Source organism: Vigna unguiculata, chromosome 2 (assembly GCF_004118075.2).
Source record: "Vigna unguiculata cultivar IT97K-499-35 chromosome 2, ASM411807v1, whole genome shotgun sequence".
Taxonomy (NCBI): Eukaryota; Viridiplantae; Streptophyta; class Magnoliopsida; order Fabales; family Fabaceae; genus Vigna; species Vigna unguiculata.
The window spans coordinates 14790248-14862336 of NC_040280.1; the positions used below are offsets into that span (position 1 = coordinate 14790248).

General features: G+C 34.9%; 1 protein-coding gene across 1 annotated transcript; it reads left to right on the forward strand.

Annotated features, from left to right (window-relative positions):
- Positions 1-46762: 46762 nt before the first annotated feature.
- Positions 46763-56539, forward strand: LOC114173438 (serine/threonine-protein phosphatase 2A 65 kDa regulatory subunit A beta isoform-like). Its single transcript, XM_028057841.1, has 13 exons — positions 46763-47048; positions 47341-47754; positions 48553-48799; positions 48929-49041; positions 51097-51176; positions 51429-51570; positions 51654-51734; positions 52732-52836; positions 53037-53219; positions 53310-53402; positions 55656-55795; positions 55880-55946; positions 56077-56539. Exons 2-13 carry the CDS (start codon positions 47362-47364, stop codon positions 56194-56196), a joined length of 1764 nt encoding a protein of 587 aa, XP_027913642.1. The 5' UTR covers positions 46763-47048; positions 47341-47361; the 3' UTR covers positions 56197-56539.
- The last annotated feature ends 15550 nt before the right edge of the window (positions 56540-72089 follow it).

Consider the following 72089-nt stretch of genomic DNA (forward strand, 5'->3'; position numbering starts at 1 on the left):
AATCACACAAGGAATGAACACCTCCTTTGAATCCCACAAAGGATGATCGGCTTCTCCTAGCAACAACAGCAGCACTCAATCACTCAAGATCCCACTTGATGAAAGTTATCGCTCTACCCACACTAGGTTTTTCAAAGCCTTCCCACATAGAGTTCTCAAGTACTCAGACTTCTCTAACTTCTGTGTGTATTGATAATGAAAGCCTACCACTCTATTTATAGAAGCCTATTTAGGAATTAGGTTAAGAATATGAAAAGTTAAGTCATAACTGCCATAGATAATCGATTATCATAAGTGATAATCGATTATCACAAAAACTTTTCTAAAAATATTTTTCTTGCTGTGATAATCTATTATCAGTCAGGATAATCTATTATCAGCAAGTGATAATCGATTATTCCAGAGGTTTTTCTCAAAAAATAGTTTTAACTTAGATAATCGATTATCACTAAGAATAATCGATTGTTCCAGTAAGTTTTGCAGATAAAAAAAAATTCTCTTGGTGCTCTACTACTTGGATTTTGCCTTTTGACTCTTGACATGCTAATTTAACTATTTTAAATAACAAACACAAATTACAAGACTTAAACAACTAAACCCTTAAGTCTTTAATGCATCTCTTGAATCAAAGCATTCTTTTAAGTCTTCAACATTTTTCCATGCATCATCATCAAGTCTTCTATACTTCTTCATAAGTCATCATCATCATCAAAATTTCTTATTGGAAGAAGATGTCCATCTTCTTCTTTTTGTCAACAGGCTGGCCTTAGGCCCATTAGAATAGGACATGCCCTTAAACATTAGGGTCAAAATAAAAGTGGGTCTTACATGCAGCAAAGAGAATATTTATATTATAATTTATAAAAAAAAAGGTAAATGTAATATTTTGTTACCATGTTTTTTAGACAAAATTATTACATGATAAATTTTTTATATGTAAAAAATTTGTATTATCAATAATTATATATTATTTTTTAAATAATATTATTTTAAGAAGTAAACATAAAATAATTTTTTCTAAATTTTATTTTATTAAATGATCAAGTAATTAAAAATCATAAAATAATAGAATTAAAAATGAAAAAATATAATATAGAAAAAAATTAATATTATAAATATAAGTTACTTTTATCTAATATTTTTTTATATAGGGGTAGTGTTTGTTGTTAGACTCATAATGAATATACATATAATTTATATTCCTAAACTCAATGAAAATATAAATACTTTAATACTTTAGTATATTTTAAGACTCTTTATTAGCTTTTACTTTTAATTTTGTCTTATTAAAGTCACAAGTTCTAACATTTTGAAGTTGAAAATATTAGTTTAATTTTTACGTAAAAAAATGAAGAAAATTCAACAATAAAATTATTTATATAATAATTTAATATGAAAATGATAAATAATTTTTTTAACAACTTTTTGTAAAATAAAGTTATTACATGATAATTTTTTATATGATAGTGTAAATAACTTTTATCATTAATAAATATATATTATTTTTTAAAATAATATTATTTTAAGAATTAAAAGTAAAATATATTTTTCTAAATATAATTTTATTAAATGACTAAATAATTAGAAATCATAAAGGAAAAAACTAAAAATGAAACAATAGTATTAAATAAATAATTTAAATATAATTTATTTTTTGATAATTTATTAAATAACCAACTAATTAGAAATTATAAAGGATAAAAAATAAGAATAAAAAAATAGTATAGAGAAAACGAACTAGTACTTCAAATATAAGTTATTCTTCAATGATAAATATATTAAAAATAGATTAGAAACAAAAATTAAGGTTCAAATATATCTAAGGACACAATTGATGATGGTTAAAATATGTCGAAGGACACAATTGACGTGAAAATACATTAGAAAGGAATTTTTAAAATAATTTTAGAAATGCTTATCATGAATTAAATTTTGATTAACAAAAATAATTCTGACTTTAAACACGGTTGACATTTTAGAGATTAATACGAAGATTCTAGATTTGAGAAAGTGCTATTCAAGAACTAAAATAATAATTGAGTAGATATTGAATGATAGTAGAAATATATTTCCATTTTTACGGTAAATCAATTTATAAGTAAATTAAATTGATAAAATAGTAAAATAATTCTTTAGAAAGACAATTTTTTATATGATAGTATAAAACCATTTGTATTATTAATAAATACATATTATTTTTAAAAAATATTAGTTTAAGAGAAGAAAATAACATATTTTTTGTGTCCCTTTTTATTTGATATCGGACCTGGCATTGTTAGTAAAATCGATGAATAAGGTGTTATCATCAATTAATACGGTGATGACTAAGGATTGTGCATTCCTCTTTTGGAAGCGGAAGGCCTGAGAGCATTGGTGTTGCAACTAATCGAGATTCTATCAGAGCTTCTCCATGCTCTTCTGTGAGAAATCAAAATGAGTTTTAACCTGAGAGCTAAACTAGCTCATTACGGGTTTGAACCAAGTTGGATTGAAAAAAAATAAATTTTTTTAAAAGTGGGTTGAACTCAACGCGGCTCACCTAATCCACGGATTAAACGGATTTGAGCCGAGTTGAGGGTGGATTGACCCACTTAACTCAAAAACTTTTTTTACAATTTTTTTTAATTTTTTTTAATAATTATTTACTGCCCCTACTTATGTTTGTTTACAATTTCATATTTTTAAATGTTAAAATATTGTTCAATAATATTTGAATAGTTTGAATGTTTAATTAATTTGATTGTCAAGTTATAAGTTATATATGTTAATACTTTAATCTTTAACTATAATATTTATAGTAAATTACTCAATCAAACTGTCTTATAAACAATTTTTTTTCTAAATTAGCATGACAAAAATGTGTAGTTTTTTTATTTATATTTTGTTGAATAGCATGACAGAAAATATGTAATATTAGTCATGTTTTCTTGGACTATATGGACACTTTCTTCGAAATAATTCATCATATATTGGTGGTGAGCATGATCAAGACATTGGTTCTTGATTTTACTATGATTGTCATCTCATGAATTGCTTAAAAAATTATTTAAATATATGAATACTTAAAAATAAATACATAAATATTTTTTTTATGTGAGTTAGTGAGTCAACCCACTTAACCCACCAACTCGTGGTGGGTTGAGCCGGGTTGCAAAATTTCTGGCTCACCATAAAGTGAACCAGGTTGAGTTCACTCATTTTCAACCCGGCTCGTGGTGAACCAACCCGTGTGAGTCAGGTTGACTCACTTTGACATGTTTATCCAAGATGCCACATAGTCTAATATCTACTATGTATGGTCATGCAACACGAAGTATTATTGCATACTCATGCAACAATGCCACTTTTGCACAGTGTGTGCAGGACTTAGAGGTTTAGGTGGACTACATTAAGGTTGAAGATGAATGAAATGCAACTTTATTTTGTGCTAAAATAATGAAAAATGTGTGTTTTATGTACATTCAATGTGGATATTTTAACAATTTGATTATAGCATGATGGTAATGAATTGAGTTTGTTTTTTTTTATGTGTTGGTTGAATTCCGATGAACATGTATTTTAAATTTTATAGTTGCTCAATTTGTGAATATTTTTTATATAAAGTGTGGTGGTCTTGAACTAAAAGGTGATAATTATAAGATTTGAAAGGAAAGAGTTTTTCTCATTTGTGTTGAAAACCAGAAGCATTATTATTATTGAGACAAGGAACCACAAGACAACATTTTATGAGATAAACGCTATAAAAATGCACACACATAGATAACACATTTTCTATATTTGATTTATATTTAAAAAATAATAATTTTAGATAGACCAATAAATAGCACTTTTAGATTTAAGCACTATGTAATGGAATATTAATAGATAGCATTTTATTAAAAAAAGTGCCATTGATTACTGTATTGGGATAGGACTAAGATCAGATTCTGACCTGCTCTGGATAGGACCAAGATCGGATTCCGACCTGCTCTGGATAGGACCAAGATCGGATTCTGACCTGCTCTGAATAGGACCAAGATGGAACTCCGACCTGCTCTGGTGCGATCACTAGCTCGGAGGACGAAGTTGAATATTTCTCTCAGTTAGCGGGTCAGATTTTTAGGCCCAACGGGCCCACTACGTTGTGGTCCTGGAAGATAAGAGGTTGTTCCCCAAGTCTAGGCTTGAATCCAGATGAATCTAGATACCATGCGAAATACACAGGTGGTTACTTGAATGGTTACCTGAATAAGCGCCAAAAAGATAGGCAGTTCGCTTGTCAGTCGGGGTTGGAAGTTATCAGAAAGATTATAAAGAGACAGAGAGATATGACTGAAAAAAGGGGGCTTGAGTGAGAGAAGAGAAGAGAAAAAGAGAGTGAGAGAACTAGAAATTTGTCCGGTAGCTAATCATATCCGAATTTGTATACCGGAACAATTACTTATTAAAAAATTCGTAAAAAAAATTTGCATCCATTCATTCATGAAGTTGTCGCACATATCCAAAATTTTGGTGGCCAAAAAGTTACTATGTGACATTGACAACTTCACGAGGTGAACATGAAGTTTTCCTAATTCTACGAGTTTCGAGCAGGTTCTCAGGGTTATGATGAAAAATTTTCTAATTCTTTTCCACCCATTGATGAATGAGGGTCGAATATTGAGTAAGATTTTTACCAAGTGTTTGAATCGTCGTTTGCTTAATCAAGGAAACCAAGCACATATGGTTGTGGAGAAACTAGGGTTTAAGCGTGATTTGGTTTTGAACAATGATCTTATATATATGTACTAAAAATGTGAGAGATAAGAATATGGGTGTAAAATACTTTAGAGTTGAAAGAAAAATACACCAAGTTCTAACATGCCTAAGGAAAGAAAATAATTTTTACAATTTACGACATTAAAGTTGGCAGAGGAGAAATTGACATTTGGTTTTTATTGTGTTTGTGAGTATGAAAAAAATGGAGAAGAAAAGGGTAGAATATGGAAAGAAGTTCAAAAACAAAATAGCTACAATCCACCGAGAAGCTGAATAAAATAGGGCATTTATTAAGGCCAAAAAAGGGGAAGATTTCTTGAAGGCAGAGAAAACAACGATAAAATACAAGGCAACTAGAACGACCCCAAAGTTGAGGTAGGACGAATATTATTTTATAGTTTCTTCTTGCAAATGGTGTTAGTTTGAAAAATATATGTAGGCATGTGAATATAACCAAAAGAAGTTTTCACTATGTTTTCTCCTATGTTTGGATGAATGTTGTGAGTATGATGGTTGTTGATAAAGGTTCAATTTCATGATAAAAAAGTATAATAGCACAACCTATTTTGTTTTATTCTTCTTGTAATCAATCTTCAATCCACTCCACTTGGTTGTCCTTGATTAGTTTATGTTGTACCAATACAAGTTACACAAGTTAGTTAACCAAACTAATTGAAAACACCTAAACTAGATAGTTAACAGGTCTACTTCTAACTAAAACATGAGACAACTTTGATTAAGTGCAACAACTCTTTCAAGAAGACTTCAAACGTCCCTTAAGCTTCCAACACGTGCAATAAAGTGATGTTAGGTCTCCAAGAGCTAAAACTTGATATGGAGCTTTTAATTAAAAAGTCAACCTTTAGGTAAACTATGTAGCTCTTAAACTAGATCAACTTCAATTCTCATTCCTCGATGCTTTCCAAGATTTTCTCATGCAATTAGGCATGACACAAATTAAAATAGTTCTTTTATTGAATTCCCTTAGGTTAGAATGAAGATTAAAGCTTGGAAACAAAAAGTCAAGTTAAAGTTGACATTGTAGCACCAAATAGGCCAAATCTGATTATTCTCTTTTCTCCATCGATTTCCACGCTCCTTTGGTACAAGCCATAACTACCACTTCATTGAGTTTCCAAAATCTATATTAACGATTGAAGCACAAATTAAAAAAGTCAACTTAGAGGTCAACTATGCATATTTAGTCATTTTGAGCATTGGTTCAAATCTACACCTTTGCTGGATTTCTTTCTTCATCGACCTCTTATCACCTTTAATTCAGTGAATTGAAATTGTTAAGTTGCACCAAAGTCACATAATACAAGTTAGTATATTAGTTCCTTAAAAACATCAAAACTAGGCTAAAGTAGGCTAATTAGTCTAAAACTAATGAAAACCAGAAAAAATAATATTGCATCTAAATTTACTACACAAATTGATTTTTAAATGTTCAAATAGTCTAAAATACTTAACTAAAGTATTTCAATTAAGTCCTAAAGTAGACTATTCTACTATAGCTAATCCTAGGGTAAGACTAACTAAAAGCTAACTAAAAGCAAGATTTTCTCATGCAATTAGGCTTGACACAAGTTAGAATAATTCTTTTATTGAATTCTCTTAGGCTGGAATGAAGATTAAAACTTGGAAACAAAAAGTAAACTTAAAGTCAACATTGTAGCACAAAAATAGGCCAAATTTGATTTTTCTCTTTTTTTGCATTTGATTTCCACCCTCCTTTGGTGCATTGAGGCTTGGTACAAGTCACAACTACCACTATAACATCGTGACTGGATATTACTGATTTAAATAACAAAATAAAGAAAATAATAATTACGAGTCAGTTAATGAAACCTCATTTCCCAAGAAAACACGGGAAATTTAAAAATTTTATTACATCAATAATAATCCCAAAATCCATAATTAAACACTAGTATAATTATCAAAAGTCGAGTAACATAAACGATTACAAATTATTTAAAATCATAAAATATAAAGATCTGATAAAATTTTTTATCCCAGTCTAGCCAAGCGTCTCTATTGCCACTATTCTTGTAGGTGTCGCCTGGTGGAACACCCATTGCCGCCTCTCCGCCAGTAAACACGGGAAATTTAAAACTTTTATTACATCAATAATAATCCCTGATTTTGTAGCTATTGCCTGGTGGGTTACACCTCCCCGCCAGGCGCTACACCAGTACAGCAAGGTACTAGTTTGATTCTTGCAGCGTTTTCTCACTTTCTAACCCTTTCATTCTCAGCTTAGTCCTCTACTGAAATATCCACTCATGCATCAGGACTCAAGATTCTCTCTAGCATATTTGCCTATCCATGAATCCCTCTTTAATCCATAATAACATTGGTTTAGTGAGATACCATTCAAAGTGCTTCTAATCATTTAAATCCTACCTATTAATCCTCCATTTGTCAAGTATTGCCATTCTCTCATGCAATATAACCTCTGACCCATACACTTTAATCCCACATTACGCAAGTAACATCTTACCGTGACCAATACCACAACAGGTTGTACAATACTTATTTCCCATTTGCACTGCAACTCCTAATGCACTCTAATGACCTTTCCTTCCCATTAAATCACAGAATTGATACTTCTAGTTTCCACATGTCATCCTCAATGCTTTTATCCAAAAACTACTTCCAACTCCACAAGTAGTACGAACCTGATTCACCAAACTTCCATAACCATCAAAAATTCCCGCAGCCACGTAAAAAAATCCATGTCCATGTGATGGCGCCTGGCGGCAGGCCCCATGCCGCCAAGCGATGCATGCATTTCTGGGCAAATTCCCAGCATTTCTGCACCTGTAGTTACCCTTTTACATTTTCCTGATACTTTGCTCTACCTATATTTGTTGTTTCGTACGCGAGCATGATAACCGCGACACAATTATTCAAACTTAACTATACCCAGCGCAATTCCAATACCAATTAGCAATAATTATACTCAAATCATAAAAACTCTCAAATGTTCAACCCCAAAAGGTTATTCATAGCAATTTTATCAAATTGAACCTCCAACCACATGTAATTCAACAATGTAACACCTCTAATCATTCACAATTACTTAGGACTTCCTTTTTCCCTGATCAGAATCATCCTAGAAACCCAAAACATCAAAATCGAACCAAAATTGGTTTGCGTCGCCTGGCGGGTGTTCATCACCGCCAGGTAGTTCATAAAAAACCCAGAAAACTGGGTGACAGGCATGTGTCGCCTGACGGCCAAGGTTGTGCCGACAGGCGGTTCCACCTTCAGGAACCCAGAAACCATTCCAATTGCATGAGTTGCCTGGTGGCTATGACTAGCCCACCAAGCGATTTCTGGAAATTTTCCAGAAACGCGAAATTCATAAAATGAATAGGTTATACACATCCAATTGCACATGTTTTTCATACAGATTAAATGATACAATTGAAAATAACGGGTTCGGCTCCCCTAACATAGGTTCCTTGCTAAAACTTGAGAATTCCAAGGTTCTTCTTGATCAATAATGGTTTCCTTTAACACCTTCTGCAACAGCCCTCAATCTTCTCTGGACACAACTCTTATGCTCTCAAAAACAACTTCAGATGTTTGAGGTTGTGTTAATTGTTATTCAAGATACATTATGGTTTGTTTTTCCAAAGATTCGAACCCATAACCATGCCAATATCAAGTCAATGCACAATCATTCATATAATTTTATGATTATATTATCACTTAACATGATTAAGCATATTGTCAAAATAATAATTTAATTAACACATAATGGCATACATAGGACTCGAACCCAAGTCCTTTCACAACAACTAAGTACTCTCAACCACTTGAGCTAGTACTTTTCCACATCACATATGTCAGAATTAAATGTCATAAAGGCTCCCAGTACCTGCAGTTATTAATTAGTTATTTATTTAATTAATTAATTTTCACGGGTCTTACAACCACTTCCTTGAGTTTCCAAAAGTTATATTGAGGATTGAAGCTCAAACTATAAAAGTCAACTTAAAGGTCAACTATGCATCTTTAGTCTTTGAACATTGGTTCAAATCTACACCTTTGCTGGATTTCTTTCTTGATCAACCTCTTATCACCTTTAATTAAGTGAATTGGAGTTGTTAAGTTGCACCAAAGTCACATAATACTGACTTGTCAAATTGACCCACCTTTCATGGTTTGGCCCTATCCCACATGGGTTGGGACTAGAAAATCCCACAAGGCTAAAAAGCCCCTCATTGAAAAAGCCCACAAGACAAAAAATACCACAGGGCCAAAAAGCCCACAGGGTCAAAAAGCCCACAGGGCCACAAAGCCCATAAAAGCCCTTGTGGGATAGGGCTAGCCCATGGGCCTCTTTTTTTTAGAAAAAATGGAAAATAACTGAATAAAAAACACAACAAAACACCATATGCATCTTCACTATTTTTTAGGCTTGTTCCAATTCAACAAAAGTTAACATTTATAGAGGAATACAACGTATGCACAACAAAAATCAACATTTCCAGTGAAGAAATAAGCAAAAAGTACTAATTAAATTAATTAAATAAATAATTAATTAATAAATACGGGAGGGGTAATAATTATGACATTAAATTATGGTTGGTATGATGTGGAAAAGTGCTAGCTCATGTGGTTGAGAGCACTTTGATTGTGTGAAAGGTCTTGGGTTCAAGTCCTATGTATGCTAACTTTTGATGTTATGGTTTTGTTATTTTAATTTATGAAAACATGTTCTTGTATGTTATGATAATTGAATTGTGATTCCTAGCAAGAAATATGAATTGGTTAAATGGTTTGATATAGACTTGGTGATTACATGGTTATGGGTTCGAGTCTTGGAGAACTTACATTAAACTTTATATTTTTGGCATTTTGGTTTTGACGTGAATATGGAAATTTTGGTTTTGACGTGAATATGGAAAGGTGGGAAGGAAACCTAAGTGAGTGGGCAGCCAAAGGAGGCTGGAAGGGCAGCCATAGGGAGGGATTGAATGGCACATTATGTCTTATTCAATGCCATTTTCGTTTTGGTAATTAATCCCTTAGTTTAGGCACACATTAAAAAGGAAAATTAGGTTAAGGGCTAAGGTTTGATAAGCTGGTAAACTATACCTAAAGAGAGAGCGAAAATCTGAGAGAGTGTGAGAGGTTCTGGTGGGATTTTACGTGGCTGAATAGGGAGGAAGCAAGGAAGGTGGGTGATCAAGGGGGAATCCTACAAACTTTCAAGCTTAAGCGAAGGAGAACCAGGTTAGGGGAGCTGGACTCCGTTTGCCTTGTTAATCTTATTAAATCCCATGAATTGTATGATGATATGAATGTATGATATTTGTTCTGATTGTGAAATTCGTATATCTGGAAATTTTCCAGAAACTGCCTGGCGGGCTATGCATAGCCGCCAGGCGGCTCATGCCAACTACGTCTGTTTGGGGGGTTTCTGGGGGCAGCGCCTGGCGGTGGAACCCCGTACCGCCAGGCGACGCAAAGGAATGAGGGAATTCTGGGTTATTTTTATGAACTGCCTGGCGGTAATGAATTTCCACCAGGCGACGCGTGTCTGTTGACTCGATTTTCTGGTTTTGTGCTTTGTGGAAGATTTCTGATCGGTGAGAAAGATGGGGAAAGGTGGTTATAAGATGATGGGAGTGGTATTTGTTGATTTTCGGCTTGAATAATTTGTATAAGTAATGAAACAGTGCAGCTAGGTATTAAGATGGAACAAATTGGGAAATCTGGTAATATAAGGTACAATTGTGTGAAGATTCTGAAAGGAAAACCTATAGAATAGGTAAAGTCATTTAAGGAATGTTCGGGTTGTGGAATTGCGAGAAGTGGGCGAGATTTGGAGTCTGGTTGGTGCAGTGCAGGAATCTGGGAAGTTCCAGAACTGATGCACCGCCTGGCGGCGCGAAGCTGGCCGCCAAGCGACGTTAGTGACGGTGCAGAGGGAGTGCTTGTCGTGATTGAGCGGGTGTTGATGGTCAGTGGGAGCTTGGTGTAAAAATGAGTGCATTTGGTTGGAGTTCGGAGTCATAGGGATGGGAGTTGATGGAATGAAATTAGATAGATGGTGGATAGGGTATGCGAGGACGAGTATATTAGAGTAACGAGGGAAAATTGTAATTGAGGTTTTGGTATGAGTTATAAAACTGTGTGAGTGCAATATTGGACCTTGAGAGGTCTGGTTGGACGGTGGTACGGTAATCTGAGTATAGTGGAAAATAAGTATAAAATATAGTGAGATGAACTTGTATATCTAAGTAGGTTATAAAAAGGGGGAAGAAAAGAGGACAAGTATGGTAGGAGCGTGAGTACTGTTTGGAGAAAAGGGTGAGTTATACTAAAATTATAAAAAGAGTATGTGAATCTAGAATAGGAAAATGGTTTCAAGTAAGGTACTTCCATTGATGCAAGGGCATTGTGAATAGTCAAGTCTAAGGGACTTGTTATGAGTCAGTTAGTGAGAATAGCATTGGAAGCTAGAAGTAGTGAACCATGAAATTTCGTGACAGGGAACTCAAGTGGAGTGCTGTTGTACTGATACAACGCTGGGCGGCGATAATGGGTAGTGCCAGGCGATGGCAAGGACTCAGTGGGGTTCTGGACTGGATGGCGCCTGGCGGTTGGATAGGCTCCGCCAGGCGGCGGCGACACGGACAGTGGCTCCTGGAACAGCATCTGCCTGGCGGTGTAGACTGTCCCGCCAGGCGGTGGTTGCAGACTTTGTGAGTTTGAGGCGCTTGGCGCCTGGCGGTACGTGTCCCCCGCCAGGCGGTCTGGAAGCTGGTAGCGCCTGGCGGCACGTGTCCCCCGCCAGGCGATTCGCACTGTTGCAACTTTGAAGTTGGATTGTGTATGTGTGATCTATGTGGCGTCTAATGGTGCTTTAAAGGTGGGATTGCTGGAGTTCCTTGAGTTGTGGCTCGGAACGTATCCCTTGAGTTGTGGCTCGGGATAGGGGTTAAGCACGTGGTATTCCTTGAGTTGTGGCTCAGAATAACATCTCTTGAGTTGTGGCTCGGGATGGCGGATGAACACGAGAAACCCTTGAGTTGTGGCTCGGGTTGGCGAGTGTTGCCGGTATGAGTGTGCTGGTTGTGGCCAGTACGGATGGGTCCAGATAGATTGCCCTCCTCAGTTGTTGGCTGACAAGTTTGGTAGTCTTGGGACGATACGGGCTTTGTTCGTACATGGGAACTCTATCTGGCGTTGCGGTGTATGATCCGTAGCATGTTTTCCCGCACGTGACCTATCGGTTGTGGCCGATAGGTATGGCAGCAAGTCACCTTGAAGTAATCAGTAGACGAAGTAGAACACGAACAAACGTATTGGGAATCGGATTATGGAAAGTTAAGTTAAGTGTTGTGATATGTATGCATGTTGATATATATATATATATATATATATATATATATATATATATATATATATATATATAATATATATATGTTTATAGCTTTGTATATATGTGATTTTATCTGCTAAGCTCACCCTATCTGCGTGTGTGTGGCGATGATCGTGTACGCGGTACACGGGAGCAGATGTTGGTGATGCAGGTGGCTCTGGTGCAGCTTAGTCGCGGAGACGGGATTGACTTGGGAAACTTTTATATGTATTTATTTGTTTTGAAAACAATTGTAAACCCTGATGGGTGACTTGATGTCATTGTGGTTTTAGTTTTGTAATGGACGCTCTAAAAATTTATCCGCTCAATTAATAAAGCTTTAAATTTTCCTGCGTTTTGGGAAAATGAGGTATTATTAAACGCGCTGTTTTATTTACTCCATTTATTTATTTATAAATTAGTAATATCCTAACGGGATGTTACAAAGATCGATCATAAAACACAATCTATTTAACTTTTTTAGGTAGTAAAAGCAGAGACTCCATCAAAACTATTCAATATAATAAAGCATAGACTATAATACCTTACACGCAACCTTTTCAATGCCATCCTTATCTTTCCCTAATTTTTTGAAAAAATTTCAAACATTTGAGACTTGTTTTTTATTTGTGGCAGCACTTTCAGATGGATCAGAAGTTCCAGATACGAGATCATCAACCAAAATATTAAGACCCGTGGAAATTAATTAATTAATAAATGCGGGAGAAGGGGACTTTTATGACATAAAATGTTAATGGGTATGACGTTGAAAAGTACTAGCTTAAGTGGTTGAGAGTACTTTGATTGTGTGAGAGGACTTGGGTCCAAGTCCTATGTATGCCTTTGTGTGTTATTTGATTTATTATTATTTTGATAATATATTTGTGACTAGTGAGTGATATTATAATCATAGGATTATAATAGTTATCACTAATTTGAATTGGCATAATGGTTGTGCTTTGGCCTTATGAGTGGAGGGTAACGGGTTCAAACCTTCATGTGCATAAAGTAGGCTTTATTTTTGCTAATTCTAGCTTAGAATGGAGGTGAAAAGGCAAAAGGTAAAACTAGAATGAGGAGGCAGCCAAAGAGCTGGAAAAATAATACAAAACCACTAAGTAATTGTCTTTGAATGGAAATAAACCCACCATTAAGCCCATTTGCGTTTTAGCATTTAAAACCATTTTTTAGACACATATATAATGGCCAATTTGGGGGAAAAGAAGGGTTTTGGAGTTGCTAATAATTGACTTTGAAAGGAGAACGAGATTAAAGAGTGAGAGGGGAGTTTTTGGTGTGCAAAGTATTGGTGAACCAAGAAACTTCCATATTCTTTCCCAATTTCAATCCAGAATTTCATGTTAGGGGAGCTGTCTTTTGTGTGTGTAAATTACATGATATGTATTATGGTTTGGTGTCATTGCCTTCTCAATTGGAATATGAGTGTGGTGAATTCGTGTATGTGTGATCAACGAATGAATTGGCTGGGTGGTTTTACGTTGCAAAACCCTTTTATGCATTATATGTTTTGGGAATGAGGGATTTTGGTATTGAATCATTGTGGACGCCTAAATCTTGTGTTTTGGCAGTTTAATTGGATATAAAGCATGATTATGAGGTTTGCTTTCCATTACATTGTGTTGATAATGATTGAGTGGTGTTTTGGCATTGGTTTTGGTGAATTGTGTGCGTGAATAGAGACGAAACTCTACAAGTTTTGCCCAAGCGAGTCTATCTCGCCTAAGAGAGAGTTATAGAACCTCGTTCCGGTTTTTGGTTCGCGCTGCTCGCCTGGGCGACCTGTGTCAATGTTGAGCGACGGATACTCTCACTTAGGCGAGAGAGGCTTGCTTAAGCGAGGTCGCGATGAAGCTTGTACGAGTTAGGCGCGACTTCTCGTCCAGGTGAGGAGTTTTGGGGTGTTGAGTGACTGATACTCTCGCTTAGGCGAGAATGGCTCGCCTAAGCGAGGTCACGATGAGACTTGGTGTTGTTTACGTTGAATCCTCGAATCCCCGTCCAGGCGAGGGGCTATGTGTGTTGAGCGAACTAAGGTCTCGCTCAGGCGAGAAGAGCTCGCCTAAGCGAGATGAAGTGGTACAACCATTGTTGCACGCTCGCTCAGGCGGGGTGGGTTAGCTTAAGCGAGGTTGATGGTCTAGCCTGGGCGAAGACCCCTGGCTTAAGCGAGAATGATGTGTTTTCTATGTTTGTGTGAGCTGTTTGCGCTGGTTTGTTTGTTGTTCCTAAATTCTAGGGATTTTATGCTTGTGTTGGTGATGTTTGGGCTTAAAGGACTAAGTCCATAGGACTTTGGGATGTGCCTGGTTTGAGTCGCGAACGAGGAGTTTGTGATGGGTGGACCGCATGTAGAACGTGAACAATTTAGTTCACCGGAGGTACTCTTGTTGGGATGAATGAGCGAGGGAGTTCATTTCATGCTCAACTTGGGAATGATATGAGCGAGGGAGTTCATAATAGGAAAGGCGGGTATGCGTGTCCGGGTCCGAGCGAGGAGTTCGAATGAATGGGCGTGAGAGTCCATGAAGCAGGACTATAAACGGGATAGGTTTGTAGGTTGGACCACGAGCGAGGAGGGTCGTGCACAGGAAGTCCTAAGTTTTAGTGTACATGCATGAACTCATAACGTTTATGAGTGGGGAAATGGAGACTTTATTATAAATGATTAAATAATTGTGATTTATGATGTGGGTGAAATTCATGTTTATTTTATACCTATGTGCATAGCTCACCCTATCTGTTTGTGTGTGGTGATCATCGAATAACTTTTTATCCGGGAGCAGTTGATGTTTCAGGTGAGCCAAGAGCTGCATAGTGGCGGAGAGTGGGGACCAGTGGCATGGGAATTTTATAAAATCTTTTATTTAATTTTCATGTAGTTTGAATTATCGAATTTTACTGTTTTCTTGATCTTTATATTGTAAATGTGGATTTTGGAATATTTTAGACTATGAATGTTTAAAGTTTTAAAATTTTCCCACGGGTTGGGAAAATGGATTGCTAATAAATGAGGAATGTAATTTACTTCTGTCTTGTTAATTTATTTATTTTTTTTAAGTAATATCCTACCAGAATGTTACAAAAAGCAAAGGATTACTTTTAGAGTGGTCCATATTTAAAAGTTATTGCACACAACTGCACAAAGAATGATATTTTTTTCATTAATTAAAGCTATGAAGTGAGAATACTAGAGAACCATAGAGAGAGAGAGAGAGAGAAAGAATATTTCCACCATAAAAACATTTTGTTGACCAAGATTGGCTTTAGTCAATTCTAATTTTGACTTGTCCTATATAGTAAGGTAGTTAAGATTAATTGTTCCTATGATAAAGAAAAATATATTATCATACAATTAGCATATTAAAGAAAATCATACAATGTGCCAATCCTTTATATTGCTTTGACTAATGTCACATATATTATCAAAAAAATTAAATAAACACATCTTAGAACATAATTGTAAAGATGAAAACTTGTACAACTACAACACAATTTAAACCATATACTCTATATTCAAAAGGTCATGAAGTACAAACATATACTTGCACCGTGGCTTGAAGCCCAAATGCTTTAATTGCAACAATGATATTAGGATTCCCAACCCATTTCACTGATGGTTCCCATGATCAACTCCTTTTCATCAATAGTATAGACTTTCATTCCTGGCATATATTCAAATGAAAATTAACATCAATCAATCTAAACTTCTTCTATTACCTAAAAGAGTAATGAAAGATCAGCTTAAGGAAAATATGGAACCATGAAACTTGTGACAATGATTTCATTTTGCAGTTCAAGCAATATCAGTAACACTATGCATACCAGAATCATAGGCTTACATAATAGCAGCTTCACATGCATAATACTCATATTATGTGGAAAGAAAAAGAGAAAGATGAACCTTGAAAAGTTGGTAGCAGACAACCCAAGTTAAGTTCTTCAAATTCAACTGAGTCAAATTTGTAATTAAGAATTTGTTCAACAATAATGGGCTTTGCTATAGTCCTTGCAGTCTTGCAAATTGCCTATGAAGATTGAATTGTAGGTACTCTTACATAATTTCTAAACAAAGTAGTTGCACAAACACCACAATCATGAGAGAAATTTCAAAATTCAATAAAAAATGTGCATAGGTACCTTGTCCAGATAAGGCCACATATACTCAATAAATTTATTAAGGCAATCAAGCTGCAAACAAGAAAATAATATCAATTTTTTGTCATACTTAACCTACAATTAATGTCATAACATCATGGTTCAGGCTAAGATCATGCTCAGAAAAAAAAGACCAAGATCCGACATAATTCCTATTCCATGAAGAAGGAAGACATTCTGTTTTCATAAAAAAGGAATCTACAGAGAAGGTGTGTTTGATGTTAAACTCCATTCATCTTTACAATGTGACTGTAAATTTAATTACATGGTATGAGAGAAGGGTGTTGGAGAAATATAACTTATTCTCCTTTCTTCTTAATCAGTTAATTAGAAACAATTATTGAAGTTAGAGACTTTTAATATGAATTGGTAGCGGTCACTTACTTTATCAAACATAGTTATTTCTGCTAATGAATGTTATATTTTGCACAGGCAATCCTAAGATTATTCACAAGGATATCAAGTCAGCAAACATTCTTTTAGAGTACAACTTCGAAGCTCGAGTTTGTGCTATTATTACACTTCTTATTCTAAGATGGATATTATTTGCTACATTGATATTCTAAAAGCTATGTCATGTTTTTTTGTTTCACATAGGTCTTAGATTTTGGGCTAGCAAGATTAGCACCTGATGCAAATTCACATGTAACTACACATGTGGTGGGAACTTTTGGGTTAGTAACATGTCTACTATTTTCTTTGGGTACAGATAACGGATTCATGACTCACTTCATAATAATGCTCAAACAATAACACAAATTTTAACATGAAATTAAAGATACTAACAATGATTCGTTTTTTGCTTTCCCCTCTTAAAGATATGTTGCACCTGAATATGTATCAAGTGGTAAATTTATAGAGAAGTCACATGTATACTCCTTTGGGGTCATGCTTTAGGAGCTCATTATTGGAAGGAAACCAGTGGATGTATCTCAAATAGTAGGTCAAGAGAGTCTAGTTGAATGGGTAAGCATTATGTACAAATCTCATTTTGTGAAGTTCAATTAAATCACAGAGGACTAAAATCTCCCCAACTTCCCATTAAATTACAGAGAATGATTGAATCCACTATTTTTGCTCAAAAGGGGTGTGAGCAATGTATTTTGGCCACCAATCAAGCAGAAAATCAACCCTCAACAAAAATAAAAACAAAGAAAAAAGAAGACTTACTGGAAGTGAAATTCAAATGAGGAAGTGGGTTTGTCCTGCGAAGAATGTATTTGACGAGTTCTCAACAGAGGAGAGAGCGACGAGGTTAGTGGCGAGGTTCGTGGAGGCTCGTGGGTGAGAAGAAGTATCAGGGAAAACTTTCAATTCGCAAAAAGAAAAAGAGTTTTCAATGTATTTAATGGAGGAGAGGACAAAAAAATACTTTTTATTAAAAAAGGGCTAAACCCATACTAACCATGTCCCAACCCACTTTAGTCAGGACTTTTGGGGTTGGGGGATTTTAAAAAACCCCTCATTAGGTGGGTCATTAAAATGGGATTTAGTTTTAATGGGGGTTGGGGTTGACCCATAGATTGTAAGTTAAAATGACAGGCCTACATAATACAAGTCACAAAAACTACCACTTGATCATTTAACTAATTATTAAAGAATAACTTATATTTAAATTATTAACTTTTTTATATTATTTTTTTCATTTTATATTTTATTCTTTTGTGATTTTTAGTTACTTGATCATTTAATAAAATCAAGTGTAGAATAATATATTTTATTTTTTTCTCTAAAAATCCAAAAAGGTATAAACCACAATAGATCTAAAACAAGATAAAAGTATTTAATATTACTCTAATACAAAATAAAAATTGAAAAGCGAAAATTGATGACCCAAAACACATATATCAAATGTGGGAACATGGTATGGAATGTGATACCAAAACTTACACACAATTGCTCTGACAATAGTTTGAAAAATAGGCCACTTATTTTTCGTAAAGCTCATGTAAGGCATCACAATATCCACTGACATTTGAGCTAGGTTGACACCCCAAAGCACACCTATAATTTGCCACCATATGAATTGTTATTAAAAACAAATAATAGAAGCAAAGAAACATAAGAATATGAAGACCAAACCTAACCCATGTTAATAAACAAATGAAACTTCCCAAAATTATACAATACTGAACATGGGAACATGAAACCTATTATGGAAAAAATCTAAACACAGGTAAGCTAGGATACCAAGTATAACCTTCTATATTTACTAAATTCAAATAGCCAATTTATTTGCATAATGATTACCCTCCCGAAAAAATATGAGAAACCCAAAAGTGTAAGCATTTCATCATCTTCCTCTTAACACCCAAGGCACAATCGAAATAGAAGAGAAAATGTAATACCCCATCAAGGGTGCTAGTAAATATTGCATCTTTGATACCACCGTTCAAAATTAATGAAAAGTTTAAACTTTCATTTATTCATTCATATAACTCAAAGGTAATATTCAAAACCATAATTGAACCAAAATTTACATAATCTCCAAAAACTCGTTGTCTAAAACAAGTTAAAATACAAAACCATCTCTTCCCAAAAGATAATCCCAACGCTCCTCAATATTGTGCATAGAAAAAAAAACATTTGCAATAACATTTGCTCCTATATATCCACAACATATATACGATCATCGTAATCAAACACACATAAGCACAGGGTGAGCTAACTTAAACAATACATCGTCTTTCAATAAATATAGGCAAAATAAATATATTGTCTCACCTAAGGTATTACAACGAATCATCTGGCATCACCCAACCAATCACATCATTTGTTGTCTCTCTCACACAACAACACATAACCACATGTAGTCTCAACACAAGCCATCAAACATAAACATCATCATAACACTTGCATGTAGCTTACCATACAAATCAACTCACTCCTAGAGCCAACTCAACTCTTTCATCCTACTCCCATAGAGTCTTCGAACAAGGTCTACTTCAAGTTGTTCCTCAAGAGTCTTACAAGAGAAGTATAAAAATGGTACAACTACGTTGAGTCCACTACTCTCCTCGAGAGATTTACAGCTAATCAATAGGGTTAGCTGCCACAACTCCCTCCTCACCTCTTATTGAAATCCACAAACCTTTTAACCGAACCTCATAACACATGCATGTATTTCATCTAATCATGACATTTATAATGTATTCCCCACATCAAAACATTTCATAAAAATCACAAATACCAAAGTGGCACCCAACACCCCTAGTTGCAACAAGTACTCAAACATGAAACAAAACACTGAAACACATTGGTCAAGTAGTTCCCAATGTCTGTGACTTTGGACCCAACCCCATAAACACAAACCACATTCTAGTAAAGGTCACCCTTGACAAGATTTCTGTAACTTTGGACCTCTAATTGATGATCCTAATGGTCCAAGTGAATAACCATGTGCCTCGAACTAACTGTAAAAAAATTAATTTAATCCAACGGTGAACAAAGTAAGAATCATAATTTTACAAAAACAAGTCGCGCCCAATGCCATGCACCTGCAACACTAGCGCCCAACTCCCATCCTACAGCGCGTATCAGTATTATATCACCTGTCTCCATGCCAAACTCCAAATTTTATCTGTAATCTTATGAGATTAAAATCCCACTTGCATTCCTTAGACTAAAATACATCAGCACTCATCAAACCTACAATATTCTACTGAACCTAAAATTTCAATCCAACACCAAATATCATAATTATATTTTTATATCACCATATATTAACACCACAATATAAATTCTTTCCTTCTCAAAATAATGATAAAAGTTTCGTAACAATTTCCATCTATACACCAAACAAAAAATTATTCAGCATAATCGTGTCATCTTAACAAATCCATCATAAGAAATATTCCAATATCATTCACAAAATCCTCTTATTAGAACATAATTTGTTAAACTTTTTTAAAATCTTAATTCAACACCAAAAACATATTTTTCTATACAGCATACATCCTTATAACACGTTTTTCCTTCCTCACTTGGTTATATAACACTCCTTCCCCACTTTCATTCAAGTGCTTAAGAGAACCAAAGAATAAAACTCTTTTAATATTAACACCACTAAAGATTTATTCTTTTGATAGATAAAGAATGATGTTTTTACCAACCTACACTGGTCAAACCTCGACTGGAACAAAGAACCTTTGCTCTTAACCCACGTGCTCGCACGGATACTTTGACTAATAATTTTTCTACACTGCCTTTCACATTTATCCTCACACTCAGCTACCAAAAAAATTGACCTAGCATGTTAAAGCTACACCCCCACACCCATAATACTCACATCCTGTCCATATTCATCTGTTTATTACCCAATAATTACCCATTTATTCTAAACAAAAAATAAAGAAAATAGTTAGAATATTGAATTTAAAATTTTGACTCAACATCTTTTACATTAAGCTTTTGTTTCAAAAACTAAGCATCCAAAAATCCATCTTTGAAAAATACAAGGATAAATGCACTTGGTGAGAGTTAAACTCATGACTTTCCTTTTATAGCTCCCCACGATGCTAATATATTATAACACATTAAAATTATGCTATCATAAATTTAAAAAATAAATAACTATTAGTTTTGCAAGGTGAGAATTGAACTTAAGACCTCTTATGCTAGCAAGCTCTAATTAATTGAGCTACCACATCTTTAAGTGAAATCATTGACATAATAATTTAAATATAAACTTTCATACATTTAATTTATTTTAGCAATTTAAAAAAAATATTGGGTCTTATAGAAAGTCAAACACACCAAAGACCAATCACATTCAATAAAAAAAACTTGATTAAATTAACACTCCAATGCATACACTATCGTCAAAATAACCCTCATCAACTATATGCATATAATTAAGTACACCCCAAAAAGAAGCTAAACTACCACTATATTCTCCTCTACTACCTTTGAAAATACTTGCATACATTGCATATCTAGAAGAAGCCATTGCATTTTACGTAGGTAACCGCCAACAAATAAAAAAAATTTAAAGGCATATTGATTCTCTAGTTCATTCATGGTTGAATTCTTCATTAATTATCATTTAGTTATCATTCATCCAAATTCTAAACAAAATTAAATTAATTAAACAAGTTGTTGGTATCGCGCAGCGAAATATTTAATCTATGGTAAAAAACCAAGAGGGGGTGAATTGGATTTTTATAAGTCTTAATAGGTTTTAAAAAAATTTCTCAAAATTTAAATGATTAACTTAAGATCATAGTTACTTTAAATGCAAGTGCAGATAAATAAGGAGTTTAAAGGAGAAAGATGCACACTGATATTTATACTAGTTCAGATCAAAAGACCCTACGTCCAGTTGTTAATCTCTTAAACAAAGAGATTAACTCAATCACTATAATAAACAGATTACAACATATTATATAAGAGTAAGGATTAGAAAACACCTCTCTTGAACAACCACAAGAGATGAACAAAACTCTCCCTAAATCACATAGAGGATGACCAGCTTTCCTAGCAACAACACAACACTCAATCTTCTAAGAACTCACTTAGAAAAAGTTATCACTCACTCACACTAGGTTTTTCAAAGCTTTCTTTAAGAATCTCACAGAGCAACACTTTGCAGTCATAGCACAAGAACTCTGAATCTTAAAAAGGTAGTTTGAAGTTTGGAAACTGAGTTCTATTTAAAGAGATTTTTGCAGGTTGAGTTAGAAATGAAGAGTTTAGCTGAAACTGCCAAGGATAATCAATTACCATTAAGATAATCGAGTATTCCAATGATTTTCGAAAATAAAGTTTTGCAGTGTTAATCGATTACCCAAAATGGTAATCGATTATCTCATGTACAAATTTGAACAAATATTTTTATAACTGTTAGTGGTAATTGATTACCAGAAATGGTAATCGATTATTTCAAGTCGTTTTTCAAGAGTCAAGTTATAACTGCCAATGATAATCGATTACCATTCGTGGTAATCGATTATCTTAAGTGGCTTTTGAAAAATAGAATTTTTTGAGTTGGTAATCGATTACCATACTGATTTTTGCGAAAAATGAGTTTCTCTCAGAGGAGTTGCGAGTTGGTTGTTGTTCTAACAATTTTGCACCTAACTAGAAAAGGTTTAAGTCTATTACAATAAGAATCTTTAAACATAAACTATATTGTCTTCAATATCTTCAAGTGTTTTCTTCAGCATCTTTATCATCATCAAAATCTTTTAATCAATCTTTGTCAACACAAGCATAAATCAATTCATAGAGTATATTTCACATTTCCAAGTGTCTACATTTGAGATTTATATATTTATACCTCTCAAATTAAGTAAATAGGCATAATTAAGCAAACTAGCATAAACTTCAATTAAAGAATGGGTGATTTATCAACAACTTTCTAAAAGAACCCCAAGGGTAAAATCTGAAATTTGATGAGATGTTAAAGTAGCAACCAATTCTAACAAGTGTACGTAGTAGTATCTAACAAGTATCATATCCACAAAGATTTGTTAAGATTGTCCAATATTTACTTCTAGATTTAATGGAAATTGTTGAATTTGTGTTAATCATAAGAATAAGGTTCAATTAAGATGAAAAATATGATGATAAATTTGTGTTGAGGTTGGATTTCATCTAGTCTTCTTCTGTTGTATTGCTACATGTCATTAATATTCAATATGTAATTTATTCAATGTCTTGTAAGTACTCTAAGGTCATTCTAGGCCTATTCCTACATCCTAGAACCTAAGAACTTTAGACCTTATGCAATTCCTCCACTCTTGGTTGAATGAATCCTTACCTTAAGAGCAAGACTTTATATCCAACCTAAGCTTTAAAGCATGTAAAGCCTCTAACAAAAATGAGATGGTTTGACTAGACCAAAGTTTAAGATTAGTTTTTGAACTTAATCCAAACGATAGAAATAAGGTGAGTAGTTAATTCACCCAAGCAACTACAAAAACTTGAGTAAAAGCATACATAAAAATTAAAGAGGTAGTAGTACTGAGAATTCAAATCATAAGCTCTAGGAGTTTTTGTTCATCTCCTATGTCTCTCAATAAGATAATCTACTTTAGTATAGAGAGAGTGCTTGAAAAAACTAAGAATAGGATGCTAAAACTAGAGGCAAGACCATGTATTTATAGATAATTTTGGGTGGTGCTTAGCTTCATTCTTTGTGCTCAACAATAGGGGTTTCCTCTCATGGTGGTTTTCTTTCAACTCATTCATCTGTTATGGTGATATAAACTTGAATTTTCTTTCTTGAGAGGGTTTTCTTGGTAGCTTAGCATATTTCTTTGGTACTTCATGTTTCTTTCTACAAAGTGTTTTCTTTTGCGACTGCACCATTTTGTGTTGCTCAGCTAGAAGGCTAAAGATCATATTCTTCCTCTGACTCTTTAAATGCTCAACAACAATAGGTGTGGCTTAGCTATATTATTGTCGTTTTCCTCCAAAATCATCAAAATACATCAAAATATCATTATATTCAAGAAATTCTAATTCTCTGTACCTTGTTCTATTATTTTAAGCTAAAGAGGGTAGTTTAGGTGTCAAATTTATGTTAAAATTTAGGTAAAATATTTATCATTGCATCATATGACTTATAAAAAATGCATAACCTTTTACTTCAAAAATAAAATAAATTAATAAAAATATTTTAAGAGTATTTAAATTTGTATCATTATATAAAAGAAGATAAATCATTTAATAATTTCTTTTACTAGTTTTTATACCCGTGCAGGATATTTTAAAATGTATTTTTTTTATTATAAATATAAGTTTTCAATAAATGACAAAATAACAATACCAAAAATTAGAATTTTAATATTTTAATTATATTTAAAACCATTACATTTAAACACTATTTGATAACCTTCTTTCAAGTAATTACAAGTATAGAAGTTCTTTTATCCACTTTTAATTTTGGTATATTTTATTAAATTTTGATCAGAAATTTACATTTGACGAGTCCATGTAAGTTATAAACAACAAAAATGACGTTGGTTACAACCTAAAAAAATTATGTATAATAAAAATGATATTCTCTTTTCTTTACTTTAAAAATCAGCATGTATGAAAATTTATGGCGTTGTATTTAAAACTTATAAGATAAGCATGAAAAAATAAATAATTCATTTATTTTTGGTAAACAACCTCTATTGGTACTGATAATTAATGATATTAACAATTTTAGAATATCATAATTCATTTGTAATAGAACACCCCAAATTAAAAGTATGTATTAAGAAAATTTTCTTACCATAAAATACTTTAATGTTACGTATTTAAAATTTTACATTAAGTATTATCATTCCATGTGTAACCATTATTATATTAAAAAAAATAAATAAAACTATATAATTTTATTTTTAAAAATCTATACGTTTTAATTTATACTTTTAGTAAGAAAACTTAAATTATATAAAAAATGATGATTTCTTTTTCAAATATCTAAAGTTCTTAATAAAGATTATAAATGAGATAGTAATGTAAATCTTTGTATCCAAAAAATAAATTAAATAAACACTTAATTATATTAAATTTATAACTAATATTTTTTAATTAATGTTAATATTTATCCTTTTTAAGTAATTAAAATATATTAATTGCATAAACATTGGTTTAACTTTTACTCACAAAAATGATTTAAGAAATAAATGGTCTTATGAAAATAATTATGATATTTGTGCTAAGTGATGTATTTTGTTGGTTAAACTAAATTTTACCTTTTACATACATAAATTTATTTATCCATTTAAAAATGATACTGTAAAAAATATATAAGTTAATTAATAACTACTAATTTTAATACAATACTACAAATAATAATACAAATAATTATTATATTTTCAATATAATTAATTTCTTTATATAATTTTATTTCAGTATATAATTATGTTTAGTTATAAATATAATATTTAATAAAAAATTTAATAATATGAAAAAAATAATTAATTAACTGCAGTTACTTTTTTATAACAAATTAATTAAAAATAGATAATATTATTTTTATAGTAATACTAAATATAATAATGAATTATAGTATGAATACTATAATATACTAATTAATACTGAAACTGAAATTATAAACATAAATTATATTGAAATCGTTGTTTTTTAAAGTTACATTTAATATAATTATTAATGTATTTTGGCAGGGCATTCACTTTGGATTTCTTTTTTCTTTCAGAGGTTTCTTTCCTAGAGATCATTAGTTTGGTGGTTTGATTTCTCTAAGAAAGAAGTGTTCATCCTAAATGTTATAGTTTCAGAAAAAAAAAATCCAAAATTTATCTCTTTTATTTATTGAATAAGGTAAGTCGATTTTCATTTGGATCGGTTGTTTAGTTGAGAGTTCCAGTAACACATTTGTAGTATTTATTTTCTTATTTTGTAATTATTTTTTTGAATTAGTTTTGGATTTTTTGGTTTGTTTCATGAATGTTGTAACATCTCGTTTAATAGTTTTTGCGCTACTAAACAAAACATTATATCATGATTAATCAAAGCAGATGGTAGGGATAGGCTGATATAGAATATCAATACAGTCATCTAAAATAACCATATATGCACCAGCTATATTTATAGCCTATATTAAGAAAGGGTTAACAAAACACCCAACGTTTAAGCAAAACATGGAATAGAGACTACTGCTAGATATCCCATGCCACAGATCAACTCCTATCTAGGAGGGGAGTGTCTTCACCTGTATTTTTATCTGCTCACACCAAAAGTAGGTGATCATTGCAAAAGGGAAAAACACACAGAGAGAAAAAACATAGGCAAGAATGGTAAGCTAACTTGATTAATAAACAATCATGCAGTTCAATAATAAATATCAATCAAGAACTTATCACATTCGTCAGAATTAATTAAACCACCATAAACACAGTACATATACATGACTCTATACTCAATATCTGAATTATGTAAGAGACATCGGAGCTCTTGCTGGCTTGCACTTGTGATGATTCTCAAACTCTGTAGAGTTTGGGCACAGGTGGTTATCACCCAACCACTCCCAGGGTAAGTCCCCTTTCGCATTTAAGACTGATCGGGTCCAAAGACTAGGAACTCCTACTACTCCTCACGACATAGTCCATTGTACTCTACATGAGTCTTAATGGTTATTGGAGCATCAGGATACTAACCAAAACTGAGTCTTTATGCCCTTACATTCACTAAAACATTCTTTTTAGAATTTCCCTTGAAATCCTAGTTCAATCACATTTTCTGATGATCCAATTCCATACAATTCCACCACATATACTATCAGTCATAACAATCCAAGCATAGTATGAACAAACATCACATTATTTCATTTAATATAGCTTCATTCATTTAAACAGAGAAATAAACTTAATTCTGCAGTGGAACTCGCTCAAGCTAGAAGATCTCGTCTAGGCGAGAAGGTTATCTCGCTTAGGCGGGTCACTCTCGCCTGAGCGAGGCCCCAAAAAGAGGGCAACTCCAAATCTGAGTGAATTCTCACTCAGGCTAGGCTGTTTTGCTTAAACGAGAGTATCTCACGCTCAAGCGAAACCAACTCGCCTAGACGAGACCTCGCACAATTACAGGGGTGAATTTCTGGTGCTTTCGCTCAGGCGAGAGCTGCTCGCTTGGGAAAAATCATCAGAATTCCAATCTGTTTTCACATGCAGGGCCACACAATTCATACCAAAATCCCAATTCAACACAAACAAGTGATTCAAGCATCAAGCAAACACAAAATCATGCAATCCAAGTCCTCAAGAACGATTTCTATACGAAATTTGAGCAAAAATGTTAGCTTCCCTTACCTGTATACTGATTAGAGCTTTGGTGAAATTAACCTCAGCTAGCAAAGGCAGAAACCCATGATTAAACCCAGAACAGAGACAAAATTTCTAACTCTAGCTGGAACTGAACCAAAACAGGAGTGGAAACTTACCTAGGGGAAAGGAGTTGAGGAGGGGGAGCAGTAGAGAGCTCAGTGGGAGTTGCTATTCCAGAATCTGGATGAAATTCAAAGGAAAGGTTTTAGATATAGGATGATTAAGGTGATAGTTGTTGGAGAGTGGTGGAGAGAAAAGGAGTAGAAAATAGTAGTGTGAGTTTTGTGTATTTTGCAAAGAGGAGAAAGAAAGAGTAGTAAAAAGGGGTCTCACAAATGTTGATAGTGGTAGAAGGATTGATCTTATTATAAATAGAATGATTGTTGGTCGAATGGTGAGAATGATTGTAAAGGAATGATGAAAATGATTGTAAATCTTTTTTTTTTTAATTTAATAGTTTTTAGATAGATTATTTTGCATGTTCAAGTATGTATTTGATTTGAGTATTAAAAAGTCATTATACACAGGATTCTCGTATTTATAATAAGTAAAAGTAAAAATTTAAATGCACATTACTTAAATCACGATAGTTTTTTGTAGTTGGAACTTTTTAAAAAATATTATTGTTTTGTTATTATAAATAATAGTAATACTAAAAATTAGAAAAAAATGTGCAATAACATAATACTTAAACACATAAAACTTTAATGTTTTGATTATATCTAATATCAATCACATTCAAATACTCTTTGACAACCTTCTTCCAAGTAATTAGAAATATAGTGGTATTTTTTGTTGGAGACTTTTCAATCAGAATTTTACATTTGATTGGTTCATGTACCCATGAACAAAAATATATTTGAATCTTCCTAAACGAACGATTTTTCAAAATGTAATGGCAAATCCTACACAAGAAATTGTAGTCTTTATAGAATAACCATGTGTTTGGATGGAGCATTTCAACAATGCTTAGAAATTAAAATGCTTTGTATTTGAATTGCTTGTAATTAAATTCTATTCATTTTTTAAATAACTTGTTTGGATAAGGAAATTAAAATACCTTACATTTCAATTTCTTGTTTGAAAAAAAAATTTGAATTTATTGTGAGATAAAATTTAATTTTAACAATATTTATTTTACGCTTAATTATGTTTTGAATTCATGATAAATTTGAAAACATGCTCGACAACCCAGATGGGTCGGCCAGACCCAACTACGCAACCGGATTAGTTAAACTCGACGACCCACCCGAGCTGGATCGATTGGGAAGCCCAGACAAGCGGGGTGGCCCGATGATCTAGAGGCCTGATGGCCCATATTGCACGATTGTGCCGTCAAGTTCGTCAATATGGCCCGATCCAACTCGTCTAGGTCATTGGCCCAATGCTCCAAATGGGTCCGACGACCCAAACGGGTCCGACGATCAAGACGGGCTTGACGACCTAGATGGGCCCGAAGACCTGGATGGGCCCGACGAGCTGGACGAGCCCGACAATCCAGACGGGTCCGAATACCCAAACGAATTCAACAACCCGAACAAGCCCGTACACCCAGACGGGCCCGAAGACCCGGACGGGTCCGACGACTAGGATGGGCCCGAGGACCCGGACGGGGTCGAGAACCCGGACAGGGTCGAGGACTTGGACGGGCTCGATGACTCGGATGGGTCCGACGACTTGGACACGTCCGACCACCCGGACAGGCCCGACGACCTAGACGGGCCCGAGACTCGAACGTGCCCGACAACTCGTACGAGCCCTTTCAAACCGTCAGGTTCGTTTGGGTCATCGGGCCCGTCCGGATAGTCTGGCTCGTATGAGTCGTCGAGCCCGTTTGGATTGTTGGGACCGTCCGGGTCATTGGGCCCGTACGAGTCATCGTTCTCGTTTGGGTCCTCGAGCCCGTTTGGGTCGTCGGGCCCGTCCGGGTTGTCTGGCCCGTCTAGGTCGTCAGGCCCGTTTGGGTCATCGAGCCTGTCTGGATCATTGGGCCCGTTTGGGTCGTCGGGCCTATCTGGGTCATCGGGCCCATTTGGGTCGTCAGGTCCGTCCGGGTCGTCGGGTCCGTCCGGATCGTTGGGCCTGTCCGGGTCGTTGGGCCCGTTTGGGTCGTCGGGCACGTCTGTGTCGTCGTGCCCGTCCAGATCGTCTAGAATGTGAGGTTGAGTGAGAAGAATTTCAAATTTCACCTATTTTGAGGGTATTTGAATTTCTACTAATTTAACTAATTGAAATCCTTCAAAAAAAATGTTTGCATTTGAAATGCTTTTTAATTTCTCTATCCAAACAAAACATTTCATTACAAAGAAATCTAAATTTTTCAAAAAAAATGAATTGCTTCATTAAAAGACTCTATCCAAACACACTCTAAGGCATTTCATCAATTACAGTTTATAATTTTGTCAATTAAGCATGAATTTGGATTCACGACACCATTTACAACCAATTGAAACAATTTAAAAGAGGTATTTCTATGAAAAACTTTGAAAGAAGAACAAAATTACACTGGTTAGAACTTAAATAAAATATAAAAAAATTAATATAAGCAAAATGTACCCTCTGTTTACTCTAGAACCAATCATGCATGGAGAGTTATCTTGTTGTATTTAAAACTTACAAAATGATATTGGGAAAAAAAGAATTAATTTATTTTTGATATACAACCACTATTGCTACTTATAATGATATTAACAATTTTAAAATGTCATAATGCATTTGTAGTAAAACACTCCAAATTAAAAATATATATTAAGAAATTCTTCTTACCATGTAATACTTTAATAGTATTTAATTAAAAATTTACATTTAGTATTAGGATTACATGTGTAAACCATTATAAGTAAAAAACATTACAATTGATATCTTAAAGGAATTAAAAAATTAAATAAGACTATATATTTTAATTTTTAAAAATCCATATGTTTTAATTTATAATTTTAGTAAAAATGATGACTTTTTTCAAATATTTAAAGTTATTAATAAGCATTATAATAATGAGATACTAATGTAAATATTTATTCCTAAAAAATAAATTTAATATTTATTTACATTATTATTTAAAACTAGTATTCTTTGATGATAATATTTCTATTATATAAGTAATTAAAATATATTAATTACATAAAAATTAGTTTAACGTTTACTTACAAAAATATTTAACAAGAAAATGGTTTTATAAAAATAATTTTGATATTTGTGCGAAAGTAATATATTTTGCTTGGTAAACTAAATCTAAATTTTACTTTTACTTTCATAACTTTAATTATCTATTTAAAAATTATATTGTAAAAAAAATATAAGTTAATAAATATATGTAGAAATTGCGAAAATGTAACAATAAAATTTAAATATAGAAAAAAAACATGAATACAAATAAAATATTAAAGAAATCAATAAATCAAATGTCGAAGCTTAGATTGAATTCCTAAAAAAGTATCATAAATAATAAATAATAAGATTTTTAAAATAATAATTTATTTAAAGATATTTTTTATGTTAAAAAACATATTTGAATATTTGTTTTTTAGGAATCCTAATATAATAAAAATTAAGTTTTTCCGGAAAGAAACATAAATAAGATATGAATTCTAAATTTTTTAAAGATTTATTTTATGCCAAAAAGAATATATATTTGAAGTCATAAAAAGGAAAAATAATACTAATGTATTTTTCAAATCCTACCTTAATATAAATTTAATCTTTTGCGCAAAATTTTCAACTCAAATTTAAATAACTTTATTTAAATCTTTTGAGACACAAATAGTGAACATGACATATGTAAAAATGTTAGTATATTCATCTTAAATGTTTATTACAAATTCATACCTTATTGGAGTAATATAACAAAATATCACTTCAGTTCTAAAAAAGCCGAGAATAGAAAAGATACCGAATGAATTTATTTTTTATTCTTTTAGAAAAATGCTGTATTGAGAGTACAGTCTCTTTTGATTATGTTGAAAACAAAAAAAAAACAAAATAACTATGAGATGTTTATGTGGGAGGCATCGTAAGGCATGGATTTTCATCAAACTATGGTTTGTGATTTTTTTTTTCATTAACGAATTAATTTATGATTATTCCAATACATATTTTGCATTTGAAATTTATACAGTCTATTTTTTTAACACATTGTAACTATTTAACAAATGTTGTATAATATTTTAGTTGTAAAAAGTTAATATTGAACCATTTCATTTTTTCAAATTATTTTTGGTAAATTTTGCATTAAGGTGATGCTATACTAAAGGGTTATGCATACACATTCAAAATAATATATTTATGTATATGTGTTAGGCTGACAAATATTTTTTATATTAAAGTTGTATTTTTTTGTCTGAAATAATATAGCTTAATAATAATATATTTTTAAAATACATTTGAATAATTAAAATAAATAGATAAATTATATTACATTCAATTCAATTCAACGAAATTAAGTTAAGTTTGAATATAAAATGTATTTTATAAAATACAATAAATACAATATACAATAAACATTAAACCCTAAAAAATAAAAGAAATAAATAACAACTACCGAAGATTAAAATAAAAATAAATTGCAATCTTAGTAATTTTCGGTTTGACGAGGTTACATCATGAAAAAAATAGATATCATAGTGGAATATGAATTAAGTTCAGCCAATGTTGGTTCAAAAGATATTATGTTTATAAAAGAATAATACAAAAGTAGCCAATAAAGATCAATCCATTAACATGTACTTCTTTTCCGTGAAAGGCTTGAACTTAACTCTTGTTCCTTTTGGGATTTCTCTTGACTTTTGCTTTCTGAAAAAAAAAACTAAAAATAATGAAAAATTGGTTAGATGGACTTCTAAGAGGAAAGTACATAAAAAAAATAATGAAAATAAATTATAGTTTTTTTATGCCATTTTTGTCTATCAAGAAAATTGCTACTATTGAGAACTACCTTAGGTGTTGCTTGAATGTTGGACATAGCTACATTTGACCAAAACACAAAATTTTACCCAAGATCTACGCGACACAATATTTGTTTGCTTAAAATCAGAATTCTTCATTTCATAAAATGATTCACCGAGGTATAGAGTTGAGATTAGACATCTGTAATATAACTTTTCATTCATATGATCCTGCTCATTTTGACTAATACAATCATAAAGTAGTAGACTTCGGGCTAAATCTGACTCATTTGGACTACAATAAAAAAGTAGTAGACTTCGGGCTAAATCCCGCTCGTGGAAGTGAAAGATGCCATTGTGGTAGATTCGACCTCTGAAGTCTAAAAATGCAGGAAAGTAAAAAGAATAACCATCATAGGCCTTTGCCAGATCTAGAATCTTACACTCATAACGAGCCCACTGCATATTTTTCATCAATAGAGTGTACACATCACTAAATTTATATATAGTTTGAATATCCTTATTCTTCTCAAATTGAGTTCTAAGTATCCCAGAAGTATAGCCAATAAGGATCAATCCATTAACATGTACTTCTTTTCCGTGAAAGGCTTGAACTTAACTCTTGTTCCTTTTGGGATTTCTCTTGACTTTTGCTTTCTGAAAAAAAAAAACTAAAAATAATGAAAAATTGGTTAGATGGACTTCTAGGAGGAAAGTACATAAAAAAAATAATGAAAATAAATTACAGTTTTTTTATGCCATTTTTGTCTATCAAGAAAATTGCTACTATTGAGAACTACCTTAGGTGTTGCTTGAATGTTGGACATAGCTACATTTGACCAAAACACAAAATTTTACCCAAGATCTACGCGACACAATATTTGTTTGCTTAAAATCAGAATTCTTCATTTCATAAAATGATTCACCGAGGTATAGAGTTGAGATTAGACATCTGTAATATAACTTTTCATTCATATGATCCTGCTCATTTTGACTAATACAATCATAAAGTAGTAGACTTCGGGCTAAATCTGACTCATTTGGACTACAATAAAAAAGTAGTAGACTTCGGGCTAAATCCCGCTCGTGGAAGTGAAAGATGCCATTGCGGTAGATTCGACCTCTGAAGTCTAAAAATGCCGGAAAGTAAAAAGAATAACCATCATAGGCCTTTGCCAGATCTAGAATCTTACACTCATAACGAGCCCACTGCATATTTTTCATCAATAGAGTGTACACATCACTAAATTTATATATAGTTTGAATATCCTTATTCTTCTCAAATTGAGTTCTAAGTATCCCAGAAGTATAGCCAATAAGGATCAACCATTAACATGTACTTCTTTTCCGTGAAAGGCTTGAACTTAACTCTTGTTCCTTTTGGGATTTCTCTTGACTTTTGCTTTCTGAAAAAAAAAACTAAAAACAATGAAAAATTGGTTATATGGACTTCTGAGAGGAAAATACATAAAAAAAATCATGAAAATAAATTATAGATTTTTTATGCAATTTCTGTCTATCAAGAAAATGCTACTATTGAGAACTACCTTAGGTGTTGCTTGAATGTTGGACGTAGCTACATTTGACCAAAACACAAAATTTTACCCAAGATCTACGAGACACAATATTTGTTTTTGTTTGCTTAAAATCATAATTCTTCATTTCTTTGTCATTTTTTATGCTTTATCTTTGAAGTCCATAGCTTTGAAGTCCATATATGTGAATATATAACTAAAAAAAAATATTGAGAAAAGTTATTTTTTTTATAACAAATAATGGAATGAAACAAAATTAAAATAAAAATAACAAACATAAATGAATTAATACCTCATTTTTGACATTAATGGATGAAAATTCTCCTCTAATATTTCTTCCACATACCATTAAGGATATCTCCATTGTTAACAATCAACTTTTTGAAGTGAAATTAATTAAACAAAACTACTGTTTCAATTTTCAAAATTTTTATTAAATTTATTATATATATATATATATATATAATATAAGAATATAATAATAATGGTACATCAACTATTTGACATGATTGTAAAACTTACTTCTCTTTTAAATGCTCTTAATTTAAAAATATTTTTGGTTACTGTGCAAAAGGAGTACTTTTATTGAACAAAAATAGTACAAACAAAAGGGTACATTATTTCTCAAAGAAAAGTAAACATTGGTATCAATGTATATCTTTTGCAAAGATGAATTTCATACCTTCTTTTCACCTGATGGAGAAAAAATTTGAATCCTTAACACAACACTTTTAAACATTCTTCATGAGAGCCTAGAAAACGTAAAATACTTAGATGAAATCCCACACTAGTACAAATTTTCATATTACATGAGATTTTTCTTACTAAATTGTTAAAAAAATTAGCAAGAAAAGACTTTTTTTCTGCTATTTTTGCTAAGAATCTTAATTGGCAAGTAATTCTTTTGCAGATAATTATTTCCTACAAAATTATAAAATTCGTAAGTATTTCTTGCAAAATTTGTCGTGAAAAGTGTTTTATATAAAATATTTCGCAAAAAAATGGTAGCAATTTCTTGCAATTTTTTTTTCATAACAAAATTTGTAAGTATTTCCTAAAAAAGAAAACTCAAAAGAAAATTCGCAGGAAATATAAGTGTTTTTAGTATTTGTGGAAGATGAAAAATAAGAACGCCAATGTCACTTTAAAAACTTTACCAAAGCTTTTTGAAGAAAGTAGCTAAATATTTTGAATAAGAAAATTAAATTATGAATAAAAATAAAATAAAGTAATGATGTTATAGGAAGTTAAAATAAAGTAATGGTGATTTGAAGTAGTAAGTAACTATGACAACTTTACAAAACTTCTTAAGACAGTTTTCTAAAATTAAAAAGACAAATTCAATTAAAACTTTGAATTTGGCAACATATTAGAATTTGACATTGCATTGAGTCCCACAAAATATAATTGTTCACGTTCATAATTGATGCTAACATAATTGGAAGACGTGTGTTCGTAGTGCATTGAGACACCATAACCCAAAATACTAATTGCTTTGTTCAAAGAGGAAGATGAAAAGTTAAGTGTTGGAAGACAAAAAAATTGACTTTGTTGAGTGAGAAGATACGTGTTGGAAGAGGAAGGTGATAACGTTGTCGTTGACACGATCAAATTAATACTACTTATTTATAACAACTTCAGTATTGTTTAGAAAGTAGTCATCTTCCAACAAACACGGAATTGATTTTTAACAAATTAGTTGTTATAAAAACTATACAAAATGGTTAATCAAATAAAATAAGGAATAAATAAATAAATTTTGAAAAAGATAAAAATAATAGTAAAGAAAATAGATTGATTACACTGCTTTTTCAAAATATATCCATCATTAGTAATCTAAAGAGTATTGCTTAATTAATTATTGTTGTAAATTTGCAAATTAATCAATATAAATTCTCAATTAATTTGTTGGCGTTGTCATTGTTAACCAAAGTAAATTCTCAATCAAAAGCAAAAACTTTGCAAATTAATCATAGTAAATTTAACCAAAGTACATTCTCAATTAAATATTATTATCCTTAATCATGTCCATTTATTTACCTCTAAAATCAAGCAAAAAGCTAATTAACCAAAGTACATTCTTGATTAATTCTAGTTAAAGTTTTTACCTCTAATCAAAGTACATTATCAATCATTGGCAAACACTCACTCAATCACATGAAAGTTTCTAAATTTAATTAAAGTACATTATCAATCATTGCCAAAATCTCATTCAATCACATGAAAGTTTCTAAATTTAATCAAAGTACATTCTCAATTAAAATTAAAAACCCTTGGACTCATGATTGATATGTTATGTAGATTTAACATTGTGCTAACTTGCTACAATGTAAAAATCATTACTTTTATTTGATTAAAAGGCAAAAGACATTGATGAAATAAATCACAACAAGAATAAAAAAGAACAAACAAAATTATTCATTCTAACCTCAGAATCCATAATGAAATTATAATGGAACTAACCCTTGAAGCTTAGCCCTCCATGGGATGCAAAAGTAAAATAAAAAAATAAAAGTAGAAAGTAAAGATGGATTCTGAGGACAAAATAATGTTGCAACACATAAATGAGGAAAAACTTATAGACAAGAAATGAATGTGTTCACTCAATAAAAATCGAAACTTTTATCAGAGAAAAAAATCATAGAAAATTGCATACCTATGGTAGAAGAATAATAGCTTCAAGATAAGAAAATGAATGTGTTCATTCAGTAAAAATTGAACCTTTCATCAAAGAAAAAAACAAAAAAACATACCTTTTGTAGAAGAACAAAAGTTTTGAGAGAAGAAAATGAATGTGTTCATCCTGTAAAAATCAAAACTTTCATAAGAAGAAAAAAAACCCATAGAAAAATACACATCTTTTGTAGAAGAAAAGCTTTGAGAGAAAAATAATGAACGTGTACATTCAGTAAACATCAAAACTTTCATCCGAGGACAAAAAAAACCCCATAGAAAATATATACCTCTTATAGAAGAAGAAAAAAATTGAGAGAAAAAAATGAAGGTGTTCATTTAGTAAAAATCAAAACTTTCATCAGAGAAAAAACCATATAAAAATATAGAGAAAAAAAAACTATAGAAAAATACATACCTTTTGTAGAAGAACTTAGGTAGATGAAGAAAAACTTCAAGAGAAAAAAATGAATGTGTTCATTTAGTAAAAATCAAAACTTTTATCAGAGAAAAAAGCATAGAAAAACACATACCTCTAGTAGAAAAAGAAAAACTTTGAGAGAAGAAAACAGATGTGTTCATTTAGAAAAATCGAAACTTTCATTATAGAAAAAAAAATCATAGAAAATAAATACTTTTTATAGAAGAAAAGCTTTGAGAGAAAAAAATGAATGTGTTCATTAGTAAAAATTGAAACTTTCATCAGAAAAAAACCATACAAAAATAAATACCATTTGTATAAGAAAAACTTCGAGAGAAGAAACTTTTGTAGAGAACAAAATTTAGCGGCGAAGAGGCATGAGAGTGGAGAAGAGGTTTTGTTGAGAGAAAAGAATGATGTATGCGAGTGATGTGTGAGAGGAAAAGAGTGAGAAGCTTTTCTTATTCTCTTAAGGAAGAAATGAATCTGTTGGTGACTGATGCGAGCAGGAGGATGTAAGGCCCACTTTCTTTTGAGTGCCCTAATGTTACAGGTTGTCACACTGTTGGGCATAGAGGGATTGGCCCATAGGGTGCCAAGACCCCTAAAGCAACCAAGGTCCCTCAATTGCTAGGCATTCTGAAAAATCAGTGTCCTAACTCAACCATCTTCTCTCCACAGAACCTCTACTAGGGTTTGGAGATCTACCCAAGTTCAAGTGAGCTCAACCTCCGTCTCCCGTTCACTTCATAGATCTGTCCTTGGAGCTGCTGGTTTCGCTGGCTTAAGAGTCAAAATCCAATATTAGCCCTTTTCCAGGTAAAGGAAGCTAGGATCCGTGTGTCTAGTTTGTTTTCTGCTTGCTGTATTGCTTTTGTATGATTTTTGTGCTCTGTATGCTATTGTGGGTTAATGAGAATGTCGTTTTAACTTTTGGGATTGTGATTTTGTGACTGTTGCATGAAGGAACAGTGACGGGTACTGGTTTTCTCGCCTAGGCGAGACTAGTAGAGGCTCGCCCAAGCTTTCTCCGCGAATTGTCGCTCAAGTGACTCGCCTTCATTTTGAGCAAGGTGTAATCTCGCTTAGGCGAGAAGGAGCTCACCTGAGCGAGAAGGAGCTCACCTGAGCGAGAATCTGCAAGAGCCACACTTCCACTACTCGAGCTCTCGCCTAGGCGAGAAGGGGCTCACCTGAGCGAGAGGACCTCTCGCCCGAGCGACGTCTTCTAGCCTGAGTGAGACTGGGGCAGGTTTTGTGCTATAACGTGCATGGCCAAGATGTGCTTGTTTGTTTATTTGACTTGGATGCTTTACTAGAAAAGTTTGAGGAAATGATGCCTTGATTAATATATGAGGTTGAGATGTAAATGATATGTTGCTTCATTGTGTTTGAATTGGAAAGCATGAGTTGTATGATGGGTTGTTATACATGATATTAGTATTATGCGAACGTTCTAATTGGTTGGTGAAACATGTACAAAGTGTGAGCAGGACGTAATTCCATGACTCTTGTAGTGAGAGCTCATGGTGGCGCTTCATCTATTGGACGTAATCCATGGACCTTCCTAAAGGGAGTCCTTGTTGGTGCCTCACCTATTGGACTTAATTCCATGGACCTCGTGGTGAGAGTTCATGGTGGTGCCTCAATAAAAGGACGTAATTCCACGTGAGTATCGTGGTGGTGCCTCAAGGCCAGGACGTAATTCCACGAAGGCCACGTGGTGGTGCCTCTTGTAAGGGTGTAATTCCGCGAAGGACTCGTGGTGACGCCTCATTGCTAGGACGTAATTCCATTGCTTGGTGGTGGTGCCTCAGTTTGCGTATCCGGATAGTCAAGTCTTGGGGTCTCAAATGATTTGGGAATTTATGGGTGAATGTCTATTACTTGTGTCTAACTGTGAAATTGCATGTTGACTGTTATGATGTAAGATTTATTTACACTGGTTTACCCTTTTGCTTGCTTGTATGTTGTGTGTTGTTTTCTCTATTGCGATGATCATAAATTTCATTTATATGAGCAGAAGTGAGAATCTCTAGCAGTGGTAATGATGGTGGAGACGTTGTAGCTTGATGAATCTTGGAAGGGTATCGGGCTCACTTTGGTGCCCACAACTTTTGGAATTTTAGTAGTTTAAGTTTCTCCTTAATGAGACTTTGTATCTTGCTTTAGGCTGTGGAGCCTCTTTCTTTTGCTATGAATATGTTTGGGGTACTGTGTACTTCATATCTCAAATCTTTGTACTCTTTGGATATTTATGTATGCGGCGTTTAATGAAATTGGATTTATCTATTTAATTGGGACGTTACATTTATGGTATCAGAGTGGTCGTTCCTTAGGATATATGGTCTAGTGTGTCTGCTTAGCTATCGTTGTAGCTTGTGTGTTGCAAGTTAAGCTTTCATCTAACCAAGTCAAACTCTTGTTTTTCCTGTGTGCTAGTGACATGGCACCTCAGCGTAGGAACTCTCAGCCTTCTCAGGGCGACGCACCAGATATCGTCAGGGCGATAGAAGCGATGGTGGTTGCTATGACACAACAGAGTACAACGATGATGCAACAACATGAAGCATCAATGCAATGGCAGGCGACATCACTTGAGCAGCAACATCTAGTAATGCAGCAGATGGAGGCTACTAGGGTGGCTGTTGAGGACGCTCACAGGCAACACATGGAGGCTTGCCGTCAATTGTAGGAAAACAGGACCACTGCCCCTGTCCACGATCCTAAACCAAGACCTCTCCATCGGGAATGGAGTTTGGAAGATTTTATGAAGCACCATCCGACTAAATTTAATGGGAAGACCCGTCCAGATGTCGCAGATCAGTGGTTGAAGGACATTGAGAATCTTTGATGCTAAGATGTGCCCCGAGGACAGTAGGTTGGCCTTCGCGGTGTACATGCTCACGGGTGAGGTTGAGCACTGGTTGATCAGTATGAAGTCCATCATGGAGGAGAGGTAGGAACCAATCACTTAGGATGTCTTCAGGAGAAAATTTCTTTCCGAGTATTTCCCTGACAGTGTCAAATATGCTAAAGAGGCGGAGTTTCTACAATTGACTCAAGGGAACAAATCTATGGCTGAGTATGCGAAAAAGTTCAAGCATCTCAGTCGTTTCTACACCATGCCACTGGATGAAGAATGACAATGTAGGAAATTCGAGAATGGCCTCCATGGAGATCTTCGGTTGATGGTGGCCCCACTATCCATCAAGGACTTTGCGGCCTTGGTGGAGAAGGCTAGGGTCATGGAGAAGATGAAGGTGGAGGTGGAAACTCAGCACCCACACCAGCAGAGAGTGGGAGGACCATCTGGGTCCAGGCATAGGCACGAAAAGAGGAGAAAACCCTATACTAGGCCCCATTCCCAGTCTCAAGGGTCTAGGGAGTCTGCTTCCCAGCAAAGCATGATTTAGTGGTACCAGTGTGGGGGACCGTACAAGAGGAATGTCTACCCCCAACTTGCAGGCTTCAATAGGTGTAACAATTGTGGCATGGAAGGCCATTTCGGCAGGGATTGCCCCACCCTCGCAAGGATAGCAACGCGTACCCCAGTTCTGGCCCCAGCCCAGAACCAATAGAGGAAGGGAGGCAACAGGCCTTAGGTATCGGGCAGAGTCTACGCTATGACAGGAGCAAAGGCTGCAGGCTCAGGTAACCTTGTTATGGGTTGTTGTGTGATTGTTGGAATGAGACGTTGTGTATTGTATGATTATGGAGCGACACACTCCTTTGTGTCAGATGCTTGTGTGAAAAAGTTGGATCTGCCTGTGTGCGAGCTGTAGTGTAAGCTTGCGGTGTCTACTCCAGCATCAGGTTTGGTCAGGATGTCGTCCTTGTGTGCAAGGTGTCCGGTGGAGATAGAGGGACGTAGGTACAAAGTGAATCTGATTTGCCTACCTCTACAGGAGCTGGAGGTAATCTTGGGAATGGATTGGCTCTCCGTCAATCACATTCTTATAGATTGCCAAGAGAAGAAGTTGCTTTTCCCCGACTTAGAGGAGCCTGAGTTGTTAACATCACAGGGGGTTGTGAAGGAACTACAAGCGGGCGCGCAATGTTACATAGTCTTCACACATCTAGCAGTAGAGAGAGGAGAAGAGAAATCTATCATACTGGTGGTACGGGAATTTGAAGACGTGTTTCCAAATGAAGTGTTAGGGTTGTCTCCCAATAGAGATGTAGAGTTTTCTATTGACCTAGCGTCCGGACCGGTATCGATGGCTCCGTATCGTATGGATATGGCAGAATTAGTGGAACTCAAGAAACAGATAGAGAAGTTATTGGGGAAACAATTCATTTGACCAAGTACTTCGCCATGGGGAGCACCATTGTTGCTAGTGAAGAAGAATGATGAGAGTTCACGTCTGTGTGTGGACTATAGGCAGTTAAACAAGATTACCATCAAGAACAAATATCCGCTTCTGAGAATTGATGACTTGATGGATCAATTGCATGGGTCATTTGTGTTCTCAAAGATTGACTTGCGGTCAGGGTACCATTAGATATTGGTAAAGGCTGATGATGTTCAGAAGACAACATTCACGTCCAAGTATGGACACTATGAGTATGTGGTTATGCCTTTTGGTGTGACCAATGCTCCGGTAGTGTTCATGGATTATATGAACAGGATTTTCAGACTGTTCTTGGATAAGTTTGTTGTAGTCTTCATAGACGACATACTTATTTATTCTAGGACTCAGGAGGAACACGCAGAACACTTGAGGTTGGTGCTCGGTGTCTTGAGAGAGAAGCAACTATATGCCAAGTTGTCCAAGTGCGAGCTCTGGATGGATGAAGTTCAGTTTTTGCGGCACGTGATATCTGCACAGGACATTGCAGTAGATCCAACAAAGGTTGAGGCAGTGGTTAAGTGGGAAAGTCCCAAGTCAGGGACATAGATAATGAGCTTCGTGGGTTTAGCTGGGTACTATAGGAGGTTCATAAAGGGATTCTCCAAGATAGTGACACCTCTGACACAGCTTACCCGGAAGGACCAACCCTTCACTTGAACAGATAAGTGTGAGGAAAGTTTCCAAGAGCTGAAGCGACGAGCGCTCCGATATTGGTTATCCTGGATATGGGTAGACCCTTTGAGATTTATTGTGATGCCTCTCACCTTGGACTTGGTTGCATTCTGATGCAAGAAAAGAAGGCAGTGGCTTATGCGTCGAGACAACTCAAGGTGCATGAGAGGAACTACCCCACTCATGACTTGGAATTGGCGGCTATAGTATTTGCCTTAAATATTTGGAGGCACTATCTCTACGGTGCTCAATTCCGAGTATTCAGCGATCACAAGAGCCTCAAGTACTTATTCGATCAGAAGGAGTTAAACATGAGGCAGAGACGATGGATAGAGTTCCTGAAGGACTATGATTTTGAACTGTTATATCATCCAGGGAAGGCGAACGTAGTGGCAGATGCTCTGAGTAGGAAGACTGTACATACTGCTCACCTTATGATCAATGAGGTAGAGCTACAAGAGCAGTTTAAGGATATGAAGTTGTAGGTGGAATTGGGATCTGAGTTCATTAGGTGTAACACCTTAACTATATCTAGTGATTTCTTGGATTCAGTTAAGGAAAGGCAACTGTTGGATGTCCGCTTGAACCGAGTGCGATAACAGCTTGGGTCAGAAGAGACAAAGGAATTTACTATGGGTAGTGATGGCATATTGAGATTCCAGAGCAGAGTGTGTGTGCCTGATGATGTTAAGGTGAAAAGGCTAATCCTTGAGGAAGGGCACAAGAGTCGTCTTAGCTTACATCCGGGCATGACTAAGATGTACCAGGACCTCAAGGAAAATTTCTGGTGGCAGGGTATGAAGAAAGAAGTAGCACAATTCTTGTCAGCTTGTTTGACCTGTCAGAAGGCAAAGGTGGAGCATCAGAGACTCAGTGGGATTATGCAGCCCTTGGAGATACCAATGTGGAAATGGGATAGCATCTCGATGGACTTTGTGGCCCATTTGCCACGAATTTTTAGAGGGAATAACACCATCTGGGTCATAGTGGACCGACTGACCAAGAGTGCGCATTTCTTGGCAATGAACCTGAGGATGTCTATGGTTAAGTTGACGCAGTTGTACATCAAGGAGATTGTGAGGTTGCATGGGATGCCTTTGAGCATTGTATCAGACAGGAATCCACGGTTCACGTCACGGTTTTGGCAAACCTTACAGAGTGCCCTGGGAAGCAAGCTCATGATGAGCTCAGCCTATTATCCTCAGACAGACGGTCAGTCTGAGAGGACGATCCAGTCACTTGAGGACTTACTACGGACATGCATACTGGATCACTTGGGTGCTTGGGATGAAGTGTTACCATTGATTGAGTTCACCTACAACAATAATTTCCATGCAAGCATTGGGATGACACCATATGAGGCTCTTTATGGTCGGAAGTGTAGGACTCCCTTGTGTTGGTATCAAGATGGGGAGGCAGTGTTAATTGGGCCAGAATTGTTGGAGCAGACCACCGAGAAGGTGAGATTGGTGAGGAATAGAATGGAGGCTTCACAGAGCAGACAAAAGGCTTATGCAGACCACAGGAGGAGGCCCTTGGAATACGAGGCTGGAGATCACGTGTTCTTGAGGGTGACCCGAACCACTGGAGTGGGAAGGGCTCTCCACTCAAGAAATCTTTCTCCTAAGTTCCTTGGCCTCTATTAGATCTTAAGGAGGATTGGGCCGGTGGCTTATGAGGTGGCTTTACCCCCTCAGTTGGAAAATCTTCACCCGGTGTTTTATGTGTCACAGTTGAGGAAGTATGTCTTTGATCCCTCTCATGTGCTAGTAGCAGAGGATGTACAAATCAGGGAGGATCTCACTGTGGAAGTACCACCAGTGGCTTTAGAGGGTAGCAAAGTTGAGGAACGCCGAGGAAAATCAGTCAGTCTAGTCAAAGTCATCTGGGATCGAAGAACAAGCGACTTGACTTGGGAGTTGGAGGAGGATATGAGGAAGTCACATCCACATTTCTTTATCTGGTAAGCTTTCATTTTCGAGGTCAGAAATTTTTTCTTGTTGGGGAGAATGTAAGGCCCACTTTCTTTTGAGTGCCCTAATGTTACGGGCTGTCACACTATTGGGCCTAGAGGGACTGGCCTATAGGGTTCCAAGACCCCTAAAGCAACCAAGGTCCCTCAATTGCTAAGCATTATGAAAAATCAGTGCCCTAACTCAGCCATCTTCTCTCCACAAAACCTCTGCTAGGGTTTGGAGATCTACCCAAGTTCAAGTGAGCTCAACCTCCGTCTCCCATTCACTTCATAGATCTATCCTTGGAGCTGTTGGTTTCGCTCGCTTAAGAGTCAAAGTCCAATATTAGCCCTTTTCCATGTAAGGGAAGCTAGGGTTCGTGTGTCTAGTTCGTTTTCTGCTTGCTGTAATGCTTTTGTATGATTTTTGTGGTCTGTATGCTATCGTGGGTTGATGAGAATGTCGTTTTAGCTTTTGGGATTGTGATTGTGTGACTGCTACATGAAGGAACAATGACGAGTACTGGTTTTTTCACCCAAGCGAGCATGCCTCGCCTAGGCGAGACTAATAGAGGCTCGCCCAAGCTTTCTGGGCGAACTGTCGCTCAAGCGACTCGCCTTCATTTTTAAGCGAGGTGTAATCTCGCTTAGGCGAGAAGGAGCTCACCTGAGCGAGAATCTACAAGAGCCACACTTCCACTACTCGAGCTCTCGCCTAGGCGAGAAGGGGCTCACCTGAGCGAGAGGACCTCTCGCCCGAGCGATGTCTTCTAGCCTGAGTGAGACTGGGGCAGGTTTTGTGCTATAACGTGCATGGCCAATGATGTGCTTGTTTGTTTGTTTGACTTGGATGCTTTACTAGAAAAGTTTGAGGGAATGATGCCTTGATTAATATATGAGGTTGAGATGTAAATGATATGTTGCTTCATTGTGTTTGAACTAGAAAGCATGAGTTGTATGATGGGTTGTTATACATGATATTAGTATTATGGGAACGTTCTGATTGGTTGGTGAAACATGTACAAAGTGTGAGCAGGGCGTAATTCCATGACTCTTGTAGCGAGAGCTCATGGTGGCGCCTCATCTGTTGGACGTAATCCTATGGACCTTCCTAAATGGAGTCCTTGGTGGTGCCTCACCTATTGGACTTAATTCCATGGACCTCGTGGTGAGAGTTCATGGTGGTGCCTCAGCAAAAGGATGTAATTCCACGCGAGTATCGTGGTGGTGCCTCAAGGCTAGGACGTAATTCCACGAAGGCCACGTGGTGGTGCCTCTTGTAAGGGTGTAATTCCGCGAAGGCCTCGTGGTGACACCTCATTGCTAGGACGTAATTCCACTGCTTGGTGGTGGTGCCTCAGTTTGTGTATCCGGATAGTCAAGTCTTGGGATCTCAAATGATTTGGGAATTTATGGGTGAATGTCTGTTACTTGTGTTTGACTGTGAAAGTGCATGTTATGATGTAAGATTTCTTTACACTGGCTTACCCTTTTGCTTGCTTGTATGTTGTGTGCGGTTTTCTCTATTGCGATGATCACCAATTTCATTGATGTGAGTAGATGTGAGAATCTCTGGCAGTGGTAATGATGGTGGAGACGCTGTAGCTAGGGATGGCAATTAGGGCCTGGCCCGCAGAAAAAACATGGGACGGGCCAGGATAGTGAGCCCGCAGGCCTGCACGGGCTCGACTCGCATAGGCCTGCGGCCCGCATGGGCTAGCTCGCGGGCCGGCCCGCAAACCCGCATAAAAAAAAAACTTGTACTTATGTATATTAATTACTTCTTTTATAGACTCTTGCATTAACGTTTCAAATTCTTGTATAACCGGAAAAGACAAGTAATATGTAATTTTTAATGTGCTAAAATTTAAAGAATACATTGTGTATGTCATAGTATGAATATGATGAAAATGTTGAATTATCAATTTATCATCTAATTCCCTAAAGTCTTTACTTAATTTTGTGAACTTCTTAAAGTTTCCCAATTTTTAAACATTGAAAGTTTTATTATAAAAATTAAAAAAAAAATTAAAAAAAAAAGAAAGCGGCCGGCCCGCGGGCCAAGGAGTATGCGGGGCGGGCCAGTCCGCGTTGTGCGGGCCTTATGCGGGCCGGGCCGCATTGCCACCCCTAGCTGCAGCTTGATGAATCTTGGAAGGGTATCAGGCTCACTTTGAGGCCCACAACTTTTGGAATTTTAGTAGTTTAAGTTTCTCTTTAATGAGACTCTGTATCTTGCTTTAGACCGTGGAGCCTTTTTCTTTTGCTATGAATATGTTTGGAGTACTGTGTACTTCATATCTCAAATCTTTGTACTTTCTGGATATTTATATATGCGGCGTTTAATTAAATTGGATTTATCTATTTAATTGGGACGTTACAAAGGAAAGAAAAAGGTTTAGGTTAGATTTTAGATTTGTGAAAAAATAAAATTTAAAATGAAGTTTTGCCTATATATTATTTATTTAAAAGTTGCTGTTAGTTCTATATTTGTATATAGTATTATATTAGATATCAATTTTTAATTAGAATCTTAATGAATAAAAATAGTTTATGTATTTATTTAATAAAATAAATAATTAAATAACTTTTATTTTTAAAAAATAATTAAATAACTTCTATTTTTAGAAATAATGGTTACATAAATGTTTTTAATATTATTTTCATAAAATTATATATATATATATATACATATATATATATGTATATATATATATTTCAAATATATTATTTTTCTAGTTTTTAATTAACTATTTATAAAATAATAAAATTGTAAAATAATAAAATTATATATATATATATATTTTAATGTTCTAAAAATATGAATTTACCTTAGTATAAATATAATGCATAACAAATCAAATAAAATTAAACCAAGCATACATTATCTTTATATATAAGGTGGAAATTCACGCAAGTATTTAAATTTCGGTCACATTATAACATGTATGGATTCAAGATGTAAAACCTATTAAATAACCAACATTGTATTGATTTTCATTTATTAGATATATTATAACATCTATGAATTCAAAATAAAAAAACCTATTATACAACCAACATTGTATTGATTTTCATTTATTAGATATATATTGAAGTTTTTTTATTTGTCAAAAAGAAAAAAAATTGTTTGAATCCGTACTTTTAGAAAATTAAAAACTTAGCAAAATAACTCATAATTTCGTGTTTGAAAAACAGAAGGGAAAGTTGATTCAACCATGCTTTTAAAACACAGGAATTCGAAGGTCTCGGGTTCTGAGAAACTCCCTTGGCTATTGTCCTCCTCGGAAGCGTTAGGGTTTTCAGAGCTTCATTTTTTTTTTCAACGCTCACTCGCCATTGGCTATAAGTGGCATTTACAAGATAAAACGAACCGCTATTTGACCTGTTCTACAATTCCACAGAGTATAGCAATCAATTACTTCTCACTTCCATTTCAGTGAACCGAAACTTTGAAAAATATCGACATTACCTCGCGACACGGTATGGTGTTTCGTTCCTCTGTCTCTGGATTTTATCTCTAGGGTTTTGTTGACAAATTTTGACTTGCCATTTGAGCATTTTTGGTTATTTTTTTATTTTATTTCGAGAAATATTTGGGATGAACTGAGCTGAGGGTAATTTTTTTTTTAATTTTGTTAATTCCGTAGTAATTAGTTCAGAAATTCTATATCTTTCCTTCATTTTTTGTTGTTGAAGAATGTATACTTTAAATTATGCTAGCTTGATAATTTAGTAGTATTTTCTAACAATTTGATTTTAACTGTATGGCTAGAAATTTTGAGAGGAAAAGAAAATGTCCATAGCTGATGAGCCGCTATATCCCATAGCAGTGCTTATAGATGAACTGAAAAATGATGACATTCAGCTGCGATTGAACTCGATTCGGAAGTTATCTACGATTGCCCGGGCTCTTGGGGAGGAGCGAACGCGTAGGGAATTGATACCCTTTTTGGGTGAGAATAATGATGATGATGATGAGGTACTTCTTGCAATGGCTGAAGAGTTGGGGGTGTTTGTTCCTTTTGTCGGGGGAGTGGAACATGCTCATGTGTTGCTCCCACCTTTGGAGACGCTTTGTACTGTTGAGGAAACTTGTGTGAGAGATAAAGCTGTAGAATCACTTTGTAGGATTGGATCACAAATGAGGGAAAGTGATTTGGTTGAATATTTCATTCCTTTGGTGAAGGTCAGATTATACTGTTCCATCGATATGAATGCCTTCGTTGTTACTATTTATTGAACTATGTATTGATTGATTGTATTTTATAGTTTGGTAAGTAAAGTTTTTCCTTCTTTATGCATTGTTCGAGTGCCTAATGTTATGATTATGCCATTCATTTAGTTTTTTTGGATTTGTACTGTTTCCTGTGAAGTAAACTTGTGAAACCAAACAAGCTGTTGGTTAATGTATCCATGTTAGACTGTCTGTTAGAATAATAAAGTTGCTACAAACCCTTGACATGTTGGGGTTTTGGGAAGGTTAGACTTATTATGAGTTTGTTGTAGGCTGCTTTACTTTGCACTTGGGTGAGGCTGATTCCGCAACATGAACTTTTAACCAGGTAGTTAAATGGCTGCAACTCTAACTGTTGCACCAAAGCTGAGCTTATGTTAGAATATCTAGAAAGTATCTCATTATATTGATATTGTATCAAAGAATATATTTCAGAGTATAATAGATAATCTCTTAAATTTTTTATCATATTGTGTATATATATCTTGATTAGTTTCCTTATTTGATTTGATCATGAGTTGGAGTCTAGTACCAGTATTAATAGGGTTGATTGTGATTTCTCTACCAAAATTCTATTAATTTTCAATGACATGCCCCATATCTTACTTATATTGCTCTGCTGCATTTGCCTCAATATCTAACACTCTGGTGGCATTAATTGGTTGTATGTGTCTTAAAGCATATTCATGAGTAATGATGTATTGTATAGGTACTGTTCAATATCCTGTCATTTTTTTAATCTTGTTTCAGAGGTTGGCAGCAGGTGAATGGTTCACTGCTCGAGTGTCTTCATGTGGGCTATTTCACATTGCTTACCCTAGTGCGCCGGAAATGTCAAAGACAGAGTTAAGATCAATATACAATCTGTTGTGTCAAGATGACATGCCTATGGTTAGAAGATCTGCTGCATCAAATCTTGGGAAGTTTGCTGCAACTGTTGAATACACTCATTTGAAGGCTGACACTATGTCAATTTTTGAGGATCTCACTAAGGATGGTAGTTGAATACATATTTCTCATTCTTTCTAGATGGATTGATTGATTTGTTTTGTAGTTTCAATAATAATTTTTCCTTAGTGCAAGGTGACCTTTTAAATATGTAATTTAACTTTAAAACATGGTTCAGATCAAGATTCTGTTAGATTGTTGGCTGTGGAGGGTTGTGCTGCGCTTGGGAAGCTGCTGGAGCCACAAGATTGTGTTGCGCATATACTACCGGTTATTGTCAATTTCTCACAGGTGCATTTTTAAGAGTGAAATATACTAGTAATGACATAATTAGTTTTTTTTCTTTTTCTATTATACTCGAAACTATGTGCTTAACCTAATGATGTTAAGTTTCTATGATTTATGCTACAATTTTTCTTTTGGACTTTTTGGAACCAAGAATTCAAATAAGATTTTTATAACTAGGATGGAAAGAACAATGAATAGGATATTCTGCTAATATATATGATGTGGAAAAAAATGTTTAGGCAGCAGTAAGCAATAATTATGGAATTACTTTTCTTGATTTCAGAAAGAAACAATACATTGGTGGTATTTAAAGGAAAAACAAAATCCTAATAGAAGAAAATAAATCTCTTGAAATTAAGACTCTAAATAAGGAGCAAATCTACCAGATAAACTCGTAATTTCAATCCGTTAGTATTAGGGATTTCTTACAATCAAATCTACATATATTATTTAATCAACATGTATTTATTGTAATCTAAATGTGCAATATTTACACCTATATCTCAACATCCCCTCAAGTTGAGGAATAAATGTTCTCCATTTTCTGCTTGGTTATGAGATTATGGAAATTTAAGGTATTAAGTCCTTTTGTCTGAACATCAGCCACCTACTGCTTTGACGGAATGCATGACATGCATACTAAATGTTTAATGTGTATCGAACACATAAGGTTATACATTTATAAATAAGAAAATACAAAGAGATGGGCCTAAGCCCGTGTCATCTAACACTCGTCCTCAAGCTGGTGCGTATAAATAAAATGTATCATGCGTGTTACAAATATAGTCAATTTTAGGATCCCATAATGATTTACCAAAAATACATTCTAGTTGATCATTAGAATTAAGAAACTCAGTCTTGATGTCTCTAAATACAATCTTTTCTCTAATAAAATGACAATTAATCTCAATAGGACTTTGGGCAAGTTGAGGTTTTAAATACTTTGGAAACATATTTATGATGCTTCAGTTCATGGCGACCTAAGTTGTGGGTTATTTTATACCCTGTGCTGAGCACTGGTTCAACACCAATTTCTAAGGAGTTGCTAAGTGTATGTCTTTTGAAATTGGGTATGGCAGAGCTCCCCCTTCCCTAGCTAGCTTTGTATTAGGGGAAACTGGCATGGAAGCATTATCATGGGAGTTGATGACACGCAATGAAGCCCTCATACAATTGAAATTTCCTCTGGAGAGAGCTCAAGGACATGGTTAAATTTGCCAACTGACATTGGAAACCATCAGAAATCAAAGTGGGTAATTGGGTATATCTAAAAATTCATTCTCACATACAACCATCTATGTCTACAATGTACCCAAAGCTGTCAGCGCACTATTACGACCCATACCTTGTCCTCAAACAAGTTGGAGCAATGGTTTATTGACTACAACTTCCTTATACCTCTTGCATACATCCAGTTTTCCATGTTTCTTTATTAAAATTAGCTGTTGGGACTCATTAGGTTGAGAAAGAATTGCTCGATGAACTTCAAGGGCAAACTTCGGTTTGTTTTCCCCCATCACTTTTTGGATAGCAGGATTGTACAACATCAAGATGAACCAATACAAGTGTTGGTGCAATTGCAGGAGGGACGACCAGAGGCATCTACATGGGAAGATGTTTTGTTTCCACAACATGTGACTAGTTTTGAAGAGTTCAACATTGAGGACAAGGTTGTTCTAGCAGTAGTGGGTAGTGATAGATTGGGGAATAAGGATAGGGTTTGGAATCTATACCATAGAAAGAAATTTAAGAATAATTGTAGTTAGCTGTTATGGGACAAAGACTTTTGTAAAGTCTATATATAGTCTTATCCCTTGAGGTGTTGGGATAAGAAGGATTGTAGTTTGTTAACAGGGAATACTGTGAAAGTAAGATTGTTTGCTTTGTAAACATTTGTTGAACAGATTACCTGAGGAACAATCAGTGTTAAAGGTGTTCTTTCTATGCTTTCTTGGTGATGTTTCTATTTTCTGATCAAGGCGTGTGTCAGTTTCTGCCAAACTGAGTCCCCATTTTTATTTAATTAATGTACCTTTGATCTGATTTGATCCTAAACAGGATAAGTCGTGGCGTGTGCGATACATGGTTGCAAATCAATTGTATGAGCTTTGTGAAGCTGTAGGCCCTGAACCTACCAGGTATTGTTTCACCAGAGGAGTAAACATGCTGCATATGTATCATTTAATTTGTTTATATATTGTGTCAATATATTGTATAGTGATCTGCGTTTAATTAGTTGTAGGGCTGTGCTAATGCTTTAAAACCTTAAATGTCAAAACTTGTGATTCCTATACTGTTTTCCTCATATTTACTAAGGTCGATATTCAATGTCCTATCGCTTTCTGTTTATGTTTCTTAAGATAATCTCTTATTACTATTATTTTGTATAGAACGGAATTGGTCCCTGCCTATGTGCGGTTGCTTCGAGACAATGAAGCTGAAGTACGGATTGCAGCTGCAGGGAAAGTGACCAAGTTTTGCAGGATTTTAAATCCAGATCTCTCAATTCAGCATATTCTTCCTTGTGTGAAGGTGTGCCTTTCGTTTTGGTCTTGAAATTCATTATTCTAAAACTTATATTTACAGGCTAAACTACTTTGCAACAACTTTTGCAGGAATTGTCATCTGATTCTTCACAGCATGTTCGCTCTGCTTTGGCTTCAGTGATAATGGGAATGGCTCCGGTGTTAGGAAAGGTATGGCTATCAAATGTCATTCTTTACATTTATTTTGGTCTTAGTGTTGCAAAAATCCATATCGTTCATGCTTAACTATATGGTTGCTTGTCCTTTAAGTTAATAGGTTTTTCTTTTGGTACCTAGCAGCAAAATACTGAAGTCTACTTTTTTATGTTTCTCTTTCCTTTTGTTTAAAATGAAGGGTAGAGATCGTTTAGTGCTTTGGGTTGTGCTGTGTATTTTACAGTTTTACATATGAATCACCCGATTGTGGTGCATGGGTCTAAAAACAACTATGTACTGAAATATCCCTTTTCTAAATATGTAATTTTATCTTTTGCAAGTTAGTTTGGTGATATAAATGTTGTGGACTTTATTTACGTGTGCAGTAGTTAATCAGAATCATCCTTTAGGAGGCATTGGGTTCAAGCTATATGTTACAAGAATACTACGACCAAGAGCCTTATTTCTTTTTAAATTTTAAAAATGTTTGAGTATGATTTAATCTTTCAGAAAATTATAATGATTTGAGGAAAAAGTAGGTAGTGGAAATAGAAGTTCATATCTTCTTATCACATATTAACTTCTAATATTCTCAAGACAAGACAACATATGTACTCCCCTCCATGGGCTTGAAATCTAGCTTAATATGCTACTTTATGGGAATCAACAACAGAGTTTAGTGCACTCTACTTATCGTGGCCAACAACATTGTCAAATGTGTAATGTAGCCTGTGAGAGTTAAAGCCTGTCCAATGTTATCTATGTTTCATGTTTGGTTTGTGTTTGGCATACCATTCCTCAGTATTTTTAATATTTATTTTATGAACTATCTACTGTATGTTTTGTACTTGGCTGGTTATTTTGTGGTATCCAACTTCTAATATTTTTTTGTAAATTTTTATGTTGGTTATACTAATACTTTTAATTCTACTACTAGGGCTGTGGCAATATTGTTTAACCCTTCTTTTGAAGAAATTATACTTCACTACCTTTTTTTTTTTCTTAATTGCAGGATGCAACAATTGAGCAACTTCTTCCTATTTTCCTTTCCCTTTTAAAGGACGAATTTCCTGATGTGCGCCTAAATATCATAAGCAAGCTTGATCAAGTGAATCAGGTTTGTAACGTATGAGTGATTTATATTTGCAAATTACTTTATAACTTTTGGCAACCTTATTTCCTTTTTAGTTTTTGAATATTCTGCTAATTCTACATCGGAGCATATAATCTTATCCCACCTATATAATATACATGCAAAATTAAAGTCATAACGAAATCTAAATTTGCAATGATATGTTGATCAAATCTTTGTTGCAGGTCATTGGAATTGATTTATTATCTCAATCTTTGTTACCAGCCATTGTTGAGCTTGCTGAGGATAGGCATTGGAGGGTTCGACTTGCAATAATAGAATATATACCCTTATTGGCAAGTCAATTGGGTGTTGGTTTTTTTGATGATAAGCTTGGTGCTCTTTGCATGCAGTGGTTACAGGACAAGGTTTGTGGACTCCATTTGATAGTTTGTGCATACTTTAGGAAACCACATTTTCTATATGACTATTGTCATTAACCTCATTGTTTATGGTAGGTTCATTCAATCCGTGAGGCAGCAGCTAACAACTTGAAGCGCCTAGCTGAAGAATTTGGTCCTGAGTGGGCTATGCAACACATAATTCCACAGGTTCATATCTTGGACTTAAATTCTTATTTTAGCATAATACACTATGCCCATATGAATGTATGTGTATTGGAGGGAGGGGGAGGGGGGGGTTGGGATGTTCTTGTTTCCTCAACTTGACATTGTTATCCTTTTATTGCTTCATACTTTGTATGGGTACATTTCATTGTTTACAATGTGATGAAATTTTAGAAAGTTATACGAAACCATACCATGAATTTTGAATGAACAAGGAATAGTTTTATGGCCCATTTGGTTATCCACCAAGATAATTTCACACTGGCTATTTGGGCACCCATCTTCATCATATTTAATGGTTCAAAACCAATGTTATCAAAATCATTTTTTCTCCAACCAAGCTAAACAAACAGGATTGGGTTTGGTCAGTTTATACAATTTTGGTGCTTCTAAACTGAACCAAGGTGACTGGTTAGCAAAATAATTTTTTAAATAGGTTTTGTTATTGGAATATGTAATGTTATTTTATTAATATTTTCCTTTTGTATGTATCCAACTTTAGGGTTTGGGGCAATTGCGTTACCTTCTTTTGTATCCTATATATGTACAAGAACATAGACACTGTTCTTCTATCCATCCTATTTGTTCAAGTTGGTATCAGAGCGGCTACATCTCACTCTGTTTTCTTCATTGTCTCCACTGTCATTGCTTGCCATCGCATTGCTGCCGTTCGACTATTTTGGTAAATGAAGCTAGGTTTAAGTGTGCCTCAAGGAGTGCAACCCAATCGTGGTGGTCAAAACCAGCCAATCATCCACATGCCCTCACGTGCCAATCTATGCGCTTCTTGTTTGTGGTGCGTTTCCTCCACGCGTTGCCTTCTCATCATTGGAACACCTCTTTTTGATTTTCCGAACTCTTCTATCCCCATTTCTGACTTCATTTTTCTATTCCAACCCACCACCCGTGTAGGGGCACGTTCTCTCTCGGTTTTAGGCTTTATGTTATTTGTCCTTAAGTTTTGTCACTTTTTTTATATGGATTCAATAAGTTCTACTCCTTTTATTTTGGTTACTCCGACCATTACAAGTTCAAGGCTCAATTGGAAGAACTATTCATCTTGGTTTGCTTCCATGGAATTATGGTTCCTTGGTCAAGGATGTTGATAGAAACCAGGCCCGGCCCAAGAGGAAGCGAGATCAGTGGAACAAATTACTAAAGTGTATGAAAGAAGAAATTGGAAATCCATCACTTGGGGGTCCAAGAGCACGAACATATGAATAAGGATGCTCCAACTATGTGCTATTTTAGTTGAGCCCGATGTTTTAAAGATGCTCCGATCCTTCAAAACATGTTTCACTTTTTGGAAGAGTGCACAGGAAATTTTTTCTAATTATATCAAATGTCTATTTGATGCAACTCAAAGGTTCTCATGTGTGTAAATATGTGAAACCAATTCTAAAGTTTTTTATGAAGAGTACCAAAAAATTGAGGTATGAGTCTGAGAAATCAATCAATCAATCAAGGTCAGTCTGCTTCAGTGGCAAGTGTGTCAACTACATGAATTTCTTGATACCTCTTGTAACATTTCTTCATTTTCTTTGATTTCTTACCCCAAAATTCCTCATCTTGTTACTATTGTGATCACCTAACAACTCTTCATATTGTCTCCAATCTGGTGTTTTATGAGAGAACTAAAATATAAAGATTGATTGTCATTTTGTTAGGGAGTTGTTATCCAAATATCTTATTACTGAATTTGTCAGCTCTAATGAACAACTTGTGTGAAAAATCTGTAAAAGGACTTAGTATTTAGTTTATATGTTCCAAGCTTTGTGCATATGATCTATATGCTCCAGCTTGAGGGGAGTGTTTAAATGTTATGTTGTTTTATTTTAATATTTCCTTTTGTATGTACCCAACTTTAGTGTTAGGATTTCAGGCAAGTGTCTTGCCTCCTTTTGTATCTTATATATACTTAAATAAATAAGAAACACAATATTGCAAGAAGATATACACTGTTTTTCTATCCATCCTATTTGTTCAAGTGCTTTAGTTGAACAAAACTTGGATTTGTGGTTTATTTCAGTCCAAGCTGTTTTCTGTTCTCTGTTAAGTCCTTTTTTTTTACAGTTCCACAGTAACTTCATATCAAGCTTGTTAAGTCTCCCCTCTCCCTTTCCTATGGTCTACGATCCATATTATGATATTCACTGTTAATATAGTATACCCTTTACGTTTTTTGTAGATCTACCAAGTGTATCTTACAAGTAATGGGTTTTGGTATGTGTGAAACAGGTTCTGGATATGATTAGTAATCCGCATTATTTGTACCGAATGACCATACTTCAATCCATCTCTCTGCTTGCTCCTGTGATGGGACCGGAAATCACTTGTTCAAAATTATTGCCCGTTGTTATTACTGCATCTAAAGACAGGTATTCTAGCTTTTTAAGCGTGGTTATAGTGTTGGGTAATGTTACTACTACCTTTCTAACTGCTCCCCGTTTTATCCCCTATAGAGTACCCAACATTAAGTTCAATGTGGCAAAGGTCTTGGAATCAATCTTCCCCATAGTGGATCAATCTGTAAGCAGCTAAGCTTCTCATACTTGTATTGTATTATAATAATAAACCTTTATTGGGCTTTCTGTCTATATTCTGTGTTTTGTTCTCTTTTTGTGTTTCGCCTTATTCTGTGTACATAATTTTCATTTAGGTTGTGGAAAACTCTATCCGACCTAGTCTGGTTGAGCTCAGTGAGGATCCCGATGTTGATGTGAGATTTTTTTCCAATCAAGCACTTCAGGCTATTGATCATGTCATGATGTCTAGCTAGGCTGCAATCTTTACCATGCATTAGATTGAAGCCTTTTGTAGAGATGCTAATATTTCCACCTATTGGAATTCCTGTGTTCTACTTGGGTTCTTCTCAGTGATAGTTAAGTGGTTTTGTGAGCTACATCCTAGTCAATAACGATTGATATGATTTTGTTCCCTTGTATAATTATGTTGATTGTATCATTACTAGGTTCCTTTTTGTCCTCGTAGAGATTAAACTGCTGGTCCTGTGACTGCTAAAATAGGATTTTCAAATGTTAATAGGGTAAGTGTGATTTAGATTTTAGCTTGTAAAACTTTTTTTCCATTAGTTAATTATTTATTTTTGCAAAGAGCAATAATGGCTCATTGTCCTTAACCCCACCATGTTTTCTAAAATCATACAACGAATGAAAATGCTTTGTAACAATTTTATTTTATCCCCTATTGGCCAACCGTAAATAGCTCTTTTGGATTCATAACCCTTTATTTCTACAGTTATTTTGACTCAGTTCCTACCAAAAGTTGGTGTTATTTATATTTCAAACTTTTTTTAACACAGACTAGGACTAAAAATATAAAGGTAAAGTCATCAAATTTGAAAATATGACTATTTTTAACATGAAATGAAACTATTAACTTATTCAGAATGTCCAACTAATAGCATAAAGACCAAGAAGGTTTATTAGTTTTAGTTTTGATGTATTAAGTAATGTAAATACTTAAACTGGTGATTGCATTTCAATTAGATCATAATTTTTTAGTTGTTAGATTACAAGTTTCTTGTATCATGGATGAAAAATTGATGTTTACTTTTCAAATTATATTAACATGCACGTATTTTGATAGTCTTTTATTGTTTAATTCTAATAAAAAGGTTATAAGGTGTGATTTGTTTTCAAACTGTTTGAATATACATCAATATCGAAATTTTTATAGTAGAGAAGAGTATAAATGTTAAGTTTAATGAAGGCTTGCATATTGATAATAAATTTTGATTTCACATTTACAAATTAAAGATCGAAATGAAACTTTAGGATGTGCTCTTGAGCCACAATTAGAAGAATGTGACTTCATGTCTCAAATCAAACCAAGGAATATAGGGAAAACTTTTCAGACCATGACTAGATGGTGGTTATGCAGAAAGAGCTCAATTATTTCACTGGAAACATCTACACTATAGTTCACCAACTTGAACAAAAGAGTATGATCGGAACTAAACGAGTTTACATAAACTAGTTAGATGAATTAGGTAATATGAAACAAAGTTATCACTAGTATAGATTTCATTGGAAATTTGCACCTTTTGCTTGATTAAAAGCTATTCGAATTCTTGCTTGACTTTGTTTCTCATAAAAGTATTAAATTATATTAGATGGATGTGAAAAAGCCTTATTAAATGGATATATGGATAAATAAATTTTTGTAGGAGTACCTATTGGATTTGAACTTTGGCTTAATAGAACATACCTTTTAAACCTAAAAAAGAGTTTTAAATGGTGTGAAACGATCTTTCAAAATAAGGAAGGACAACACAATTATTTTCTTTTAGAAAATGATTTTATTAGAGGCAAGAGCAATACGATTTTTAAAAAGCATAAGAAAAATGATTTTATAATAGTTCAAATTCACATTAATAACACTACCTTTAGTGCTATATATTGGTGCAAAGTGAGTTTGAAATGAGAAGACTAACATTGTTATTAGGACTTCAAATCAAATAAATATGAAAAAATATTATCACCGATCAACCGAAGATCATCAAAGAGATGTTTAAGAAATTCAACACAGGAAAATATAAGTTTACGAAGACTCTCGTGAGGAAAGAAATAAAGCGTAGAATCTATCCAAGACGAAGCAAGTAAAAGTGTAAATTCCACAATCTATACAAATATGGTAGGTTCTTTGCTTTTACCTTAAAACTAGTAAATCAAATATTATATACAATGTTTATTTATGAACTAGGTTTCAGTTATATTCCAGGGAATCACATATTGGGGTCGCGAACTATAGTATGAATGTTTAGCATATGCACGTTCACCTTATTGGACCGATCATCATGACCGACAAATTGACCAATAGTGATTGATTAATTGCTAATCTCGATTAGGACAGGTAATGTTGGTTAACTGGTGATTGGGCCTCTATTAGGCCTTCTAAAAGGTAAAAACCCATGAAAAATAATATAAACAGGTGTTCAGGTGAGGCAATTGTTGTTCTTTTACTCACACATTTATCGGTAGAATACTTTGTGCATGTACCATTTGAGAAGACCGATAACACAACTGTTGGAGGATCTAGCGAACTAAGGAGAACTAGAAAGCTTGTCTGAACTGATTGGCTAGGTTGTAAACAAGTGTTCAATAGAGACTGTTCGACCGTGTAAAAACAGGTTGTGAAAAACTTATTATAAAAATCAAGATTCCACTTTTGTAGGGTACAATAACACTAGCATGTTAGAATAAAGATGATAAACAGAACACTAATGGAAGAGGCCAATTTCTTGAATTTGACTGTATTTATTGGTCTAACAAGAAGCAAAATGCAATTGCTTTATCACAATAGAATTTGAGTATATGTTTGTTGTCAACCGTTTCTCTTAACTATTATGGATAAAATATCAAATGAAAAATTATTCTACTTTGGAAACTGTTCCGGTCTTACGTCTCGAAGGCCGAAACCGAGAACAACTGAAATCGAGAACAAATTGCCTCTCTTGCTCTTGAATGGATAAATAAAGACTCTTTTTTCCTCTCTACAGATGCCCCTTGCCATGCCACTATTTCTCTTTTATATAGGCTCCCTTTCCTTTTAGTTTGCTAAAAGTCGTGTTGACGTGGCCACTCACAACTGATTCCTACTTTCTTGTTGATATTAAGTCCTTTATTTTAGGAACACACTAACCACGTCATTTTCTCCTAACAAATATATTTGTAATGGACTTTGCCAGGACGTCCCATCATGGGCCTGGTACCTAACCAGGATGGGCCTGTGTTGAGATTTACCGGAGGTCGGAGTCCAACCACTAGCATTCCGACCTTCCCACGAAGTCGAAAACCGAGCATGGTGCCAGGGACAGTACACATCCCTCCGACCCTTTATCACTTCATCGTGATTAAGGGTTGCTTCCTTACCCTGGACTGCTCGCTCCTAGGGATTGGGGTTAGCCACGTGCCAAACATCTAAGGTCATGATTTTGAAAAGCCTGAGTGCAAGTAATGATTATTTTCACCTACTCCTTCCACGAGTCAACCATCGAAAAAAAGTGGTTTCTTTAATCTACGGTTATGCTTTTGCCCTTTATGACCGTTCGTCTACTCCATCTCCTGCCCCTAACAAGTATTTTTCTTTCAAGGGTAGCAACAATGTTTTCTCTTACCTTTAACTTCTGGGTTTTCCAACTTCCCACGACGATCCTTCACCAGGTATTTTGTGTTCTTTCTTCTCCTTCGTGCCGACTAGATAATAAATACTTGTTCCATGTTTCGCTTGCTCCATATTTTCTGCCTCACATTTCCTTATTCTGCTCCCTTCTCTATTTCCCTACCAATTCATGTTTTGTTTGGTGAAAAAATTAAAACCCTTGATATCATTTTGCTATTCTTGTGGGTATTCCATAAAATGTCGATTTGATTTTGCTGATACGTCCTTTTATGAGTATTTTGAACTTCTTTGCACATTTTGCCTTACACCAATGAATATGCTCTCGTTGCTAGACATTTAGGGTTTATATGCTTCATGTGATACATGAGTGTCAGTTTGCCTATTTACCTTTATTACGTTGTGTAAAGAGAGAGGGAAAGAGGTGAACACTTTTATTTTGGGTTTTCAGATTTCACTTGGTCTTTGAGCTTAGAACTGATGTGTAAGATTCCGATTATTTTGCCGAGTTCTCGAAGCGTTACCAACCCGACTTGCTTAGATGACCACCTATAACCCTTTATACCCTTAGGCCCCTTTAAACCTGAAGAGAGAATCAACCAGTCTATATACCGATAAGAGGATAAAGACTTTTAGAAGTAGGCAGACTTTGTGTAAGAATAATGAGGAAGATGTAGTTGCGGGGACCTGTGAAATAGACAAACTTGTGTGCAAGGATGACACTCTCCCACCCTTGCATAAATTTACTTTTATTTATGCTACGGTTTTTGAGAGGCTTGGACTCCGACTACCCTTTAATGACTTTGAGAAGGGGTTGCTGACCCTTCTTAATGTGGCCCCTACCCAGTTACACACCAACAGTTGGACCTTTGTTCGAGCTTTTAGTATATTATGCTCGGGTCTCGGTATTTAACCTATTCCCAACATGTTCCTTTACTTCTTTGAGTTGAAATGTAGCTCATCTCGGTAGCTATGGGCATCTTTAAGTAGCACCAATGGCTGAGGCTTATTTACCCTATATCAGTCTTTTTATAAGGGTTTTAAATGTGCTTTTGTGAAAATTCTTGCACCTCCCCATAATCCCACTTTGCTAGAAGGGTTTACCTTATATTGGTCAAGATACCCTTCCCCATAGAGTGCTCGGCGAATTGAAGACCTAAACCCCACCGAGTAGAGAAGTTGTCAAGTTCTGAAGGGTGTAAAGGTCGTTTTTGACATACGTAAGATCCTAGAGCTCGAGCTTCAAAAAATAGACTTAAAGTTGTATATCGTATATATTTCTATACTAAAAACCCTTCGCGAATGCGCAGAGAAAAAGAGTGTGGGGGAGCCTTTTATTCATTTTTTCCATAATCTTGTCAAATTTATAGAAAAGACGGAAATATAAAGAAGATTTTACTAACTAAAGTAGAATCGTAGATTAACGGCATTCCATGTCCATGGGATAGGTGTTCCGTCTAGAGTCTCCAACCGATATGTGCCACCCTAGAGTGCCTCTTTGACTCTGAATGGTCTAACCCACTTCGATATGAGTTTGTCCTCTCTCGGCGAGATGAGCTTTACGAAGGATTAAGTCACCCTTTTGGAAGTCTCGTGAGATGACTTTAGTTTTGTATCTTCGCTCAATACGCCTCTTAATTGCTTCGCCTGTTATTCTTGCAAGCTCGCGTACCTTGTCTATGACATCCAAATTTGCTCGAAGGTTGTGCTCATTTCCCTCTGGCGTGAAGTTTTTCACCCTGCTCATCAGATAGTCCGTCTATATAGGTAAGAGAGAGTCCATTCCGCATACTAGACTGAAAGGTGTCTCCCGTGTGGTTGACTGAGGTGTAATGTGGTATGCCCAAAGCATGCACAAGATTTCGTCTGGCCAGGATGACTTGGTTGTTAGTATCCTAGCTTGAGTGCCCTTAAAATGACTATTTTAGCCACTTCAACTTGGCCGTTCGTTTGAGGGTGCTCCCCTAAAGAAAACATTTTGCTTTATTCCCAATTCGCAACGTAATTCCCTAACGTGTGTGCTTGAGAATTGTGTTCCATTATCCGAGATTAACTGGCGAGGCATGCCGAATCGACATACTATGTTCCTCCATATGAATTTCTTAACTTTGGTAGCCGTGATGGATGCCACAGGCTCGACTTCTATCCATTTTGTAAAATACTCGACTACTACAATAAGGAAATTCATCTGCCGAGTAGCCAAGGGAAATGGGTCGAGTATGTCTATTCCCCATGTGTGAAACAACCAGGGGGTGTTAATAGAATGCAATATTTCAGGAGGAGCCTAATGCTAGTCTAATTGTTTTTTTACATTGATCACACTTCTTTACATGATATAAACAATCTTCCTTCTCAACATTAGTGCTCGTTCACCTATGTGACTGCCGCAAATTTCTTCATGAAGCTCGATCATGACTTTCTTCGATTCCTCGTGATTTATGCATGTTAGTATCGGTCGTGAATAGCCAAAACGAAACAAGTAACCATCCAATAGAGTGTATCGAGAAGAGCTCCTTTTTACCCGTTAAGCCTCGTCCTCGTCTACTTGTAATGCCCCATCTGCCAGGTATGTCTTTATAGGAATCATCCAGGAATCCTTCCCTGGTTCTTTTTCCAAGATTGCCATAATTACTAACTCAGATGCTTCTACTCGTGGGGTAGTTAGTGTTTCTTTGATGACCGACCTTTGTTGGTAAGGTTTTGTGCAACTAGCGAGCTTCGAAAGGAGATCTGCTCGGTTGTTCTCCTGTCGAGGCATATGAGTTTCCTGAAGCTCTAAAAAAGCCCTGCTAGTTTTTTCACGTATTCAAGATACTAGGCAAGCTGAGGATCCTTGGCCAAGTACTCGCTATTTACTTGCCCCGTTACCAACGATGAGTCGCTCCTAGCTGTCAAGTGAGTTATTCCTATTTCTTTGGCGAGAAACATTCATACAATTAAGGCTTCGTACTCAACCTAATTATTGCTTGCTTTAAAGAAGAATTTCAGCGATTGCTCGATGAGGATGCCCCTGGGCCCTTCAGGACTATACCCGCTCCATTTCCTCGTTGGTTGGAGTTTCGATTAGTGGAGAGTATTCATGGGGTGGATGTGCCTTTTTGACTTGAGAGGCAACCTCTTTGGTGGGTTCAAGGGGCATTAACTCAACTATAAAGTCAACCAATATTTGGGCTTTGATTGGACCTCAGGGTTCATACTTGATGTCGTATTCTACTAATTCTATCGCCTATTTAACTATACTTTCTATGATATCCATCTTTTTTAAGACTTGCTTCATCGGAAGATAGATTCTCACTTCAATGGTAAAACTCTGGAAATATGGCCGAAGCTTCCTAGTCGATGTAAGACCCGAAAAAATTAAATAAATTAATAAGTATTTATTTAATAAATGCGACAGCGGGAATCCCTAAGTTATTTAATGTGGAGAGAAAAGACAAGGAACAAGGATAACTTAAGTGGTAGAGCATGTTGACGATGTGGGGAGGACTTGAGTTCGAGTCTTATGAATGTCATTTGTAGATTATTTTTATTATTTAATTATTTTGCATACAAGCATGGTTGTGGGATAAAAGGTTATTTTTGGCATGAATGAAGGGATCAAAAAACCCTAGCCATCTTGGGGAGCATATGGAAAGGCTGGAAAACCATCTCATAATGGTTGTTGAATGGCAATTAAACCTCATTTCAATGCATTTTCGTTTTCTTGCAATAAACCACAATTATATTGATGCATGAAAGCTTTCTCCTGAATCAAATTCTTGTATCATTTAACTTCTTGATATTTGTGGTATGTGGTTTTAGAGAGAGTATGTGTGTGTTTGTGGTTTCCGTTGTATAGAGTTGTCTTTGTGACCCAATCATTGCTATGAGTATCATGATTCTTCTTTTTGGTTTTTGTGACCCAATCATTGCTATGATTATCGTGATTTTTCGTTTTGGCTTGACAAGATATTTAAAGTTTTTCTTCTAAATACAAAACACTTAATATTATTCTTATTATTAATTTTATTTTATTTTATCATTATTATTACTATTATTATCCTTATTATTATTTTGATTATTATTATTAATTTCATTTTATTTTATTTTATAATTATATTTATTAGTAATATTATTTTATTTTATTTTACTATTATTTTATTATATTATTTTTATTATCATTGTTTTCTTTTATTGATTATTTTATTATTATTATTTTATTTTATTAATATTACTGTTTTATTATTATTGCTTCATTTTATTTTATTAATATTTTTATTTTCAATATTATTTTTATTTTTAAAGTTTCATTTTATTATTATTATTATTTATATTATTATAATTATTTATTATTTATTATGATAATTATTATTATTATTTGTATTACTATTTTTAGTTTTATTTTAGTTTTTTTTATTATTACTATTATTCTCATTTTATTTTATTTTATAATTATCTTTATTATCTTTATTATTATTTTATTTTATTTATTTTATTTTACTATTATTTTATTATTATTGTTATTATTATCATTGTTTTATTTTATTGATGATTTTATTATCATTATTGTTTTATTATTATTGCTTTATTTTATCATTATTATTTTGTTTTATTAATGTTACTGTTTTATTATTATTGTTTTATTTTATTTTATTATTATTTTCATTTTCATTATTTTTATTTTTAAAATTTCGTTTTATTACAATTATTATAATAATAATAATTATTTATATTATAATAATAATAATTATTTATATTATAATAATAATAATAATTATTTTATTATTATTTTTATTATTAATATTAATATTAATATTTTTATTTTTATTATTATTATTATTATTTTCATTTTATTTTCTTTTATTATTATCTTTATCTTTATTATTATTATTATTATTATTATTATTTTATTTATGATTTTATTATCATTATTATTTATTATTATTACTTTATTTTATTTTTATTATTTTATTATGTTATTATTATTATTTTATCTTATTAGTATTATTGTTTTACTATTATTGTTTCATTTTATTTTATTATTATTTTCATTATTATTTTTTTATTTGTATTATTTCGTTTTTATTATTATTATTATCATTATTGTTATTGCTGTTATTTTTTTATTATTATCATTATTATTGTTTAATTGTCCGTGCGATATTTTGGGGCAATTGTTATGTATTCTTCTTGCTTTTGTATATTGTTTGGTTGTTCAGGATTGTGTTGGACTATGATCTAGTCATGTGATTATGATTGGATAAGCATATTTCATGTTATGGATTGTATGTATAGTACTTGGAGTTCTTTGGAACTTGCTTCAAAGTGCCAAAACCAGTAGCAATGACGCTACTAGTGTGGTGCCTAGCGGCTTGGGGTGTGCTATGTAGTGACTTGGGGTCTACTGCTAGGTGATAAGGGAAAACTAGAGAAGCTTAGAACACATGGCGCCTGGCAGAAAATGTGATCCCACCTGGCGGAAAAGATCTGGTAGAGGCTCTGGAAAGCGTATGGCGCTTAGCGGCGTGAGGTGTCTGCCAAGTGGTCTGGATCCAAGTTCTGCCTAGCGACGCAAGAGGTGCGCCAGGCGGTTTTGGATGCAGAGTTGAATCGCGAGGAGATTCCTGGACCGCTTTGGATGGAGGTCATGAGGCGATGCTTTGCTAGGGGCCTATTTACGAGTGTAACTTGTATTGGGGTAACGCGTGGCCACTCTAGGTTGTAGCCTGGTGGTTTTGGAAGTCCAGTGGAGTGTGCGAGATCGTGGCTCGTACGACGAGGTTCCGGAAGATTGCCCTCTTCAATGTAACTGATTGAATTTGCTAGTCTGGGGACAACTACTGATTACGGTTCAATTTGGGGAACTCCACTTGGTGTCGTAGATTGTGACCATGGTAATTTATTCCCGTGTGTGGACTATTAGGTGGTGGCCTGTAGTCGGAGGGGCGAGTAGACACTCGTGCAGCAAAGATCGATCAGTGTACTCATCAAAAGGGTGTAGAATCAAAATGCATCCACCATAAGGTTTGAGAGTTGAGGATTGAGAATTGGGGTGCTAACCTGGGTCATAGTTTGAATTGCTTTATTACTTATGTTGTATTTATCTTTCTTGTATTTAAGCTCACCCTATCTGTGTTTGTTTGGCGATGATCATGTAACTTGTTACATGGGAGCAGATGTGGATGCAGGTGAGCACGTGGATGCTTAGATTTGGAGTGGGGCCAACTGTGGGAGTTTTTACTAGTTTTCTTCATGAACTATTTTGTAATGAATATTATGAACAATTAATGTTTTTAATAATTGAATGTCATATGGATTTTATAATTAGCGCGTTGAAATAAAGTTTTAAGTTTTCCCACGTTTTGGGAAAAAGGAGTTATCATAAATGCGATTTTATACTTATATCCTTATTTTAATTATTTAAATTAGTAATATCCGACTGGGATGTTACAACTGAGATGACGATCGCAAGTGCGACCTTTTCCAAGACAAGGTATCTCTGCTCATAACCATGCAATAGCCAACTTACAAAATAAACGGGTCTCTGAATTCCCTCTCTCTCCTACACTAAGGCGGAGTTGATGGCATATTTTGTGTCTGTTAAATATAATTGTAATAGGTGTCCTTGCTCTGGTCGGTTGAGCACAGATGGCTGACTCAAATATTCTTTCAATCGAAGGAATGCCTGCTCGCTCTCAGTGGACCATTGGAATTTCTCATTTTTTCGTAGGCATTGGAAATATGGGTGACCTTTGTCACCACTCTTTGCGAGGAACCTGGAAAGTGCTACCATCCTCCTTGTGAGTTGTTGAGCTTCCTTTACTAAGCGTGGACTTCTCATGTTGATGATATTCCCACTCTTAACCCGTTCGCTTCTAATCCCCTTTCTGTCAACATGAACCCTAAGAATATTCCCGCTCTTAACCCGAATGCACATTTCTATGGATTTAGCTTTCACTGGTACTTGTTAATGGTGTCAAACAACTCTTGTAAATCCTTGGCATGTCATCCATTAATGGCCGAGGTGACAACCATGTCATCTACATAGGCCTCTACGTTTTGTCCAAGCATAGGTCGAAGGATCCTGTCCATCATTCTTTGGTATGTTGCTTCTGCATTTTTCAAGCCGATTGTCATCACCTTATAGAAGAAATTTGATTTTATTCCCATGAAGGTTGTCTTCTCCTCGTATTCGGGGTGCATCCTTATTTGGTTATAGCTCGAGTATGCATCCATGAAACTTAGCAATCCACATCCAGAAACTCGATCTACCATGGTATCTATATTTGGTAACGGGAGTCCTTAGGACACACTGCATTCAAGTTGGTGAAATCCATACACATTCTTTACTTTCCATTAACTTTCTTAACCATCATCACATTGGCTAGCCACTCAAGATACTGGATTTCCTTGATGTGACCTACCTCGTTCAACTTTTTTATCTCTTTTGTTGTTGCCTTTGCCTTTTCCTTGTTCAACCTCTGACGCCTTTGAATCTTGGCTTTCATTTGAGGATTGACGTTTAGACGATGACAGAGAACGTCAGAATCTATCCCTGGCATGTCCACAACAGTCCATGCGAATGATGCGAGGTTGGCTTGCAACACCTAGTGCAACTCAGATTTTGTTTGATGATCTAGGTAAGCTCCAATCTGTGCAGTTATTCTAGGACAAATTTCTACAGCTTTGAGATCTCCCACGGGTTTCAGGTTGTGATGGTCTGCGGGCGACCTTGGGTCTAGCCTAGGTTACTCTTCTTCACGTGTCGACGCAAGTGCTTTTGTTATGCTGTAGGTGCTTCTTCGCGTACGTAGACTATTTTTAAAGCATTTGCGGGCGACCTCCTGATCAACTCTCACGGTGATGACTTTGCCTTCTGTAGGAAACTTTAGATTAAGGTGCACGGTGGAGACCATTTCTCCCAACTTGTTGAGAGATGACCTTCCCAACAGGACATTGTAAGATGAAGGGGCATTTACCACCATATACCTAATCACGATCATTTTAGCTGCCTGCTCATCTGAGAATGTGGTCCGTAGGTCGACGTATCCTTTAACTTCTGCTTGCTCGCCTGAGAATCCTATTAGCACCCCGTCAAATGGTTGGAGTTGGTCTTTGGGAATTTGTAAGCCTACAAATGCACCCTAGATTATGACATCGACTGAGCTTCCTTGGTTAATCAACACTCGATGCACCTTCCTTCCCACCATGATTACGGAGAGAACCACTAGTTCGGCTTCATGGGGCACCACATCTTGGAAATCCTCCTCGGTGAAGGTTAAGCTTAGTGTGGGTGAGGTTGGAGATGACATTGACGCCACCATGACACTGTGCGCGTAATGCCACCATGAAAACTTATGCTCAGCTCGTTTGGGTGGAGAGAATGCCTCCATTACCTGCCATCGCAACTCTCAACCCTTATGCTCGACCTGAAGTTGTCTCTCTTCTGCCCTCTTCCTTTGCGTTGCTTCTTCAATTTCTATATGGATGGCAGCTCGTCCTCTAATTTCTAGTAGCGAGGTAGTAGGTGACTTTATCAAAGATTCACTAAAAGGATTTGTGTGAAGGCCTTTCACAAATGCCCCCACTAACATTTCTCCATTGAGGTTTACAAGACCCATGCTTACATCGAAAAACCTATTTAGAAAATGATTTAGGGTTTCATTTGGCCCTTGTTTTATGTCGAACATGTTGACAATCTGCAATTGTTTTGAATGGTTCACTACGAATCGTTCGAGGAACACTTGAGAGAACTCAACGAATGATCAAATAATGATGTTAGAAATCTTGCCGAACCACTTCAAGGTTGTTCCTGTTAGTGTTCCCATGAACATTTTGCAACGTATGGCGACGTTTCCCCTAAAGATCAACATTTGTGCTCGAAAAGTCTTGAGGTGGCTTTTCGAGTCACCGTTTCCTATGAATGACGCTACTTTGGGTATCAAGAAATGGGGTGGAATCTGCTTCTCCATGATCTGCCTAGTCAAGGGATGCCCCTCATCTAGGTTCAAGTTTTGTCTTGAAGCACCCCTATCTCGGTAGTTGTTGTGCTCCCTCATCTACCCACGAAGCTCAGCGTTGGATCTCTACAATTATTCTTGTTTACATAATGCCTCTTCAAGATGTTGTCGATATTCCACCATTTCCTCCATAGTCTTTCTTGCTCGACGTCCACCTTAATTCGGCTCCTCGCCTCGCCTTCCTACCATCTAGTGTGTTCCTTGTTAGCCCCCTTTCGAATGGCTTCGTTCTCCTGCCTTAAATCCTCGATATGTTGCATGACTTGTTCAATAGTAGGAGGATCACTACCATTATTTCCTGTGCTGGTCGTAGTTATAAGTGGTGTTAGTTGCTCATTTTACCGGACCCCACGGTGGGTGCCAATGTTCCGGTCTCACATCTCGAAGGCTGAAACCAAGAACAAACTGCCCCTTTTGCTCTTGAATAGATAAATAAAGGCTCATTTTTATTTGCTTTTTCTCACTACCTTTTTTCCTCTCTCTAGATACCCCTTGCTATTCCACTATTTCTCCTTTATATAGGCTTCCTTTCCCCTTAGTTTGTTGCAAGTCGTGCTGATGTGGCAACTCACAACTGATTCCTACTTTCTTGCTGATATTGAGTCTTTTATTTTAGGAACACACTAACCACGTCATATTCTCCTAACTAGTATATTTGTAATGGACTTTGCCATGACGTCCCATCATGGGCCTGGTACCTAACCAGGATGGGCATGTGTTGAGGTTTACCGAAGTTTGGAGTCTGACCACTAGCATTTCGACCTTCTCCCACGAAGTCAGAAACCAAGCATGGCGCTAGGGACAATACAAAAATAATATAATATTATGTTCTCATCCTGATCTTCGAGAAAACTAGACCAGGCGCAAAATCTCTCTCTCTGTGTATGAGTTATGCTTACTGAATTGAAGTCTTGATTTTTCTTCCAAAACAGAAGAGATCCCTTATCTACTATGGCTGTCCTCTTTATACAAAGCCCCTGCTTTGTCGTTCTCTCCCTGATTTTTGGGTAGACATGCTACCTCTGGGAATATATTAGCAATAGAGTTTGCCTATCCTTTCGCTCCGACCTGGACATCGAGCTCCTATTTTTCAGTAATGTGCTAACTACACCATTATAATGGATACATTTCCAATGGGCTACATTAATGGTCTCTAACATGGGTCGAATGATGGTGGGCTGGATTCCTTACAACTCACGAGTTCATCTTCCAAGTAGATTGACGATATTAACCGTGACAATCTGAAGTTGGATTCAACCTTTGGTGTCATGTGATCAGATTTCGACATGGGGTCATGGGTAGTACATCTTATATTGTAAAAATACTAAGTAAAACAATCTATAAAAAATGTAAGAAATATGGATTGAGTTTATAAGGGAAGAGATAAATTGATCTGTGAAACTTTTAAATTCTAAAAGATGTATTATTTTCTTTGAATTAAGGTAACCTTTACCGAAAAACAAATATCAACTTTAAGAGATCTCAATATTAATGTTATTTAACTTTTAGGAGCATAAAATTAGATGTTTAATATATATATATATATATATATATATATATATATTAAGTTTTAATGTTTTATGTTGGTAGTAGTGTCAGGTATCTTATATAGAGAATTTATACCTTAAAGATGGTTAATCTCTTAAGTTTATCCAGTAAAAAAATTTTAAGAGTAAAATTTATCTTGGTTTCCGACTCAGACAAAGACAAGTATGTCCATTGTGATAAGAATCAACCATAGTTGGAGTCAATGAAGAATGTTGAAATAAATGAGTCAAACAAGTATATCTTATTATGGTAGAAACCCGTAGTAAAACCAAACTCTTATGCAAAAAGTTGAGTGGTGTACCGTCCAAAGGTGACCGACCTCCTTATACTTATACCAAAACCAACCTCATATGTATTTTGTTCTAGCCAAAAAGACTAGTGTCCGATCAGGTAGAACATTCAAAGTGTTCTGCCCTTTTCTCTATCTTATGCCCTTCTTTATGCTCTCCTCTCAAGCCCCCTCGACTCCTTTGTCCTCTTAATGCCTCATTATAATTTTCCATTATTACCTATCATTCATTATCCGATCTGTCCCTTTAATCTCCTCTTTCACCGTTATATGGTATTCTAAGTCGATCTACTCATCATCCTAACAAAGCATTCAATTCAACATTGGGCCAATTGGTTGGGCCTATCATCACACAACCCCCAGCCTTTAACTCTTTGAAGCATAAAGGCTAAAAGGATGAAGGGTTAAAAAATGACTTACTTCAAAAAAAGACCAACTAGTACATAGCCTCCTGGCCTTTAGCTCTTTGGAGCATAAAAGGCTAGAAGGAAAAGGAGTTCAAAATGACTTATTTAAAAGAGTCGACCAATTGGGCCTATTACCACATAGGTCCCAACCTTTAACTCTTTGGAGCGTAAAGGTTGTTCATTAACGTTTATCTTTTTTGGAGACTAGTTGTTCTTTTAGCTAAAATGGAGTCATGGATGCAACAAATGTTTCTTTAGTGGATTTTGGACTAAGAAGACTGATTGTTCCATAATATATTGTTAGACCTAGGAGATTGGTTATTCCCATAGCAAATTTTTAGACCTAGGAGACTGATTGCTCTCATAGCAGATTTTTAGACTTAGGAGACTAGTGACTCCTATAATATATTTTCACTCGCTTAATTAGTCGGATGGTATCTACTTTCATTCAGATGTTTCAAATTGGTTCTCACTTTTAAAAAAGTCTCAATTGTGTCCCAACTTTTGAAAAAGTGCCTTAATTAAGTCCCTTTCAGAACAAAATTATTAACGCCGTTACAGGTGTGCCACGTGTCAGTCTTTGCCTTTTTTCAATTTTTCAATTTTTTTTGTTTTTTTTTGCCACGTGTCACTAGTGTGACATAGTGTGACACGTGGCATTATCAGTGCCACATGGCAAGGTATTGCCACATGTCAGTGTCACTACTAAGGGTCATTGTCTTGATTTCAATCTAGTGCCCACATATGTCTCTTTGTTTCAATTTAGTTCCCATATATGTCTATTTGTTTCAATTTAGTCCCCACATATATCCTTTTTATTTAATTTAGTCCCATTTTTTTTTCAAAATAGAGAAATATTGTCTCTCTCTTAATACGAAATTTATTATTTATATAAATGTTATATTGATGTTTGTTATTAAAAATGACTTACAAAATTAACTATTGATATTTATATTAAAATTTAGTTGTAAAAGTCATGAATAAAAAAACATGGGTTAACAATTGAGAAAAATATAATATGTTATAACATCATTTTCAAAATAGAGCAGTATTATCTCTTTCTTAAATTTGAAATTTGAGAATAAACTTATTATTTATATAAATGTTATGCTCATATTGTTTCCAAAATAGTTCAATATTGTCTCTTTCTTAAATTTGAGACCAAATTTGTTACTTATATAAATGTTATACTCATAAGAGAGAGAGACAATATTTCTCTATTTTGAAAAAAATAAATTTGGATTAAATTAAATCAAAAGGACACATGTGGGGACTAAATTGAAACAAA

What these genes read in the sequence shown, in the direction of transcription:
- LOC114173438 (XM_028057841.1), top strand. Translation starts at nt 47,362, where the DNA reads ATGTCCATAGCTGATGAGCCGCTATATCCCATAGCAGTGCTTATAGAT. An exon ending in TTATTGTCAATTTCTCACAG is followed by an intron (nt 49,042 to 51,096) that starts GTGCATTTTTAA and finishes GATCCTAAACAG; the next exon opens with GATAAGTCGTGGCGTGTGCG. An exon ending in TCCCCATAGTGGATCAATCT is followed by an intron (nt 55,947 to 56,076) that starts GTAAGCAGCTAA and finishes ATTTTCATTTAG; the next exon opens with GTTGTGGAAAACTCTATCCG.